This window comes from Agelaius tricolor, unplaced genomic scaffold (assembly GCF_023055355.1).
Source record: "Agelaius tricolor isolate 1412-34295 unplaced genomic scaffold, bAgeTri1.0.p SCAF_21, whole genome shotgun sequence".
Lineage (NCBI taxonomy): Eukaryota > Metazoa > Chordata > Aves > Passeriformes > Icteridae > Agelaius > Agelaius tricolor.
In genome coordinates, this window is record NW_027269281.1 from 4,211,373 (window position 1) to 4,283,314 (window position 71,942).

At 43.7% G+C, this 71,942-nt stretch overlaps 1 protein-coding gene, 1 long non-coding RNA gene and 1 pseudogene across 5 annotated transcripts; 2 read left to right on the forward strand and 1 right to left on the reverse strand.

Moving 5' to 3' along the window:
* Positions 1–12,215: 12,215 nt before the first annotated feature.
* Positions 12,216–43,448, reverse strand: LOC139598977 (transcription factor BTF3-like). 4 transcript variants are annotated; one of them, XM_071445915.1, is made up of 6 exons: positions 43,428–43,448; positions 42,799–42,867; positions 21,904–22,017; positions 21,491–21,692; positions 14,024–14,086; positions 12,216–12,590 (listed from the first exon to the last, which is right to left on the reverse strand). In XM_071445915.1, the coding sequence occupies exons 2-6, from the start codon at positions 42,865–42,867 to the stop codon at positions 12,544–12,546; spliced, it is 495 nt and encodes a 164-aa protein (XP_071302016.1). In that variant the 5' UTR covers positions 43,428–43,448; the 3' UTR covers positions 12,216–12,543. The 4 variants fall into 4 exon arrangements, with proteins under 4 accessions (XP_071302016.1, XP_071302015.1, XP_071302017.1 ...); XM_071445914.1 differs by lacking the exon at positions 43,428–43,448 and adding an exon at positions 43,192–43,318; XM_071445916.1 differs by lacking the exons at positions 42,799–42,867; positions 43,428–43,448 and adding an exon at positions 43,192–43,283.
* Positions 43,367–52,851, forward strand: LOC139598978 (uncharacterized). Its single transcript, XR_011682110.1, has 2 exons — positions 43,367–43,501; positions 52,528–52,851. It is a non-coding gene; the product is annotated as an uncharacterized lncRNA (long non-coding RNA).
* On the forward strand, positions 49,862–51,434 carry LOC139599017 (forkhead box protein D1-like; annotated as a pseudogene).
* Positions 52,852–71,942: the final 19,091 nt, after the last annotated feature.

Sequence of the window (71,942 nt, forward strand, 5' to 3'; positions counted from 1 at the left end):
ATAAGACAGAATGGTAAATGTATATTGCAATACATACCTTGGCCGCAATACATGTTTTCAAATAAGTTATATCTCTTAACAGTTAAAAGGACAAAAAATGTACACAGATTCACACTGATGTATAGTTAGCTTAAAGGCAAAGTACTGTGCTGATTTGGGCTGGACTAGAGTTGATTTTCTTCATAGTACTTGGTATGGGGATATGTTTTGGATTTGTGCTGGAAACAGTGTTGATAACACAAGGATGTTTTAGTTATTGGTGAGCAGTGCTTTCTACAGCATCAAGGCCTTTCCTGTTTCTCACACTACACTTTGAAATTGCCTGATCCTGAACTCTTTAAAGATGGCTCTTAAAAATTGGCCAACACTGATGAACCCCAGTACCTTCAAAAGCAGATTCCCAGGAGACCTTACTAACTGGCTCCTTTAGCAGCCTGAAATCTGCTCTCCCCACATCCAGGGTCAAAGTTTCACTGGCAGTTTTTCTTCTGTCATTGTCAACAATTTGAAACTCAACTACTTTGTGGTCATTGTGGCCAAGACAGCCATCAATCACCACTTTGCCCGAGTCCTTCTCTGTTTACAAACAGATCTAGGAGGGCATCTGTCACAATCCATCCTTACGGATGGGTTTCGTGATGGTTTGTGGATTGATCTCAGGGTGCAAAAAAGAACCGACATGGTACAAGGGGGTTTGCAGTAATAATCAAAACAAATGCACCTTTATTGAGTGACCACAGCAAAATGCGATAGAGGGATTAAGGGAGAGAAAAAGATAGGGAGAGAAAAGGGGGGGGGGGGGGGGATATAGCTACCAAACATAGAGACGAAGTCCTTTGGTCCAGTCCAGTTGAGGATCCGCCTGTTACGTTGGGGAGATCTCGAAATCTCTAGCTAACTCAGAGGTTTTTATTATGATAACTCCATTGGAAATTGCGAGGGGGGGGAAACAGATACAATAAAGAATAGATGTAACAGGTAGTCCATGTTCTCAGCAGTAAGCAAGAGCCATTGTCTTCTTGGTCCAATGGTCACAGCTGCAGGCAAACATCTCGGTTTGGTCAGCTTGCCTTCCCCACACACCGCCCCCGGGTTGGGGGTTTCAGTCCCAGTCCTTGGAAGGAGGAGAGGGGCCTTTTCACATAGGGGTTTCATGTCTTGGTCTTTGATGGAGAGTCTTCTTACATCTCAGTCTGTCTGTCACGGTGGTTGTAAAACAGGTGAGGGTCTTCTGTGGGAGACCACCCAAAACTCAGGAGAAGTCCAGCCAGGCCAAGAGGTGGGACAGCTTCCAAGGCTATTGTTGCAAAAAGGGCACGGTGCCCCCTTCTTCTTCTCATTGGGCTCAGTGTAGCATACAGCAAACAACACCTGTGAACAATAGCTTAGCGCTGTGCTCAGGTCTTGAGGCCTGTGGTGTGTGTAACTTTCTCCTGCAGAGAAGACGGGGGGGGGTCTTCTATTCAGTGGTCCTCAAATGATGATCGTGAGGCAGATGAGGAAAAATTCGGACAGACTCTCACAGCATCTTAGTCAGTTCCCTTAGTATCTTCACCAAGAAGCTATCTTCAATGTGCTTCAGAAATTTCCTGGACCTGTTTGTGTCTGCTGTATGATGTTCCCAGTTGATGTCTGGGAAGTTAAAATCACCTATTCTTTGGTTTTTATTTTTACTGCTCCTTGTTTATGTAGTTTCTTCCTTTCCCTTAAAGGTGGATTGTCACAATGTCCTAGTAGAGTTTTTGCAACTGTAATGTACTTATCCTAAAAGTCTTATACACCTAAATGTATCAGCCCAAAAGGGTAGGAGTTTTCCTCCCTGGGTCAGAAAGCCAGGTCTCAAATGAAAAAATGTCACTGACCTAGGTCTGCATCTGTGGGCACAAATAATGATCCAGACAAGGGAAGCTGAGCTGCTCCCCAACCTTGTGCAAGGAGTGTATTTTGCACTGGACAATGACGAGGCCCATGGTCCATCTGAAACCCTTCATCCTGGTGCTTGTTTATTGACATGATGGGATGTAATTTGCAAAACCTTCTTCTCCTGTTAGACTAGTTTTGGCTTTAGCTCTAGTTCGTCTTGAAGGCAGACAGTAATAGTGTCAGGATCAATGAATTAGGCTCTCTTATTTGGCACAGCAAAACCAAGAGGCAAAAAAGGGACTCTTCACTCTTTTTGTACTCATGCTGCCTTCATTTTGAAAGCTGTGAAATAAATGTCTGTGGTTCCAGAAATTAACTGAATCCTAGCATAAGCCCAGCACTGCACGTGTAGCATCTCCTGTAGCGTCTTCTGTGTTTATGGGAGAGCTAGTAATTTCACAGGTATCTAGATGTAAGACTCCTTCAAGATTTCAATTTCAAAATGTTCCATAGAAGTACTTCTTAATAAGCATTCTTGCCTACTCTCCATTTATAGGCTCAAAATTTTGCTTTCTGTTTTCTATCCGCCTATTCAAACCAGAGAACAGATCATCACCTCCAAAACCCATCTGCCTTATTGAGTGAATTGTTTTTGCATTATATGAGGCTTTTACCTTCTGAAGGAATGCAAACTGCCTTTCTGGGGTGAATTTATTCCTGTCCAGCTTTATTAAATGATTCTGCAAGACAAGCCAGAAAAAATAGTACAGCCCTTAAGACTTGAAAAAACATTGAACACTGAGCAACTTGATTCTCAACCTGTTTCTCTGCTTTAGTTCAACAGGTTATGAAGTCTCTTTTTTTTAGGGCTATTTCAAAATATCAAGGATTAATGTTTGGCTCTTCTGCAGATATCAACTCTTGGCTTGAAGATTTGGACTGCTTTTTAGCCTTGTAACCAGCAAAAGGGGTTGCTTGTTTTGTAACTTCACCTCAGTTCAACTATTTGCTGATTTTAGTTAAGCTTTTTAATATGCTTCCTCTTCTTTCATTCTTGCTCATAGAAGTATGTGTTCTCCTTTTAAACATATTTTATGCAATTTTAGAAGTCATTGTCATGCATGAAAAACTTTTTGAAGAAAACCAGTTTTGACCATCTAAATGTTCACAGTGAGTGATGCTGTGCCAAGTGTCCTACTTGATCACATAACTGAAGAATTTGTTTAGATATCGAGGTATATCACCATGGAAGATAGATACTTTTACAATTAATAGGACCAAAATGTGCACTGTGTGTGATTGCTTTCAAGATCTTCAATTCATATTACCATGCCAGCTTTTGGCTTTGTCTGATTTTAAAAGTTAATAATAAATTAAGACTGTGATGATAGTTTAATTCTTATCAGATTTCTTTCCACATGCTTCTGCCTTCCTGTTGTAGTCCTGAAACAATTGGGCTCAGCGTGTCCTAAGTAGACATTTCTCTGGAATAAGAAGTCCAAGTGCAGAATACCCAGCTGCTAAATATCTTCCTGCAGTGGCTGAAAACAGACATCAGCAGTGTGGGAAGAGAAGCCAGAGCCTACTGCATTCCAGCCTTCTAAGTGTGGTCCTTTGGATGTCCAAGTGCAGCTGTTATAACACCAATTACAGATTTGAAATAGCTTAAAAAATGGGCAATGTTAAGTGATTTCCTGGCACTCCTGCACTTAATCAAAACTACAATGTGAGATGGGACAAGTGATAAGATCTTCCTGACAGTACATATGGATGCCTCATGAGGAGTTCACATGTGTTTCCCTAAGCATTTAGCCACTGTGTCCACTAGAGATGACACAGGTGTCTTAGTTTGGAAAGACATGTGTCTGCTAAGGAAGGCAGGAGCCTCCCCTGAAATGGAAAAATGTAAACCCCCTCCCTCCAGATTGTTATAAATTTGAAATTAAGGGGCTCTCAAGCAAAAATATAGGAGCAGGAATAACAGTTCTTTATTAGGGAAGAAAATAAAAAGATAAAATAAACAGTGCAGTAGACCAAAGCAACACTGACAGAGTCAGAACACAACCTGACACCCTGTTGGTCAGGGTGTTGGTAGCAGTCCAATTGGAAATGTGGCTGCAGTCCTCCTGGAGTGTCAGGTGTGATTCTGTTGGAGCAGTGATCTTGTAGAAGGGGGTAGTCTACCTCTGAAGATTTAGTGGAAGAGGCAGCTGTTCCTCTGGGAAATCCAGTGGAGAAGCCGTGCTGGTGTTCCAGAATCTCCAGATTATATCCTGGTAGGAATTCTTGGCTCCTCCCTCTGGGCGGAGCATCTCACAATGGGATGCCATAGTTCTTATCAGTCATGCAGTGACATTCAATAGCCTATTATCAGCAGATGTCTTCCCGGAGAGAGGATTGATTGTGGAAGAGATAAGGAAAACTGCCCACTTAACAGAAGACAACTGCCATACAGATGGCAAATAGAATACAATTTGCTTGGCAATCTAGGACAAGAGGTAAGTTGTCTTCCTAGTATTCTGTCTCTACCATATTTAGTTTTTCTATTTGAAAATCATTCCATACACAAATGAAATTAATACTGCTTGAAGTATGTGGTCTGTGATCCTGACCAAAGGTACTGGAAGGCTGGGAATAATCCAGATGACTTCTTTGGTTCAGAGACAGAGAAACAATGAATTCAAAATGCTAACTATGTTATTTCAAAGTCACTGAATATACAATAGGGGGAAAAAAATCTAAACCTACATGGATTAGACCTTTGTGGCCAAATTTCTCTCTGACTTTGTACTGAAACTTCTGTGGTGTATAAAAGGTGTAAATCAGGTAAGAATTAACCTGTGAAAGGTGGTTTATGGGAGGGCCAGGAGGCAGATACATTTCCTTCCAGAAGATGAAGTCTTCAATTGAATTAATCGTAAGGAAGTGTGAGAAATGATACTCACTTTTTAATTTTCAAAGGTTTATTAAACCTTAACAAAATACAACAAAGGACTGAATAAGGAAAAATTGCAGCGCTGGGAGCATGGAACTAAACCACCATGTGCTCAGCTCCAAAATGGCTGCTCCATCTTTTTATACACCTGGTGTTGCATCAGGTAACCTTAACCCCTCCTAAAGTCCATCAGTCAACTCTTCTTCGCCATCCATTGGTGGAGGCTATTTCTTTGCAACTTGATTGGAGGTCAGGTGTTGCCATGTCACACCTTCTAGTAACAAGCCTGCCCTCCCCCCAAATTCCCTGACTACCAAGGCCGTCCAGTGACAACAATACAACGGGGAGAGGAAAGGGGATTATGGGGAGAACAAATCACAATAACATAACTATACATTAATAAAACTTCTCTTAACATACACATAATATTAATCTCTTAATTGCAAGAGCCAACCATTGCATTACCTATCTATAACAGAAGGCATGTTAAAGGGGGGAAAAAAAGTAACTGATCTTGCAGTTGTTGGTGAAATCCATGCTACATTAAAGTGCCTATTATTTGTCTCTTAGGCTTTGATACTCTACTCATTTTGTATTAATTGATTTTTGGTGAGCAGGGAAGAAACCAGTCATGAAAGTTATTTTTCTAAGATAAGCTGCTAGCAGTTTGCTCCGTGCCTGACAAAACCAATCAGTGACTAGTTTTGAATACTGACACCTTGTTAAACCACTAGAAAGCTGAACCCCCCTCTATGAACACACATGTTAGAAATTAATGAACCCCGGGAAACGCTCTCTTACTTCTGGCGTCTGAAAAGAGAAGTTCTTCCTCCCCCCGTGCCCAGTGGCTGGGTGGGGGAGGGGAGGCCGCTGGGCCCCCAGCCAAGGTAGGGCCGGGCCGCAGCTGATAATATCTTACCAACATTAAGTGCCGCCCTGCTGCCAGCCTGGGCTGAGCCAGGGTCCACCGGGCCCCAGGAGTGGCTACGGGCTGGGCCAGGCCCCCTCGGCCTCAGCCTGGTGGGGAGGGCCAGGCTGGGCCCCAGCGGCTTCCAAGCAGGAGGAGGGGAAGCTATCAACTCGCAGTTGAAATTTAATGAAGCAGGGGCCAGAGACCAGCCATGCGGCCAGAGCGGCCAACGCTGTTCTGGCCGGGCCCCATAAATCCTGAAGCAGCCCCCCCCCCCCCGCCCCCCCCCCCCATGCGTCCTGAAGATCCATCATCACGACTTCTTTGGCCACAGTCCGGCTGGGGTCACGTGACTATCTGCAGGCCCTGGGCGAGATAGTAACTCTTTCAGTGCACAGATGAAACTTACAAATATCAGTTCTCTCTCTCAAGTGAAAGAAAAGGAAAGAGTGAAGATACAGAGAGAACAACGTGAGACATGAAGGTCAGTAAGAAGAAGTCAAGTCCCAGATGGGAGGTATTAAGGAGATGCCTCAGTCCTGGGCTGAAATCCTCTTGTAAGGCTGTGGAGAAGACATAATTGATACTTCAGACTCTTTTCCCCTGTAACTCATTGAAAAGTATGGGGGATGGAGCGTTCAAATTGTAGATACGAGCAATGGCATCTATGTTAAAGCAAGCAAATTTTGAAGTAGCTGTGATCCCATAAGAAGTTTGAACAGAGAGAAGAGTGATGAAGACCCTTTGCCCCAGGGAAAGAAGAAGACCTCTGTTCCCAGAGATGAAGATGATCGCAAAGATAGACAAAGAGAACCTTTGCTCTTGAACAGCTCATACTTAAAATAGTACCCCATAAATTGACATGGCCCATGAATGCAGATGTAGGAAGGCTGCAAGAGATGGGAGGAACTTCACAATTGCAGATTCCTGGGCATCTGCTATCTTTAAAAATTAAAAGCCACGAGAGAACTGTTTTCTTGTGGAGAAGTCTCCATAGCATGACAAGAGAGACTCCTCTCCCTAAGTGAACTGAAGAAAGACTATTCTAGAGGTGATAAACTGACTGAATTTTTCTGTATGTTGTTAGTGGGAAGGAAAAGGTTGTAGGGGGAGAAGTGTTCTGAAGGTTTTATTCTGATTCTTATTATTCTTTTGTTTAGTTTCTATTAATAAAGTTTTCTTTATACCCTTTTAAAGTTTTGAGCCTGCTTTGCCTTCCTCCTAATCCTATCTCACAGCAGTAAATGAGTAAATAATTCTAGAGGGTACATGGACATTTGGCCAGCACTGAACCCACCACATTAATTGGTGCATTGGCCAGGAAATCTCAAATTGGCAAACCAAAACCACTACAGTCACTTCCTGGTTTTATGTCAAGTTTACTCCAGTTTTATTGCCTCATATTTCTAGGTATGATTGAATCAGATGAAAGAAACAGTAAGTGTGACATGCCTTGAAATCAGTGAGGGAAATTGTTTCATAATCAAAATCAAGGGAAGAAAACCAACTGTATTAGTATAAGTAATTTTAAAATAAAATAATATAAAATGGCAATTCCTTTAAGTTGTCTATTGGAAATACTGAAATATAACGGTCTTTGGAAAAATAAATGTTCAACTTACAGGTTTGTTACAAATATAAAATGCAAACTGTGTTTTCTTGAAAAAATACAACCTGATGCATTTCTGATTAATTTTTAAAACATCCCATGTAAAACCATGCTATATTAGCATGAATGTCTTGGTTTGGAAAGACAGTAGTCTGCTAAGGAAGGCAGGAGCCTCCCCCAAAATGGAGAATGTAAACCCTCCCCACCCCTCCGAATTGCTATAAATTGTAAATTAAGGGGCTCTCAGGCAAAAATATAGGAGCAGGAAATAACAGTTCTTTAATTGGGGAAAAGAAAAATAAAGAATAAAATAAACAATGCAGTACACTAGAACACCGACAGAGTCAGAACCCAACCTGACACCCTGTGGGGTGTTGGTAGCACTCCAATTGGAAATGTGGCTGCAGTCCTCCTGAAGTATCAGGTGTGGTTCTGTTGGAGCAAGGGGGATCTTTAGACAAGGATGTATTCTTCCTCTGAAGATCCCGTGGGAGAAAAAGACAGCTGCTGTTTCTCTGGGGAAGCCCATGGAGAAAGACGTGCCAGTGTCTCAAAATCTTCTGGATTATATCTGGGTAGCAATGCTTGGCTCCTCCCTCTGGGCGGAGCATCTCACAATGGGATGTTATAGTTTTTATCAGTCATGCAGTGACATTCAATAGTCTGTTATCAGCAATGTCCCCTCCCGAGGGAGGTGTGAATGTGGTCACTCAAAGAGAGAGATAAAGCAAACTGCCCACTTGACAAAGGTAATCTGCCATACAGATGGTAATGGAAAACAACTTGCATTGCAATCTTGCAATCTTCAACAATGAACAAGGAAAAAAATTTCCTTTTTCTGTATTAGTTGTCACAGGAAAGTACTTATTCTATATTATGAACATTCAATATTTGCTTGATATTGTCTTGAACTTCAGTCAGTGTTGAGTTTTATAGATAAGAAATAGTCCATTTGTTTCCTATATATAACCTGAAAAATGCATTTTCAAATTATATGGAAAGATGGAAAAAAGAAAGGGACATAGATTAAGACAGCAAGATGTACGGTTTCTTCTGTCTTTATGCTATAAAATATTAAGCAATTGTCAGATAGTCATCACCATGCATCCCACAAAAATTAGTACAAAGGTGAAGATGGCTATCTTTCAGAAGCTGTTTCTAGCGTTAAAAGCCCTTTTTATAGCATAACCTTATGCTGCTAAAGCAATGAATATCAATGTTTTCCATGGCTCTTGAGTGCTTGTGAGAAACTGAAATGTTAATGTTTATTGACTCAAACAATCGACCATTTGCAAAAGCAGCAGAGTGCTTTGCTGATGATGTGCAAAGTAACTGCCCAGGGGCAGAGGCGGTGCACACCCACCACCACCACCAAAGAGGCTGATAAGAGGCAAATCCTTCGAGGTGGGATAATGCTTTTTATCATGCCAATGAGTTGCCAGATGAAGAAATGCTTGCACCTGGTGGGTTAATACAATAATAATTTTGCAAAATCATTAGCTTATCGAACTACACATTCAAAACTATGATAAACATTAACTAAGGAAAGGAATAAGAAACTACACTCCACTGATCTAAGGACTCAAATTAATGACCTATGCCAGTCATGCCAACTTTTCTTCTAATTTGGAAAGTAGCACCAAGTCCACTGAGCAGTCAAGTATAACTTTGGGGTCACTGACCACCAGAGACCACTGGAGGGACCCCCTGGGACAAGTGAATGCATGTGCTGATGGGAGGAAATATATGCTAATGACTTTGGGGAAATAGTTATCATATGTATCTTTCTTCTGGGAAAACCTAGAAGTATGTTTGTAAAATCTAGCATATAAACAGGAGCTTTTTCTGTACTCAGTATGCAAGACAGGTGGAGCTATCCCCCTTGCATCTGGCATTGCAATAAATAATGCCTGCTCCCTAATACTAAAATTATAGTGATGGAGAGTTTACTTTCTTACCATTTTTGGTAACAAATGTCCTTACACAGGTGGTTCAACTGTGAAAACTTCCCTCCAGGGAAGTACCTGAACATTCTCATGTAAGACTGAAGGTATTCATGCCTTCTGATGTGCCATAATTGACTCAACTGTGCTGACATAAGAGGCAAATGTAATGTCTTTGAAGGTGTCTAAAGTTTCCAGGAAGTGTCCCATGATCCACAGTATTACATCATCCAGTGCAAAACTCTCCACCCTAGGAGAGGTACCTGGGCATTCCCACCTAGCTTGAGTGTATATTAACCCACTGGACTTTGTATTTCATGGGCTTTCCCCCACTCCCAATGGGTCAAGACTGTGAGCATCACTTTGACCAATGAACATCGAAATTGCAACAATCAAGCCTTGTTACTGGATCCACGTGTGGTCATTATGTATCTTTCTAATCTTATACTTTCTTTCCCCTTATACATTTTCTTAAGTGTTATTTTTATGCTTTTATATTGAATTTCTAACCAAAATGGCTACATTTTAAAATTTGCCAAGTACCTCATTCTACCTTAATGTTCTAAAGTTTGCAAGTAAAGGTTTGTTATTGAACCTCCTGACAATGTTGTTGTTTCTCCCGTGCACCTCCCAGAGCAAATCAAACAACCCATCCCTAAACCTGCTAAGCAGACTGGAGCATAACAGTGCCCTACAGGGATCAGCCTGCAGTACTTCTTAAGCTATGATTCAGGCACCTTATGGAAAATTTAGAGTTAGCATGGGGGAAGGAGGCGGGGGAAGAGCGGGGAAAATCTCTGCAAAGAAAGAGCTTTACACACTGGAAAAATCAGCATCAAGAAAGCACAGACAATTGATGATTATGAACTATTAACAACATACTTCACATACTTTGGTTTCTCTGAAACACAACAAAGAACTTTTATTTCTCTTGGTATAAATAATTATCAATATAAAAGTTTTAGGATTAAAAGACCCTAACCCCACATCACACACTTGTTTATAAAAATGTTAAAGCCCCTCATTCAGGGTTCATAATGTTCTGAAATGTCAGCCTGCTGATTTTGTTTGAGTGAACAATTTCTTTAGCCTCTGATGGCAGGGAGAAGATAAAGGTACTAGGAGCTACCTTTGAACCACACCCATGGATATGAAGGCAGCACAGCGCTTTCTTGCCCCAGCATGCCACAGGACTTGAGGAATTTGAAAATTCTCCAATCAAAATCTAATTCCAAGTTGCTTCTCTCCAAGCCTTTTGACAAAAGCACTTAGCAATGTAATTTCTTATGGGAGTGTTACTAAAATATTTTTACTCGTCCACAAAAGTTTAACAAAAGTATACTGTATTTCAGAGTTTAGCAAACAAGTTGCTTTTTCTGATTTACTTAATTATTTTTGCAAAATTGACTGTGCAGCATGTGATCACAGATGTAATGAACTCTGCCTCACCAGGGAGTAAGCTGGGGGTGCACAAGAAGTTGTGTGGGACAGCTGGGACACCTGACCTCAACTGATCAAAAGGGATATTTCAGACCATATGGCTTGTGCTCAGCAATAAAACTAGGGGGGAGGTTGGTGGAGGTACTGCTGCTTAGGGACTGGCTGGGCATGGGGCAGTTGGTAAGCCACTGTTTTTATTTGCATCACTTGTCTTTCTTGGGTTTTATTTTTCTCTCTCTATTTTTTCATTTTCCTTATTATTAAACTGTCTTTATATCAACCCTCAAGTTTTCTCCCTTTTATTCTTCTGATTTTCTCCCCCATCTCACTGGGGTGGAGTGAGTGGCTGCATGGGTCTTAGTTGCTGGCCTGGGTTAAACCACAAGTCAGGCATGGAGGTAAATGAAATTTACAGAAGCGAACATCTCTATTCATAGAGAGTAATAATATACATGGGAAATATTTCTACCAAGGAGATAACAAAACTTTATGCATCCACTTTCTAATTGCTCAAATTCTGGTTTCTCACGGCTAGGCAATGGCTGAGATAAAAACTGAACCAACAAAAACAACAGCGAAGAAACATAAACAGATTTTAAATCAAATATTAACAGAAGTAAAGATTCTGTCTTTAAAGCAATTCTTAAGGAACATAACTTTAAATCTACACATTTCCATCCAGACAGGCTTCAGTCAAAGGGTTACAGGTCCTGCTAGCAAACCTGCTTCAGCACGGGCTTCTCTCTCCACACGTCCTGCCAGAAGCCTGCTCCAGTGCGGGCTTCCCACGGGGTCACAGCCTCCTTTGAGCAATTGCACCTGTTCCAGGATGTGGTCCTCCATGGGCTGCAGATGCATCTCTGTTGCCCCATGGACCTCAATGGACTGCAGGGGGGAGAGCCTGCCTCACCCTGGGCTGCAGGGGAATCTCTGCTCCAGTGCCTGGAGCACCTCCTACCCCTCCTTCTTCCCTGACCTTGCTGTCTGCAGTTGTTTCTCTCACATATTCTCACTCCTCGCTCTTGGCTGGTGTTACCCAGCTTCTTCCCCCCTTCTAAAATTTGTTGTCCCAGAGGTGCTACCACCATCACTGATTGGCTCGGCCTTGGCCAGCACCAGGTCTGTGTTGGAGCCGGCTGGCATTGACTCTGTCAGACATAAGGGAAGCTTCTGGTGTCTTCTCACAGAAGCCACTCCTTCAGCCCCCTCAACCTTGCCACATAAACCCCATACAATCATAAAGTAGTTGTAGAATACAGGTCTCTTTCTTAAATTCAGTACATTACAAAGTGTCTTAGGAACACAGTGCATGTGCTCTGACCCACAAACACTAGGAATTCACCAATGAAGTCTTAAATGCTCCATTATGCACTATAATTTTTTTAGAAGCCAGTTTTCTAATAGAGCAGAAAGGAAGATGCTCTGAAAAAAAAAAAAGCAAGACTTTTATGATTGCTTAATAGTTATGGTCAATTTATTTTTCTTGCTTTTCTGACAAAAAGCCACACCAGAAAGTTCATTTTATATTCTTTATTGTATGGCAAAGTTCATTAAAGATGGGGCAGCTTGTAGACAAGATGCTCAAAACTTGTGTCTAGGTAGAGATTGATTAGCAATCTGACTTATTTCGAAGCATAGGCTTGTTAAACTAGGCCACAAAAACAATACTGTGTACAAGCAATAACTGAATAAGAGCTGCAGGTTTAGGAGTTTCCAAATATTACACATCTTGAGATCTCATCAGGAAATAAAAATAAAATCAAATAAAAGTAGTCACAATATAAAATAGCAGCTCCATGTAGCTTTTTCAAGTTTTAATTTTATTCACAAAGTGTCACTTAGTTCAGTTTGCCTCATTCTTTGAAGCTTCATCAAAGTTTTCAACAAGATCTAGAAAAAGAAAAATGTTGAAATTCAAGTCTGACCTACTTCAGCTTTGCCAATTCCCTCGCATTCCCCCCCCCCCCCCCCCAAAAAAAAAGTTTCAGGTTATATTAAGTGGTTACATGGTAAAAAAAAATAAAATCAGCTTATAAAGTACAAACTAAACAACATTTAAGAGTTTCATGGTTCATTCTTCTTGTTCAAACAACTAAGTTTGAAATAGTTAATTATAAAGCACAATTTTAGGAGCATTTAACTTCACCATATCCACAACAGAGCAGTGATACTGAAAAGGCAGTTTCTTAGCAGTCTTCTTATTGATTATTAAATAATTATCTTAGCCATAGCTATTATTCCTACATGGGAAAAAAATACTAGCTCAAACCAATGATCCATCTAAGTCTCATATGGTATCTGAAAACAATGCTCATAGAAATTCTATAAAAGAATCACAGAATGGCCTGAGTTGGAAGGGGACCTTAAAGATCATCTCATTCCAACCCAGATATGGGCAGGGACACCTTTTACTAGACCAAGCCCCTTCCAACCTGGATTTGAACACTTCCAGGGATGGGGCAGCTACAGTTCCTCTGGGTAAGCTGTGCCAGTGCCTCACCACCCTCACAGTAAAGAATTTCTCCCTAATCACAGAATTACAGAATCATTCAGGTTGAAAAAGACTTCCAAGATCATTGGGTCCAGCCTTTGACTGAACACTACCTTGTCAACTAGACCAGAGCACTAAGTGCCACATGCAGTCATTTCTTGAACACTTCCAGGGATGGGGACTCCACCACTTCCCTGGGCAATCTGTGTCAATGCTTAACCACTCTTTCTGTGAAGAAATTCTTCCTGATGTTCAACCCGAACCTCCCTTGGCACAGCTCAATGCCGTTTCCTCTCATCCTGTCACTTGTTACCTGGGAGAAAATGCCAACTCCCACCTTGCTAGAACCTCCTTTCAGATAGTTGTAAAGAGTGATAATGTCTCCCCTGAGCCTCCTTTTCACCAGGCTGAGCCCCCCCAGCTCCCTCAGCCCACTCCTCATAAGACTTGTGTTTTAGACCCTTCCCCAGCTCTATTGCCTTTCTCTGGACACACTCCAGCACCTTAAAGTCTTTCTTGGAGGGGTTCAAAACCAGACACAGTATTCAAGGTGCAGCCTCACCAATACCAAGTACGGAGGGACAATATCTAAATAGTATCTAATTAATATCTAATGCATATCTACCCTCTTTCAGTTTAAAGCCGTTCCCCCTTATCCTGTAACTCCATGCCCTTGTAAAAAGTCCCTCTCCAGCTCTCTTGCAGCCCCCCTTCAGGTACTGAAAGGAATGACCAGTCAATACTCTTACTGTCCTTGGCCCAATCTTATACTACATATATTATGTCTCAGCAAAATTCACTTCCTTTTCCTCTACTGCATGCATGTTCTTACCTGGAACTTCATCATCATCATCATCATCACCACCAGAAGCGAGTGGTGCTTTTCCATCCATAGCTGCAAGAGCAAGCAGTTCAAAAGCATCAGTCAAGCTCACCATAAGCATCTTGATTACAAAGGTGCTTTGCTTTTTGAAAATATTATCAAAGAGTCTGAACTAAATTTCAATTCTCTATCCAGTTCCCCTGCTAAATAAAAATCTACAACTAATTATATGTTACTAATTATGCTCAAACAAATCAGCTGAAAAATGAGAAGATTCATGTCAAACAAGTTTACTACTCACCATCTTGGTTCTAGATATATAGAGTGCTTTGCATGGTAATAATTTTCAGCTAAAAGCAAAGAGACCGATTTTACCAATTTCTCTTAAAAGCAGCTTGGTTTATTGATTACTCAGTGGTTCTTGAGGCTTATATATTTTACAGCATTAGCAAGTTATAAGGAAATCTTAGGATCTTATGATCCTAGGCCTTCAAGAAAACTAAGGTGCAATTGTGAAGCTGCAAGTAGACACATGACTAGAGACAATTAAAGATATTGTTCCCTGGCAAAGCCAGAGGAATATGGAACTGGATACACAATTTTATACTTCAGTGAATAAGGTAACCACATGTCCTGGTCCACATCTCTACTGACTCAGTAATTTCTTAACTATTCCCATTATATTTGCCAGTGCTAGTGAGACTTAACCCTGTCCATTGTAGTAGACCAATGAGCATCTGTGAAACTGAAGCAGTATAATGCTAAGAATAGATATCTCAAGTCCTGAGGTGTTTGTGCCACTACTTTTACTGCTATTCTTAACTGTACTACCTTAAGAATATGAGACAGCCCATGACCACCATTAAATCCTAATTAATCCTTCTCCATTTTCAAGAAAAGCATGAGCAAAGAGATGGGTTTATACTAGACTTCTGGAATTGCTGCATCCTGATATCTAGAGAACGAAAATAGATGAATGCATAAGCTTTGTTCTGAAAGGGTTTAAGGACAAGGTCACCACTGTCAGTGACCCATAGAGGTCCATGATGGAACAGAGATCCACGTGAAGCCTGTGGAGGGCCCCACACCAAAGCAGGTAAATGCCCAAAGGAGGCTGTGACCCTGTGAAAAGCCTGTACTGGAACAGGCTCCTGGCAGGATCTGCAAAGAGAGGATCCCATGCTGGAGCAGGTTTGCTGGCAGGACCTGTGACCCCATGGGGGAACCATGCTGGAAAAGCCTGTTCCTGAAGGACTGTACCCCATGGAAAGGATGCTGGGGCAGGGGAAGGGTGAGGAGAAAGGAGTGGTAGAGACACAGCATAAGGAACTTAGCACAACCCCCATTTCCACTATGTCACTCAGGGGTAGAAGAGTTTGAAGTGAAGTTAAGCCCAGGAAGAAGGGAAGGGTGGGGGGAAGGGGTTTTAAGATTTGTTCCTATTTCTTATTATCCTACTCAATTTGATTGGTAATACATTCAATTAATTTACCCAAGCTGAGTCTGTTTTGCCCATAATGGCAATTGGTGAGTGATCTCCCCCTGTCCTTATCTCAACCCACCAGTCTTTTATTGTATCTTCTCCCCATCTTGCTGATGGATGGGATTGAGAGTACATCTTGGTGGGTACCTGGCAGCCAGCCAGCCAAAGTCAACCCACCGCAGCAATCTGCAGGCAAGCTTAATGTGGCAGCATTTAGCCAGGCTTTTAGCACAGTTGAAAAATGCGCAAGCTATGGCTAAACCCTATAAATTCCTGCAACTGCATTTGTTGCCATTAAGATACACCTAGCTTATCTTAAGCATTATAACCTAAAGAGCTCTGTCCTAGGGTGATGTTATGATGCTTGTATCCCCAATCATCTGTTCTGTTTATGCTGGATGTTATAATCTGTGCCTTCAAGACTGGCTCTGACAGTGAAGGCGGGAAGAAGAAGAAGCACAGAGTTTCGTTATCAGCTGCACTCTCCCCCACAGTCTGCTGGAACACAGAACTCCACTGTTGTTGTCTGGGCATGGATGGGGCAGAACACAGTGCTCCTTTTGCTTTTTAGTTAGCTTAGCTAGCTGAGGCAGTCCGAATTTTCCCTGGACTGTTTTTCTTTCCCTTTTCTTGGAACCGTTCAAACCTGCTCCGGACTACGATCCGGGGAAACACCGAGAGCTCGCACTTTGTAGCCCATCGAGGCCTATTCTGGGCAGCAGCCTTTCCCAGTGCCAGAGGGACTGATAACAGAGCGACCATCCCCAGGAGAGACTTTCTGAATCTGTTATCTCTTCAGAGTGGCGAATGAGTTTTGTCATCTGGTATTGTTCATTTCTTGTGCTGGGGAGTGCTTTGCCTATTAAATAAGCAGGTTTTCTTCCACTTCTCCCCGAGGAAATTCTTCCTGAACCGATTGAGGGGAGGGGCCATGTGGGCTTGCTTTCTGGGGGGCCTTTTGGAGGTTTTCTTCCAAATTTGCCCTAAACCAGGACAGGCTCAAAGAACAGTTGCTTCCAAAAATGCACCACAAAAGCAGCTTGCCGAGCTAGTCTGCATATGTGGTATGATGTCTATCATTAACAGGCATAATAACATTCCCACTGTATCCAAAAAGGCTTTTGTTTAAAAGTGTTATGTTTCTTTGCTTACATAAAATGACAAGGTTTCAAGTAGATGTGCATCCTCCTAGAAAATATACTAGTGCATTTTTGTGCATTAATATATATATTTTGAAGCCACAAGTCTCCCTTGGAATTTAACTTACAGTCTGCTAACATAGTTTATCAAATATACTCTATTTCTTAATGAGAATAGAAAGCTACAGAAGTGAGACATAACTGAAAAAGAAAAGGTAAAAGCCCTTCCATATTTTGAAACAAATCCGTGTCTAATTTACAAGGTACAAATAATTTCAATGCTTTATATGTGGAGCAAATATAATGGGAGTAGAGGGTCTGTCTATTCTACAAATGTGAGCAGGCTGACACACTAAAGCAGAATGATAATCCATCTAGTCTACCGTTCCTGACAGAGGTCTGCCTAGACACCAGTGTAGATGTGCACGAGGTCACATCTAAGGAAGTCTGAATTTTGTATGCTGGTGGAAGAAGAGGACTCAGTGAATCCTGGAACCTGTAGGCTACTCCAGCTTCTACCAACAGTAAAAACCCACATAAAACATCTTTAAGGCTATCAGTCTTGGGTAGGAATTACTGGAGCATGAAATGCTGCAGATGTGCATGGGGATTGTTTATCCAAATGCCACCCCCAACATATGCTAATGGCAAACCCTGACTGCATGAGCTAGCTATAATGGTTTTACTCTACTCAGAAACTTCCCTAAACCAGAAAGAACTGTACCATCTCCTGATGCCTAACATTAAAAGGTGTAAGTCAGCCAGAAGGGGAATAAATTAATTTTCATGGGGCTCAAGTAACCAAGCAGGGCAAGAGTGTCCTGAGTAATAAGCCAGCTGGACTTATAAACAGAGCTTTAAACTAGATTTATTGGAGGAAGGACATGGTTTTCTAGGCACTTGAGAAGAGCCAGGGCTGCCAAGGCATGAGGAATAAACAGAAAACACCTGTGAATTGCCTCAAGGGAATTAGGGTGAGCTCCTCTAAAAAGGGGATGTGGCTGACAGCCCAGCTGAAGTGCTTCTATACCTGTGTATGCAGCATGGGAAACAAACAGGAGGAGCTGGAAACAGCTGCCCAGATGGAAAACCATGACCTGATTGCTATCACAGAAATTTGGTGGGATGAATTGCATGATTAGAGTGCTATGATTGATGGCTACAAACTATTCAGAAGGGACAGACAAGGAAGGAGAGGTGGGGGAGTTGCTGTCTATGCCAAAACCAGGATTGATTGCATGAAGTGATCTTTGAAGAACAGCAATATGCAGGTCGAAAGCTTATGGGTGAAAATTAGAGACTAAGTCAAGAAAATAAACTTAGTGGTTCAACTGCAGCCTTCAAATAAAGATCCCCTTTTATATTACCTCCTTACTAAAAATATCTCGAGTTTCATTTCCAGGCTGAGAAAAAGGCAACAGCAGGAAGCATTATGCTCGCATGCCCTGATCCTGATAGGGATCTTTAACCACCCAGATATCTGCTGGAAAAATGTCACAGTGAATTGCAAGCAGTCCAAGAAATTAGTGGAGTGCTGAAGTGAGTTGACTGTGGCCAGACACCAAGTGCCCACCAAGCTGCTCTATCACTCCCCTCTTCAGCAGGACCTGAGAGAGGAGAAAATAAGATGGAACAAAACTCATGGGTCAAGATAAAAGCAGGTTAATAAAGCAAAAGCAAAGGTCACATGCAAAAGCAAAGGAAGAAAAAGATTTATTTATTCTCTACTTCCCATCAACATACAATGTCTGACCACTTCCTGGGACAAGGGATTCAGTATGTGTAGTAGTTGCTCCAGGAGACAAATATCTTAATAATGAATGCCCCCTCCTTCCTCCTCCTTTCTCTTAACTTTTATTGCTGAGCAGATGTTAATATCCTTTTGGTCAGTTGGGATCAGCTATCCTGGCTATGTCCCTTCCAAAGGTATTTGCCCACCACCAGCCTACTGTTCTTGGAGGGTGAAGAGGGGGTATTGTTGGAGAGACAGCCTCAATGACAAAGCACTGGTATGTGATCAACACCTTTCTAGCTACCAATACACAGAACTGTGAGAGCTGCTATGGGGAAAGTTAACTCCTTGTCAGCCAGACCCAATACAAGTGCTTTGAGGACAACTTTCTAGTACAGGTGATGAAGAGCCCAACCAGAGGAGAGGCACTGCTGGACCTGTTGCTCACTAATGTGGAAGAACTTGTGGCCTTAACCTGAGACATGAGATTCAGATAAGATATTACAAAAAAAAAAAAAAAAAATTACTGTTAGGGTGGTCAGGCATTGGAATAGGTTGCCCAGCAAAGTGGTAGAGTCACCATCCCTGGAGGTTTTAAGAGGCATCTGGATCTGGTGCTGGGTGATACGGTTTAGGGGTTACAGTAGTAGTGTTGGGTTAACAGTTGGACTTGATTTTAAAAGGTCTCTTCCAACCTTGATGATTCTATGATTCTAAAGTCTCTCTAACTTATTGGAGAGGTCAAGATTGGAGGCAGCCTGGGCTGCAGCCATAATGCCTGGATAGAATTCTCAATTTTGAGGGGTACTGGATGGGTAAAACAGTAGTCAGGACCCTAAACCTCATAGGGACAAACTTTCAGCCATTTAGAGCACTATTGCGTGGGATTCCTTGGGAAACTGCCCTCAGAGATAAAAGAGCTGGGAGCTATTTATGTCATGTTTATATCAGATTGCTGCCTTAATTCAAACCGCAGGAGTTGTATGACTTGAACAAGTTTCTCCATTCTCTCCCAGCAGCAATGACTTACACCATGACAAACATGCTTGTCAAGTCAAACACAGCCCCACCCTTTCCCAGACAAAAGTACAACTTTATCATAACTATAGCAAAGCTATTATTGGGAACAGTATTATTCCACATATAAAAATGTGATGAAGTGAAAAAAAAATAACAATTGTAGCAGAAGAGTGGCAGGCACATTGATTTGAGGCATCTGTTACAAGTGTTTGTCCCTGGGACAGGTGGCATCCAAAACAACAGGGAGGAATTAACATGAATCATAGAAACACAGAATAGTTTAGGTTGGAATGGATCTTAAAGACCACCATGTTCTACCCCCCTGACATGAACAGGGATACCTTCCACTAGACCAGGTTGCTCCAAGCCCTGTCCAACCTCACCTTGAACACTTCCAGGGATAGGGCAGCCACAGCTTCTCTGGGCAACCCATGCCAGTGCATCACCTCCATCTGAATAAAGAATTTCTTCCTAATATCTAATCTCAACTTGCCCTCTGTTAGTGTTACCCCTTGTCCTATTATACATTCCCTGATAAATAGCCCCTCCCTTAAATAAATAGTTGTCTCACCTTTTTATAAGAAGAGAGATCTTAACAGGTTCATTTTAAATCCTTCAAGTTTTCTTTCTTTCAAGCCCCACTTCTACCAGAAGGAAACCACACAGCTGACACTAGGAAGGAGGGACCTGAGCTTCATTGGGAAAGCAGTTTCCCTCACCTCCTGAACACTACTTCTAGCAGAATTTTTTTCAGTGGGAAGTTGAGAGAAGAGAAGCATCATCAGCTTTAGGAATAGAGTCTATCTTTGCTGGCAGCAAAGCACAGAAAGAAAAACTGTAACAATCAAGTTCATAACTGCCACAAGAAGCAGAAAGTAAGTAGGAAAACCCTACATGCAGGACATGAAACATGGTCCTGATGCCTTGCAGTGGCTACCTAGAACAGAGGCTAGACAGAGTTAAAAGAAGAAAGTGGGTATTTATTAAAGGCCTTCAATAGATACACCTTGGGCAGTGCAAAAGCCTTGCAGAGACTACACCCCAGATGGGTGACGGTCATGAGTTTTTCAGACAGATATAAGTTTGGTCTATTTGCATATCAGAGGTTAATTCTCCAATTATAGCTTTAGGTAATGAAATCATATTGCTCCGGTTTGCTTCCCCCCCCATTCACTTTTGTTTATACTTTTCGGGGCCTGAGGCAGAGGGTGTCCTTGGTTCTCAGGCCTGGAAGGATTGTTTTGTCTGACCAAAATGTGAAGAGAGCCTACTAACACTCTATATGGAGTTCAGAGTTATACACTAATGCAGTACAGGATCTGAAAAATATAAATGCTAAAAACTTAAGGCATCACTCCCAATATCAACAAGCCTGTCTTCTGCTCCCAATTCTTACCCTGTAGCAGCAGCAGCACCTTTTCCAAACACCAGATACTTAGGTCCCTCCTCTACTTTTCAAACATAGTTTTAGGGAGAAAAAGTGTTCAGGTTCTTTTACTAATCTAAGGATAGAATATGAAATTGGTGTATCTAGCTTACTGATCATGCCAGTCCTGTTTGCTACACTGTTCTACACACACAGAAATTATAACATATTTCCTTACAAATGCTGTATGAATGCCTCAGCTATCAAAAAGCCCATGCAAGAAATAATACCTTCACCACACCTGTGAGGAAACAAAGCAGTAGCAAGATGTTTGTCCTCAAGTCCCTCTCCCTATTGTTTATGTTTCCATTAAAAGTGTCAAAACAGACATACCTTCTTTTAAAACCTAATTTTCTCAGAGTAACTCTATCTAGCTTTAATGAACTAGGTATGCCAAATTATGGTAGCCACAGCAAGTAGTAAACTACCAAGAAATCAAGTCTGGCTACAACTTTCTAGTCCTGGACCAGCTGCAAGATATGCTGAGAAACAGGGGCCTCTGCTTTATTCTGTTATATTCATTGTTGGATTTGAGCTATAAATAAGATTTAAGTGTCTCATTTCTTCAGCATTTTATAATATGCTTGCAGACAGTAAGAGTGCACTGAATTTCACTGCAGCTATACAAATAAGCCCCATAGCTGCCAGCAGGAAATGCATTCAAGTTTTAACTTACATTGCTTGGGTAGGGCTTCTGCCAGTCTTCTCAGGCTAGTCAAACTGTCAGCTCCAAGCTGATTTAAGATGCTAGGAAGCATTTCTGTCAGCTGCTTTGTCTCAGCATGGCCAGTGATAGTGAAAGTGTTAGCAGCCAGGGATGCCTGGACTTTAGGGTTATTGAAATGAATGACTGTTCCTTGGTTGGTGAACATATTAACCTGCAAGGGAAGAAAACAAAACAACACCAGTATTTCAAGCAGTTTAGCGTGATTTTTCAATTTAACAGGAAACTAGTTGAAGTTCCTAAAGCTCAATTAAGCACCTATAGATAATTTACAGGCAAGTTTAACATGTTACTTTCAAGGAAATTATGTTTTATACATTTTATACTTCTATAGAGAAAAGCATTTTCCCCTTTTAAGCAATTACCTCTTCAATTCCAGAAATATTGTTGACACCCAGTTTCTTCAAAGAAAACTGAAGTTTCTTGTCATCTGCTGTAGCTGTTCTATGGACAACTTTCTTCTTTCTGCGGGCAGTACCCTTTGCAAAAAAAAAAGGTTATGAATGAATATTTAATTAGTTGTTTGCAAACTCTAATTCTTGTGGCCATATAACTACTCTTCAGCCATCTACAAATCAACTTTGTATGCAAAGTTCTATTTCTGTGTTACAGCACACACAACCCCACTCCTTCAACTGTACTGCAACAGTCTTTTCCTTGCTAAAGCAAGCTGTGCTGGTTTTGCATTAATTGATTTGTAGTGTTATAGATACATACTATAATACTGAATTGTCACAAATATTAAAACGGATTTATATGTGTAGTGTTAAAGTAACTTTGATATAGTTTTTATTTGTTATTAATTAAGCTTAGACATAGTAGTGAAATAGCTATGCTTGTGTTAAAATGCCTGCTTGGATGGGATAACATCCAATGAACATAGGATAAGGACACCTGCTACAGATATGCCAACTATCAGCACTCACTGTCTGAACTAAGTATGGACCAAGGCCCAAACTGGAAGTGATAAAGAGAAGGAGGCAAAACCACAGCCAAAACCCATGCATGTTTTAAAAAGGCAGATCCAAGGAGGGGCCATGTAAAATAGTTCCTGGAAAATGTAGACTAGTTTGGGGAAAAAAGTTTACTATGCATAAGGGTCTATGAATATGCAACAGGCTGATGCAATGGAAAAGGTATTTAAAGAGTAGCCTGAAGATGTGTGGCCTTGGCTGAATGCCAAGATGCACCCAGCCATAATAACCTTTGCTCTATGGTCTTTGTCTCCTATTGTCCTTTATTAAACTTTTAAAATTTTCACAGGAGAGTGAACGTGTTTTTCACAGTAGTAAAGAGGGAAAAACGTCATCTACAGAAATTATTCTCTATGAGGAGCTACTAAGAACTTCCTCTGTGCCTGACAAAACCAGTGACTAGTTTTGACTATTAGCAACCTGTTAAACCACCTAAAAGAGCTGAATCCCCCTCTGTGATATACACATTTAAAGACGAACAAAGCCCGAGAATCGCTCTCTTGCTTCCGGCCTTGAAGAGGTAACTGGGTGCCAGTAAGACCGGCCCCGCTCTGCCGCGGCCCACGCGGCCTGGCTGGGCCAGGCCGGCCCCCAGCGGTGGCCGGGCGGGGGGAGGGGAGGCCGTGGGGCCCCGGGTGAGGCTGGGCCGGGTCGCGGCTGCTAACATCTTGCCGACGCTAAAGCCTGCCGCCGGCCCGGGCCAAGTGGGGGCCCACCAGTTCCCGGGAGCAGCTTCGGGTCCCCGTCCCGCCCCCCGCCGCCCCTCCCCAGCGCGGCCAGGCCAACCCACAGCTCAACTGAAATTCTGCCACTACTGAGTTTCACCAGAAACTACCAGGCAAAGGGAGGGGAAGCCGTCAGCCCGCAGCGTGCTACTGCTGAGTCCAAGCCTGGCTGCTGAGATCCTAGCTTCCCTCCAGCGCGGCCCCATAGAATCTTCCACCGTAAACAGCTCTAACCACTGCCCGGCAGAGATCACATAGCCCTCCGCAGGCCCTAGGCGAGATATTAAGTCTTTTAGTGCATAGATGAAACCTACAAACATCAATCCTCTCTCGAGTAAGAAAAAAAAAAAAAAATGAAGACACATAGAGAACAACATAAGACATGGAAATCAGTAAAGAAAGAGCCAAGTCCCAGATAAAAAGAAAATTAAGAGATGCCTTAGTCTTAAGCTAAAATTCTTTTGGTAAAGCCATGGTAATGAACTGTAATACACTAAAATATCCCTTTAATTAATGAAAAAGCATGAAGAGAGTGTTCAAACTATAGACATGAGCAAAGGCATCTATGCTAAAGCAAAGCAAGTGTTAAAGTAACTATGATTTAAATGAGAAGCTTGAACAGAGATGAGTGAAGACCCTTTGCCCTTGTGAAAAATGCATATTTTATTGCTTTTCGCAAATATTAAAATGAATATTATATGTGTTGTGTTAGAAAGTTATGCTGTATTAATTCTCTTAAGTACTGTGTTAAATATAGTTTTAGGTTATAACAAAATGTTATAATAGAAACTATGCTATGTAGGATACTTTTTTTCTAAAGAAAGGACTCACACCGAGATAGCAGCCACAGGACACCTAAATCTTTCAGAGAAAAAGAATTTATTGCCCCATTATCAGGTGAAACTAACTTCTTCCCGCCTTGCTCAGTCAGGACAATGCCATTTGGATTAAGAGGAAGAAGTTGATGATGACCAGACAGAATCCTGTGTTTGAATGGAATTTATGTATCATGTATGAGATGTATGAATATGCAACAGGTTATTGTTTTTAAGGGTTAATCCTCTGTTAACGTGTGTCCTTTTTCAGGTTTATGCTGCCCAGAAAAAGGTACTCGGATGTCCGTAACTCTTTGTTTCTATTGTCTCATATTGTCCTAATCCAAATTGTCCAAATTATTATTACTCTAATTATATTGCTATTTTTATAACCATTTTATTATCATTAAACTTTTTAAAATTTTAAAAACAAGTGATTGGTGTGTTTCACATCCCCAAAGAAAGAAGTAAAAAACCTCTGTTTCCAGAGATGAAGATGATCTAAAAGACAGATAAAAAAAACTTTTGCTTTTAAACAACTCATCCTTAAAATAATACCCCATAAGTTTAATATAACCCATAAAGGCAACTGTGAGAAAGCTGCAAAAGATAAGAAAGACTTCACTATTGCAGATTTCTGGCCAGCTGCTATCCGTAAAAATTAAAAGCCATGAGATAACTCTTTCTTGTGGAAAAGTCTCCACAGCACAGTGAGAAAGACTCCTCTCCCTAAGTAAACTAAAGAAAAATTACTTGAACAATAGTAAACGGACTAAAAATACCAAATTTATCTCTTTACACTGCCAGTAAGAAAGAAAAGAGAGTGTGAGAAAGAAATGTTCTGAAGATTTTTTCTGATTCTTATTATTCTTTCTTTTAGTTCTGTCATTAAAGTTTTCTTTATACCCTTTAAAGTTTGAGCCTGCTTTGCTCTTCTCCTAATCCTTATCTCACAGCAGATAATAAATAATTCTAGTAAGTGCCTAGCAATTTAGTCAACATAAAACCCACCACATAAGCTTTGCACGTTTGTGAGAAGTGTGAGATTTTAGGACGCAATGCACCACAGAAGCTTTATTTCCCAAGTCTCATGGGGATTCTGCAACATCCTACTTAGGAAAGAAAAACTTCAAGTGTATCCTTGTCTGTTACCATAGGCGTAAAATTGAAAACTGATCATCTCCTGAAGACTGACATACTCTACAGTCCTGTATGCCTAAAGAGTCGCAAGCTTAATTTGGTGACAAATCAACCTCTACAGAAAGATCTATTCAGACATCATTCCTAGGACTAACCCCTAACAATATCTTTGATCTTTAAACTTCCGAGTAACTGAATTCTTAATTCAACTGGTTATACATTCATTTCCAGACAAAGCAGTGTAATTCCTGAAAGTATATATACTGCACAGCAGGAGGTGTATGCAAGCATAACTGCTACAGCAATACTAATGATGATCACAGTAGTGACAGGCCATGTCTGCACTCCAGTAACTTATACCATTGTGGTAAAGGGGGGGGGAAATCAGGTCCACAATGGTCAGGAAAACCTTTGCTGGAATGCCCCTAACCATCAGCTTCCTATTGAAGAATGTACAACAGATTTTATTCTACCATCCCAGTAAATACAAATGATCTCTCTTTTTTTCTATCCCTTATTTTTTACAGTGTAACACAATATGGAGTTGCATCTGGTTTATGTTAAGGATTACCCAGAGCTCTGAATGCCAACTGTTTAGGTGGAACAAGTTACCTAAAATTAGGATGAACTTCCATTGTTATTGGAATTAAATACCAATATAGACGGATAGAACGTGCCTGAGCTCATCTGGCCCTTGGGACAAGTCCAGGCATGCAGGAGCTCAGGTTTACCTCTGGCAGAGAAGCTTCAAGGCGAGGTGAAGGAAAGGAGTCGGGTTCTGCTAGAGGGTTTCGATCCAGAGCTTTATTCCTGGCCCACAGGCCTCTGAATCCAGTAACAGCTGTAACAGAACTCCTCGAACCGTGTGGTTGCTATGTCTTTTAACCCCGGGGAGAGGGGGAGGGAAGGGGTAGGGATCCCACCAACCAGGTAAGGGGGGGGAGTCTCAGGGGACAAATGACACCTGGATGGCCCAATGTCCCCCAGGGCTGAAAGGCATCTTTTGAACTCTGCCAATCATTCGATGCCCTTCTGGAATTTCTGGATTGACAGACAGCACTCAGCAGGGGGCAAGGGAGGGGGGAAAGGAGTGGTGATTGGCACCTGGGGAAGGATCGGGAAACTGAGGCAAACCATGACATCACACCACAACAGCCCTCCACCTAAATAGAATATTTATCTTCTTTATAAGATCTGCAGTCCTGCAATGTTATCAAAATCTTCCATCAGAGGCAATGTGCAAACTTTTCTCACAAGAAAGAAGAAAAAAACCCCAAAACAGGAGTGATCAAGGTTAAAGCCCTCTGTAGCCAATACACACATGCTAGTAACATGCACATAATCATCGATATAATACAGCAGTCCTCTGCTTAACTAGTAATCCATATAAAGAATACACAAAATCACCAAGCCAGTTAATTACTGGATTAATCCTGATTTAAAGCTGCTTAAATGTGAGAAATCATACTCACTTCCAAAATGTCAAGGTTTATTAAAACCTTTTCAAAAATACAACAGAAGACTGAAAAGAGAAAATATTATGGCGCCAGGATCAAAGGATCTTTCCCACCATGTGCTAATCTACACAATGGATGTTCCACCTTTTAACCCTTTAGCCCCTTCTAAAGTTCTGTATATCAAATCTTTCTTTGCTGTTCAGTGGTGGAATTTACTTCCTTAAATTGCGATTAAGATCAGATGTTGCCATAGTAACAAGCTGACCCTCCCAAATGTCCCAAACCCAGGCCACCCTCTGATAACAAGGCAAGGAGGGTAAAACATAACTATGACTCTATAAAACTTCTCTTAACATATATACATAATATCTGCCTTTTAATTGTGAGAGTCAACCATCGCATTACTCATCTATCACAATCCCCCCTTTTCCACAAGTTATTTGGCTCAAACAATTGAATTCAATGAGTCACACTAGCATCTGTCGATGTGGGCAAGGACAGAGGAAACCAAATAGAAAAAAAAATCCCCAGTTCACCCTCAACACCCTTATCCAGAATGAACAAAAGGACATTACAGCGGTCGGGCATGGCTTTTTACCCCCATCTACCGTGCCTAAGGGGTTGCTACCCATAGTAGGCGTACCTTAGGTGTGGGTACAGAGGCAAACTCGGTCTTGCCCTTCAGTCTCTCTTGTTGAGGAAGACAGTTGAGGAATTATAGAGGTCCAGCATGGCCTTTTTGCCCTTACCTTACCATGCCTACAGGGTTGTTACCCGCAGCAGGGCTATGGAGTCTTCTTGGTAGTGAACAAAGGGGCCAACCCGGTCTTGCCCTCCTTCGTCTTATTTTCTTAAAGAAGCTGTCCCATTACCTTTTACGGCCCACTTGTGTCCCTCCTCTCAACAGATGCTGGTAATTCTCACCTATTAAAACAGTTCTCGAGGTCTCTGGTGGAAGCTTGACTCTACTTTTTGAGCATCTTGTTCTTTTTCTGGTTGTCTCTCGGTCTCTGCTTGAAAATCAATCTTGTTTCACCCGGCCTGGATGTTATAGTCCATTCTTTGTGTTCTTCAACTGGGCCTTTGACACTGTTGGCATGAGTCCATCCCCGCTCTGCAGTTCGCACAGCCAATTTAGTGGTGACCAGTACATGAAAGGGACCTTCCCACTGAAGAGTTAGGGGCTGATCTCTCCATGAGTTAGGGGCTGATCATCACCCAATCTCTGGGGTTAATATTATGGATTCTGATATCCAGGATGGTAGTTTGAGGAATTGTCCCTTTATGTCTCAGCCCTTCTAAGGTTTGTGCTATAGACATATTTCTTGGCATTGGTTTCCCCTTCCTCATAGGTGGCAACCTTCTGAGGTGAGGTGAAGAAGGGTAACCCAAACATCATTTCATAGGGTGACACTCCCAGATATGACCGGGGCTGGGTTCTAATTCTTAATAATGCTAAAGGGAGATATTTTATCCATGACATTTGGGTTTCAATCATTAGCTTAACTAGAGTTCTTTTAAGAGTTTGATTAATTCTCTCAACCCCATCGGAACTCTGTGGATGCCATGGAGTGTGTAATTCCCATTTTACTCCCAGGGCTTGAAGAATTTTCTGCAATATCTTAGATGTGAAATGAGTTCCTTGGTCTGAATCAATCCTGTTTACCATCCCATATCAGGGAATGATTGATTCTAGGAGTGTTTTACACACAACATTAGCATTGGCTTTCACAGTGAGTACCGCCTCTACCCAAATGAGTCAAGTGATCTACTATCACTAGCAAAAACTTCCACCGTTGTACCTGGGGAAACTCAGTAAAATCTACTTGGATGTTTTGAAAGAGCCGTACGGCTAGTTCTCACTTTCCCCTGGGTGTTTTCCTCATGACCTTATTTACTTGTTGACATATCCCACACTGTTCAGTCATCTGCTTAGCTACCCCATAAATTCTTATGCAGCCCCAGTCCCTTAGAAATTGATCACTTAGCATTTGTGTACCCCGATGTGTTGTCCCATATATGCCTTCTAGCATTTTCCTGGCAAGGGGTTTATTGAACATTTGCCTCCCATCTGCTAATCTCCACCTCCCTTCATTATCTTTCTTGACTCCTATTTTAAGGAGTTCTTCCTCTTCTGCTGCACTAAATACCGCGACTTCTTGCATTTCTCCCATGAGGGTTTACCACCATCATTAGTTTTTCTGTCCCTGATTCAGCTGCATTTTTAGCTTCTAAATAAGCTAAATTGTTCCCTCATGCCTCTTGAGTCTCCCCTTTTTGATGTCCTTCAACATGTACCACTGCTACTTCTTCTGATAATTGTAAAGTTTCTAACACTTCTAAAACAAGTTTTTTGTGAATCAGTCCCTTTCCCTTTGAATTTAATAGGCCCCTCTCTTCCCAAATTTCTCCAAAGGTATGCACTACACCAAAAGCGTATTTTGAGTCTGTATATGTTATTCCCCTTTTCTGTGCTAATATTTCCAGAGCTCATTTTAGGGCATATAACTCACATGCTTGGGCTGACCAGTTGGAAGGTAACTTTCCCTTTGCTATGGCTACTAACCTTTCATCTCCTATAGCATACCCCAATACCTGGTGCCTCTGGATTACTCTTAACGATCCATTAATGTACAATTGTTTCCCTCCTTGGAGAGGTTGATCTGTTAGGTCCTCTCTTACTCTAGTTTGATAGTTTATAACTTCTAGGCAATTATGTGTTAATTCCTTACCTGGTTCTCCATACAAAAACTCTGCAGGGTTGAGTTTGTTACTCACGTTTAGCTTTAAATCATTACCTATATAGAATGGCTTCATACTTTAGCACTTGGGAATCAGTGAGCCATTTCTCAGCCTTATGGCTTAGGATACTTTTCACTCAGTGTAGGGTATATATTCTCAATTTTCCCCCAAAGGTAAATTTTTTGGTTTCCTCTAGGAGTACGGTGGTCACGGCCACCGCCTGAATGCAGGTTGGCTGCCCCCGGCTAACAGGGTCCAGCAGTTTTGATAAATAGGCCACTAGTTTCCCTGGATCCTCCCCAGTCCTGGGCTAGTACTCCATGAGCTACCCCTCTTTATCTACAAACAGATAGAAGGGTTTGTCTGAGGCAGGAAGACTCAGTGCTAGTGCACTGACTAATTTTTGCCTTAAAGTTTCAAGATTTGCTCATCCTCTTCATCCCACCTAATCTCTTCTTCTACTAACTTTTCATACAAGAACCTGACAGCCTGCGTGTATCCTTCAATCCACAGCCTACAATATCCCAACAAGGCTAGAAACCTTCTAACTTCTCTTAGTATTTGGCCGTGGGAATGAGACTAACCCCGCAATTCTCACAGGGTTCAGTCATCAGCGGCCTTCACAAATGACATGTCCTAGGTATTTTACTTCCCTCTCTAGAAATTGGAGTTTCCGTTTTGATACTCAAAGTCCTTGGTTCCCCAGAAAATTTAACAATGCTTTGGTGGATTCCCATACTTTGTTTTCTTCCTGTCCTGAGAGAAGCAAATCATCTATATATTGGATGAGCTTTATCTCAGGTTTGATGGAGAAGAGTTGTAGTACTTCTCCCAGGGCTTGACCAAATAATTTTGTGGATTCGGAAAACCCTTGGGGTAACCTAGTCCACCGAAGCTGTTGCTTCCTCCTGGAATTGGGGTCCTGTCATTCAAAGGCAAATATATCCCTACTTTTTCTCTGCCAGTGGACATGCCCAAAAAACATCTTTTAGGTCTATCACACTGAACCACTGGTGTGATGGGGGGATATTACTCAAAAGTGTATAGGAGTTAGGCACTACAGGGTATCGATTCACTGTTCATTTGTTTACTTCTCTTAAATCTTGGACAAGCCTGAAAGTCCCATCTGACTTCTTTACTGGTAATATGGGTATATTATGGGGGGACATACATGGTTCTAAGGTCCCTTCTTCAAGCAGGTCCTGGATGACCAGTTGCAGTCCTCATCTCCCTTCCAGGGAGAGTGGGTATTGTCATACCCGAACTAGATGGTTCTCATCAACTATTTTTATTACTATAGGTTTCATGTTCAATTTGCCTCAATTTTTTGGTTTTGCCCACCACCATCTCATGAATTTTTTCCTCATCCTCTTCTCTTAATTGGAGAATCTTAACTACCATTTATTTTCCCTTCCTCTGGGAGTACTCCAATGTCTAACTGCACCTGTAAATCCCATCTTAATAACTTACACCCTGCTTCTGGAATTAATAGAACATCCCCAATTCCTATTTTATTTGCCTCTTCAAACTTTACTTCCTTTACAACTAAGACTTTGAACCCTTCACCTTTTACACCTACTACTAGCATGGTATCTTGACCCTTTTTGCACCCCTTTGGGATTCTACAAACACAAGTTCTTTCAGCCCCCGTGTCTACTAGGAATTCAAATTCTTCCTCCTGGGGACCTATTTTTAAAGTTATCAAGGGCTCCTGATGGTATTGTGTCCCCAGGAGGTAGAGCCCCTGACACCCCTAATCTTCTGCTTCTCCTTTCTTCTCAGTCTCATAGGCCCTCAGGTCTTTTTCCCTCTGGGGGCAATTCTTTCAGATATGCCCATTATTTTTACAGTGAAAGCAAACTGGTCCTAGGTTCCCCTGTCCCCCAAACTTTCATCTTTGTGTCCAGTCCAAGGGGGCTGCATCCCCCCTCCGTCTATCTTCCCACATTTGGGGTCCCCCCCCTTACCTGGGTAATTCTTTATGTGCAGGTTTCCTTCCCTAATGGTAGTTACCATTACCTTGGCTTTCGCCTTGGCCTTCTCTTCATCTCTCTTTACATACACCTTCTGTGCTCCCCCTAAAAGATCCTTTTAACCTCTTTTCTTGCCAACCATCTAATTTTTCTAACTTTCTCCGTAGATCTGGCTAGGCATGAGTGATGAAATTTATCTTTAGTAAGATCTGTCTGGCCACTGTGTCAGGGTCAACCTCTGAATACTGCCTCATATTTTTCCTCAATCTTTCTAACCACTCTGTTGGGGTTTCTTCCCACTTTTGCTGCTCATCGAAAGCCTTACAGGCATTTTGATTACGTGGCAATGCCTCTTTGATACATCTTATAATCAATGTTCTACATTCCTCCATGTCTTGCCTCCCCCCAGTGCTGTTGTGGTCCCAATTGGGGCACCCTATAGACATTTTCAGATCCCCAGGAGGTCCTTGCACATGCTCCCTTTCCCAAATCCATATCCCAGCTGCCCGGATCATCTGTCTTTCCTCTGGTGTGAACAACATGGTCATTATTGACTGCATTTCTTCCCATGTATAAATATTGGGCCCCAGAAACTGGTCTAACTGCTCTCCTAATCCAATGGGGTCCTCTAATAGTCCTTTTAATTCCTTTGTAAACATTCTCACGTCAGAGGAACTGAGAGGTACGGTTACAAATCCAATTCCTCCTAGCACCCCACCCAGTGGCATTTCCCTCAGGGGGTATAATTATAATCCTGATGCTTGGCTCCCATCCTCTGATCTGCTTTCCTCCCATTGCGCTACCCTGTTTCTGGTGTTTTAGCTAGGCCCATCAAGAGGTAGGGGAGGTGCAGTTGGAGCTACTGGAGGTGGGGGGGGTAAGTGGTCTAATGGGTCCCATTCTTTATGATCTGCTACCTTAAACATGCTCACCTTTGAGGGTGCGGTTTCCCCTTCCCAGCAAGCAACATAGTCATTCTCTTCCTGATTTGTAGCAGCCACAGGGCCTGCAAGGCCTCCCTGGCAGTCAGTTGCCTAAGATGAGTAATGCCTAGTCATGATGACTGGACCTAAGAAGCCCCTTTTATGCCTTTGGACCCTCATTATCTCTCTGTAAGACGATAGGTCATATTCGCCTTGACCCTTACTATTGGACTGTTTCCCAAAACCCCTATACCCTATATAAACTCCTATTTCTGTGCTGTTCAGCAGAAGAGCTGTCACTGTCACCCTTCGCAGAAGCTGCCAATAAAGACACCTCTGTGGAACCTCATACAGCCTTTTCCTCTTTCCCCCTCTGTCTGCCAAGGCACTTAGCAAGCAAAGAGCTGAAATCACTAAAGAGCTGAATTCACCAAAGAGCTGATCTCACTTAAGAGCTGAGCTGCTTGCTAAGATTACCTGCGCCTGGGAGCCTGCCTGAGGGACCTGGATAGGTTGTGCTTAGCAAGACTTCGCTATCCAGACACCTACGGCAGCCGGGGTCAGACAGACGCCGAAAACCCCCTGCCGTAATACTGATTTAATGGTTTCTTAGCTCTTACATACATGTTTAATGCTCGGCATATCTATCCTTCGTCTGACCCATATCTGAGCCAGTATACATGGTCGCTCCTAATTTCCCTTCTGGTCCATTCTACTGCGCAGTACTGAATCATTTTGCTCTTGTCCTTATCTCTGGTGTTGGGATCATATTTCCACTGGGCTAGTTTCTTTCCCAGTGGACTATCTGGGGGTATGCCCATTGGTTCCTCCTCAATTTCTGCTTCTACCCTTGGGGATTCGCTACTCATCCATGATCCCATCCTGACCAGCAGATCACAGGTCTTCCCTCGACAGAGCCCACCTTTCCAACCACAGGCCCTCTTGACAGAGCCTGCCTCCTCCAATCAGCCAATTACACAGTCTCCCAGTAAGGTCCGCTTCCCTAAGAAGGGAGGGAAAGGAGGAGAAGAAAGAAACCAGGAAATGAGGAAGGGAAGGAAGGGAAGGGAAGGGAAGGGAGGGAGGGAGGGAGGGAGGAAGGAAGGAAGGAAGGAAGGAAGGAAGGAAGGAAGGAAGGAAGGAAGGAAGGAAGGAAGGAAGGAAGGAAGGAAGGAAGGAAGGAAGGAAGGAAGGAAGGAAGGAAGGAAGGAAGGAAGGAAGGAAGGAAGGAAGGAAGGAAGGAAGGAAGGAAGGAAGGAAGGAAGGAAGGAAGGAAGGAAAAAACTTTACTTCTTCTGAAAAACACCTATGATCCTGGGGCTTTCATCCCAGGGTCACACTCTGCCCCCCGCCTCATCTGTCTCAGCAGCTCCACCTCCACTGTGATTCGGTCCTGCAGCTGGCTCCGCCCTGTTGCGGTTCGAGGGTGCGCAAACCACCACTCCATGCTAACCGTTACACCCACTCCTGGGCAACCAGCCCACCCCCCCCCCCCCCCCCCCCCCGCTGCAAACCTAGGCAGTCGCCCCTCTCCCAGTCTAGTCCCGGCTGGCTCCAGAAATCACAGCGCTCTCTGCGTACTACAGTCAGGTGCTGCCACATGTGGGCTCACTGACTCCCTTTGCGTGTGCTGGCTGGGAACCCTGCCATGGGTCCCCGTCCTAGCACAAGCCTGCTGCTCAGGCCAGCGCTGGCACCATCGCCACTCGGCCCCCCCAGCACAAGCCTGCCACCCGGGCTAGCGCCACTGCCGCTTGGTCCCCCCTGGCGCCTCCCCCGATGCCACCACCGGCAACCGCCGCTCGGCTGGCCCAGGAAACCACAGCACCGGCCGCGCACCAGAGTCAGGCAGTGGCGAGGGGGCTCCTCTTTTGAGAACTTCTAGTGCCACCGGGGCAAGGTGTAAATCCCAGGGAGAGCCCCCATTGTGAGAAATGATATTCACTTCCAAAAATTTAAAAGGTTTATTAAACCTTCTCAAAAATACAACAGAAGACTGAATAGAGAAAATATTACGCCGCAGGGAGCAGAGGATCTTTCCCACGATGTGCTCATCCACACAATAGATGTTCCACCTTTTAACCCTTTTGCCCCTCTCAAAGTTCTATCCATCAACTCCTTCTTTGCTGTTCAGTGGCGGAGTTTACTTCCTTAAATTTTGATTGGAGGTCAGACATTGCCATAGTAACAAACTGACCCACCCAAATGTCCCAAACCCAGGCCACCCTCTGATAACAACGCAAGCGGGGTAAACATAAGTCTATAAAACTTCTCTTAACATATATACATAATATTTGCCTTTTAATTGTGAGAGTCAACCATCGCATTACTCATCTATCACACTAAATATCCATTTAAAGGCAAAAAGTTTCAACGCATGAATAAACGCTACTGGAAACTGTCAACAAGAGTTCTGCTGAATAGAATCACAGAGTAGTTTGGGTTGGAAGAGATCTCAAATATCATTTAGTTCCAACCCCTTGCTATGGGCTGGGACACCTTCCAATAGACCAGGTTTCTCCAAGCCCTGTCCAACCTGACCTTGAACACTTCCAGGGATGGGAAAAAGGCAACTTCTTGGGGCAACCTGTGCCAATGCCTCATCATGCTCTGTCAGGGACCTAAATTATTCAGGCCTTAAACATTTTTATGAAGGAGTTTTGCCCATTATAGCAAAAAGTCTATAAAGAAGCTACAACCACAGAAACCTCCCTGAAGAACTTTGGACTGTGAGTTAAGCCACCTAGATAAGATAAAGGGGACACTATAGTTCAATCATCTCAGGTCTAAGGAGAAACAAACAAGGCTGAGGGAAAGGAATGCATTCACAAGAAAGCCAAACCCAGCACGTGCGCTGAGAATCATCTGTCTGGGTTTGGGGTGGGGGAAGACCACAGCCCACAGAAGTCAGGTTTACACAGACTCCCCCTGAAACGAGGGCAGGGGGGAGGAGGTTTCAGGTGCATGGTGTAACGTCTGGTCAGAGACACTGAACACCCATTCTCCTTTACACAAACTGGCTCAGCTGTAAAACCCCCAACCCCACAGGCCATATTCATGGGACATTCACATGAGAGGCAGCTGAGAGGGTGTCATAATCCATCATAGGCCTCCCAAAGCACTCCCCAGAGGCCTTGCACCACAGGACTGCATGTGATGCAAAATGATGCAACAGATCCAGAGTCTGCTGCAAGAGATTCCCCCCCCCTCCCCAGGGGGAGATACCTGGACATTCCCACCTGGCCTAAGTGTATATTAACCCAGTAGATTCTATCCTTTTGGGGGAACCTTCACCACCAAGAAGACCAGCTGGAGAAGATCAATGGAACATCATTGGGATCCACAGATGGTGATATTTTCCTTATTCTGTCTCTGTCACTCTCTGTCCCCCCACCTAGTTTCTATTTCTTTCTCTTCTTTTGTCTCTCTTTCTCTCTCTCTCTCTCATATTTACTATTAAATAAAACTCATACTATTGACTTTGGCATATGGTCTCATTTGCACCTTAATTTGGGCAGAGGAATTTCTAAATAACTTTAAAACCAGACCATAACACCCTCATAGTGAAAAGTTTCTTATGTCCAATCTAAATCTACTTTCTTTCAGTTAAAAACTGTTGCCCCTTGTTTCATCACTCCATGCCTCTCTGTCCTAGATTGCAATGTAATGTGTGTATTCTATTTTCCATCTGTTAGAGGTGTGGCAGTTATCTTGTGTTAATTGGGCAGTTTTCTTTATCTCTTCCACAAACCAATCCTCCCTCCAGGGATACATCTGCTGTTAATGGGCCATTGAGTCTCACTGCATGACTCATAAAAATTACATCATCCCATTGTGAGATGCTCTGCCCAGGGGGAGGAGCCAAGCATTCTATCCTGAATATAATCTGAGATTTTGGGACACTAGGACAGCCTTTTCCCACTGGATTCCCAGAGGAGTAGCTGTCTTCTCCACTGGATTCCCAGAGGAAGACCAGGCCCATCTACACCACTACCGGACCTTCAGAGGAAAACTCCACCTTTCTACAGGATCACTGCTCCAACAGAACCACACCTGTCACTGCAGGAGGACTGCAGCCACCATCCAATCGGACTGTTACCAACACCCTGACCCACAGAGTGTCAGGTTGTATTCTGACTCTGTCAGTGATTTTTTGTTAATGCTTGTACTATTACATTTGTATTTTTAGTTTTCCTAGTAAATAACTGTTCTTTGTATTCCCATATCTTTGCCTGAGAGCCTTTTAATTTCAAGATTATAATAATTTGGAGGGAGGGGGTTTACATTTTTCCATTTCAGGGGAGGCTTCTGCCTTCCTTAGCAGACACCTGTCTTTTCAAACCAAGGCACTCTCTAAAAAGTCCCTCTCCAACTCTCCTGGAGACCCTTTAGGCACTGGAAGGGGGTCTAAGGTCTCCCTGAAGCCTTCTCTTCTCCAGATTTAACAGCTCCAATTCTCTCAGCTTGTCACCACAGCAGAGGTGCTCCAGCCCTCAGAGCACCTTCATGGCTTCCTCTGGACTCACTCCAACAGGTCCATGTCCTTCTTATGTTGGGGATGCCAGAGCTGGATGCAGTACTCCAGGTGGGATCTCACAAGAGTGGAGCAGAATCGTCTCCCTTGACCTGCCTGTCATACTTCTTTTGATGCAGCCCAGGATAACGTTGGCTTTCTGGGCACCAAACACACATTTCCAAGTCATGTTGACCTTCTCATCAACCATCACCCCCAAGTCTTTCTCCCCAGGGCTGCTCTCCATCCATTCTCTACCCAGCCTGTACTCATGCTTGGGATTGTCCTGACTCAGGTGCAGGACCTCACACTTGGCCTTGCTGAACTTCATGAGGTTCTCAGGGGCCCATTTTTCAAGTTCGTCCAGGTCCCTCTGGATGGGCTCCCTTCCCTTCAGTGTGTTGACTGCACTACACAGCTTGGTGTTGTCAACAAACTTGCTGAGGGTGCACTCAATCCCACTGACCATGTGGCCAACAAAGATGTTAAACAGTGCCGGTCCAAATACTGACCCCTGAGGATGCCACTAGTCACTGCTGTCCCCTTGGACATTGAACTGTTGACCACAACTCTGAGTATGACCATCCAACTGATTCCTTATCCACTGAGTAGTCCATCTGTCAAATCCATGTCTCTCCAGCTGAGACAAGGATGTCACATGGGACAGTGTCAAATGCTTTGCACAAGTCCAAGTAGATTATATCAGTCACTATTCCCTCATCCACCAACACCATAACCCTATCATAGAAGGCCACCAAATTTGTCAGGCACAATTTGCCTTTAGTGAAGCCATGTTGCCTGTCACAAATCATTCCTATTTTCCATGTGTCTTAGCATAGTTACCAGGAGGATCTCTTCCATGATATTGCTGGGCACCAGATAGGTGAGACTGATGGGCCTGTAATTTGGTCTTCCTCATTTTCCTTTCTAAAAACATGGGTTATATTTCTCCTTTTACAGTCAGTGGGAACTTCATTGAACTGCCACAACTTCTCAAATATTATGGATACTGGCTTAGCTGCTTCCTCTGCCAGGTCCCTCAGGACCTGTAGATGCATCTCATCAGGTCACCGGGACTTGTGCACCCTCAGGTTCCTTAAATGGTCTCAAACCTGGTTTTCTCCTAGAGTGGGTGATTCTTCGTTCTCCCAGTCCCTGCATTCACCTTCTACAACTCAGGTGGTGTGCTGGTGAAAACTGAGGCAAAAAAGTCATTGAGTACTTCAGCCTTCTCCATGTCTTGGGTAACCAGGTCTCCCATATCCTTCCAGAAAGGGCACACGTTTTCCCTAGTCTTCCTTTTATCACTGACATACTTATAGAAGATTTTCTTGTTACCCTTGACATCCCTGGCCATATTTAATTTTATCAGTGCTTTAGCTTTCCCAACCTGATCTCTAGCTGGTCAGATAATCTCTCTGTATTCCTTGTAGGCTACCTGTGCTTGCTTATACCCTCTGTGGGCTTCCTTTTGATGTTTGAACTTGTCCAGGACCTCCTTGTTCATCCACACAGGCCTCCTGGCATTTTTGCCTGATTTCCTCTTTGTTGGAATGCATTGCTCCTGAGTTCGGAGGAGGTGATCCTTGAATATCAACCAACTTTCTTGGGCCCTTCTTCCCTCCAGGGCCCTATACCATGGCACTCTACCTGTCAGAACCCAGGAAATTCCTCTGGCTGCCCTGGAGGACTCAAGCCCCTGCCCAGGGGGCTCAGAGACCTTGGTACAGAGCCCAAGACCCCTGTGCCTTTGATTTAGCCCTTGGAAAAAACAATTACCAAACTTTATATGAAGAATTACAAGCCACGAAAGTTTAAGTAGAAAGATAGTGAATTTATCATGGGGTGAAAAATAGATTTTTGAGGTTTTTAGAATGGGGTTCAGGGGGCAAGATGGAGGAATCGGGGCATGTCCAGCCTTTCTCCTTCTTCTTCTTGGCCTCCATCTTCTGCTGTGATGTTGGCACTTTTAGATTGGTTTAGAATAGAAGCTCACTCTCTAACATAGGTGATAGGTATTGGAAAGTAATTGTAAATATTGTACATGTAGTTTTTAGTATAAAAAGATAACACCACCCTGGGGGCAGGCAGAGTGCCTCTGACTGACCTGCTGAGTGGACCTCGGCAGGACAGGAGAAAGAATTTTATAGATAAGATACAAGAAACAACTTTGAGACCCAGAAATTAAGAGTTCTGACTCCTTCTTTGACTGCCGGGCTGGGAAAAGAGACTTTCTAACCTATCTCGGGGTCACTCTGACCAACTAGAGACCCCGAGATCTACCAAGCAGATCCTTGAACTGGCCTAAGTCTGCTCTCCTGAAGCCCAGGGCAGTGAGATTGCTGTGTGCACTCCTTGCTGCCCCAAGGATCTCAAACTCCACCATTTCATGGTCAGGGCAGCCCAGGCTGCCCTTGAGCTTCACACTCCCCACCAGCCCCTCCTTGTTGGTGAGAATAACGTCCAGCATAGCCCCTCATCTCATTGGCTTCTCTGTCACTTGGAGAAGGAAGTCATCAACCCATTCCAGGAACCTCCTGGATTGCTTGTGCTCTGTTGTGTTGTCCCTCCAACAGGTATCAGGGTGGTTGAAGTCCCCCACGAGTACCAGGGCTTCTGAATGTGAGGATGTTTCTATCTGTCTGTAGAGAGCCTCACCCACTCTGTCTTCCTGATCAGGTGGCCTGTAGCAGACTCCCACTATAATGTCACCTGTCCCTGCCCTCCTTATAATCCTGACCCATAAACTCTGTCAGCTTCTCATCCATCCCCAGGTGGAGCTCCATGCACTCCATTGACATAAAGGGCAACACCACCTTCTTGTCTCCCCTGCCTGTCCTTCCTAAAGGGCCTGTGTCCTATTCAAACACTCATCACAGGAGCCTCCCACCATGTCTCTGTGTTGCCAGTAAGATCATAGCCCTGGAGGCATGTGCGCATCCTGTTTATTCCCCATACTACATGTGTATGCATAGAGGAATTTAAGTTGGGTCCCTGATGAAGCTGATTTACTGGCTGGAATTCTTTGGTGCTGCTCTTCAGATGCTCTCCTGCTGACCTGTGATCCCTCTCCAGGCTTTGGGCATCTCTCCCTGGCCCTGGCATCTAACCAGTAGGAGTGGGATAGACTGAGTTTCCCCTCTCTCGGCAATTTTGGTTTAAAACCCTCTTCACCAGCTTGGCAAACCTATGACTGAAAAAGATCCCCTTCTCTGACAGATGGACCCATCAGCCCCTAGCAGACCAGGTTTCTCAAACCAAGTCCTATAGTCTAGGTAGCCAAACCCCCAACTGTGGCACCAGTACTGTAACCATTTGTTGATTTGCCAAATTTGACTAACACTTTCAAACTCCTTCCTTTTGATCAGGAAGACTGATGAAAAAACTACCTGCACTCCAGAGTCCTTTACCACTGCTCCCGTTGTCTTATTTTAGAATAGCTTGTGTTCTAAATACAAGCCTGTATTGTGTGCACATTTCTCAGGTATAAAAACAAAAAAATTGCTAACAAATTCTTGCCTTAAAACTGAAACTGTAATTAACATGTTTACTAGCATACAACTATACTCAACATACTTTTTTTTATTTTCAGATTATAAGTAATCACAAAGCTACATAAATTCAGATGTTAAAATAAAAAGGTCTTCTACGCATGTTATTCTACAATGATAAGAGTATGAGAAATACAGAAACCCCAGCTTTGTTCTAAAAAGCAAGAAAACAGCCACAGGCATCTTAAAGATTTGTCATGAGAATTTGGAGTATAGCTCTCTAGTCTATTATGAAAACTATACCCAAGATCATTTACTGTTAAAGGTCTACTTACTTCAAAATCTTAATCATAGAATATCCTGAGCTGGAAGTAACCCACAAGGATCAGAGTCCAACTCCTGACTCTGCACAGGACAGCCCCAGGATTCACATCATGTGCCTGAGAGCATTGTCCAAATGCTTCTTGAACTCAGACGGGCTTGGGGTTGTGACCACTGCCCTGGGGAGCCTGTTCCAGTGCCCAACCACCCTCTGGGTGAAAAACCTTTTCCTACTATCCAAACTAAACCTCCCCTGACATAGCTTCATGCCATTCCCTCAGGTCCTATCACTGGTCACCAGAGAGAAGAGATCAGTGTCTGCCCTTCGCTTCCCCTTGTGAGGAAGTTGTAGACTGAAACTACAGTTGTAGCCTGAGGTCTCCCCTCAGTCTCCTCTTCTCCAGTCTGAACAAGCCAAGTGACCTCAGCTACTCCTCATATGGCTTCCCCTCTAGACCCTTTACCATCTTTGTAGCCCGCCTTTGGATGCTCTCTAATAGCTTTATATCTTTCTGTGGTGGTGCATACCCCCCTTTTTCCAGGCCACACTGTGATCTCAGAAATGCTTGTTAGGCCTCAGCCTTGACAAACAGCACACGGGCTCAGCTCTTCTTGAGCTTATCAGAAACGCTGTCTGCTCCCAGGAACTGCTGCTAACGAGCTCCTGTTTTCTTTATGAACAGCCTTGGAAACTGTTTTCCTTGCCTGAATGGCATAATATCCCTGTTCTCACAGTTTCAAAGAAAGTGCCGACCCAAACTGTGTCCAGGATGAAACACTGTTATGACTAAAGCCCACTCTCTTGCGACCCTATAAACAATGGTCTAAAATGAGACCCTTTGAGCTCTTCTGGACTGCAGCAGGCTGTGACCAGCAACCTCCCTCTGAGTGGGGCCTCTTAGACCCAGCAAATTCTCATGTTTGCTGTACTCAGAGGACTGCCGAAAAACGTCGAGTCCTGGGACAACACCCCCACTTCTCAAGGCTTGACCCTTCACCCACTGAGGAGATGCAAAGCCATCTAAAATGAATATTTCACTTACACTTGAGGGGAATTTTTCACAGGTAACTTGCACTGATTCTTTATGTCTGTGTGCATACACATGCACATGTGCTATAGGAAACCTGGGAGAAATGCTGCTTTCTTAGGTGTTTAAGTACCTTAGATATCTAAGTAGGTTAGGCCTGTAAGTAAGGTTAAGTCATAAGCTAAGTTAAATGCTGTGAGTGCTATTCCTCAGTTGTTATGGTTAAGGTATAAGTGTTGTTCCTTTGTTAAATTCTTAGGTTTCAAGTATAAGTTAACTTAAAGTACTGTTAAGTTTGAGTGCTGTTAAGCTTTTAGGCCGTATTCCTTTTTATCCTTGCCCTCACTATCCTTTTGTCACATGCCCACACACATGCATAGCCCTGCACCCCCCCCCCCCCCCAGATAGTTCTCAGTTCATTTCTGTTTTGATTGCCTGGATTTTGTTTGGTTTTGTTGTTGCTTGTTTTCCTTGGTGTGTCTTAACTGTCTAGTAAGTAATAGAGTGAATTTTGCCAACAAACTTTGTCATGCTGTCGCTTAATATTAAATCTGGATTTTACCGATACCCTTGCAGCTGATTTTTTAAGCGATCTCAAACAGTTGTTCGTAACACTTTCTTATATTGTGGTGCTCAAAACTGCACACAGTAGTCGAGTTAAGGCTGCACCAGTGCAGAGCAGAGCAGGACAATCACCTTCCTTGACTGGCTGGCAATACTGTGCCTGATGCACCCCAGGACACAGCTGGCCCTCCTGGCTGCCAGGGCACTGCTGACTCATATCCAACTTACCATTGACCAGGACCCCGAGGTCCCTTCCTGTAGTGCTGCTCTATTTTTCATTCCTTAGTTTGTACATATATCCAGGGTTGCCCCATCCCAGATGCTTTTTAATATAGCCTATATAAGAATATAGGCTACCAGTCAGCTATAAGATAAATCCAAACAGAAAAGGCTGGAGGTTCAACTCCTACATTCTACTTCTACTGAATTGACTAGAGATCACTGCAGCAGTGCAGCTTCCCCCAAGGACAGTCCAGCCAAGGCAGGAGTCTTTAAGGCTGCTCCCCACCCAAGTTTTCAGGATCCCACATCAGAGGCCCAGTGTATGGACCGTGACACACAATCCTGAAGGCAGGGATGGGAGACAGTTCCTACCTTGCCACCAATGCGCACTTGGGCCTGGAGCTTAGCAAGCTTTTCTTGGTTCATGATCGTTTCTTTCATCTGTGGAAGCAACAAGAGCACCCATGCAAAACAGGTCAGGAAGCACTCGGCGGCCCAGGCCACAACCTGGGCCCGGCAGTAAGGTAGGTAAGCTCAAGGGGCTCCACAGCTACCCCTCACTACACTTGCACACCCGACGGGAAGCCGTCCAAGCCCTAACGGAGCGGTCGGTCTGCCACACACATTGCCATACACAGCTGTCCTGAGGCCCTGCCCGTAAATGCCATGCCTTGCCTTGTTCCAACCACAGCCGCCCACTAACCCGCAGCCCTTGGTCGCGCAACAAATTCCACGCTAGTCCCTCCCCCACCGTCTCCTTTGTACCTTCTTAGAGCGGAAGCAGCGGTGCCAGACCGGGGAGAGATGAGGGTTGTGGGAGTGGGATGAGGATCGAGCAGAACACGCGAGATGGCGGCCGGAAGGGAGACCAGGCACGCCGCTCTGCCACTGCCTAAGTCAGGAGAGTGCGCCCTATGCGGCAGTGAAATCTGGAGAGGAGGAGCCGCCACCGCGGGAGGAGTTAAAAGCATGAGATGGAGAGTGGAGGTTACGCGACTTACAGAGCTATGGACTCTAGTAAGCGTGCTGTGCTGCTCAAAGTAAATTTATTTGTGTGGCTGAGCTGGGATGCAAGGTAAAGTCCGCGCCTCTTCCCCGCCGCCCCCCCTTCTCTTCCCCCGCTTCCCCCCTCCCTTCGGGCGTGTTCGTTTCTGTTTGCGATCTGGTTTGGGGTGTGTGGCCTATCTCCCTTCCCTCCCTGCTTCCCCCACCGTCTTTTGCTTGCAGCCTCACCTGGCAGGGTTTTTTTTTTTCGATTAATGGATATGTCCTTGTTTTTTTTTTTTCCCCCTAGAAGATATTTAAATGCTGTATTTTCTCTCTTGGTGATACAATTCAAACCTTGTCCCCGTATCCATGATTTTTCTTTTAGATCCAGTTCTTCATGAGCTGCTCTGGTGTGGGTCCCCCATAGGGTCACAAGTCTGACCAGCAAACCTGCTCCAGTGTGGAGGTCCTCCTCTCCACAGGTCCACAGATCCTGCCAGGAGCTCGCTCCAGCATGGGCTTCCCATGGGGTCAAAACCTTCTTTGGGTGCATCCACCTACTTAAGCCTGGGGTCTTCCACAGGCTACAGGTAGATCTCTGTTTCCCCAGGGACCTCCTGGGCTGCAGGGGGACAGCTGCTTCACCATGCTTCACCGTGCACTGCAGGGGACACTCAGCTCTGGTGCCTGGAGCACCTCCTCCCCCTCCTTCTCTACTAACTTTGGTGCCTACAGGGTTGTTGCTCCCACATATTCTCAGTCCTCTCTTCTCTGGCTGCAATTGCTTTTGCACAATAACTTCTTTCCTTTCTTAAATATGTTGTCGCAGAGGTGCTACTACCATCTCTGATTGGCTTGGCCTTGGCCAGTGGTGAGTCTGTCTTGGAGCCAGCTGGCATTGGCTCTGCCATACATGGGGGAAGCTTCTAGCAGCTTCTCACAGAAGCCACCCCTGTAGCCTTCCTGCTACCAAAACCTGGCCTCACAAACCCCATACAATTCTTCAGATTCACAGCCTGACATCAATATAAAAAAAAAGATTTCAGAATTACAAGGCAAATTGATGATTACAAACATACAAAAGGTTTTAATAAGCTGAAATACTGAAGTGAAAATGAATCACAGAAAGATTATTCCAAGATAGAAGTTGTAGAAAGTGCAGTCCCAGCTGTCAGGCTAGGATTCACTGGCTTGGAGGTATAATATCATATTCTCTCGTGTGAGGTTTTGAAGACAAATTATGCTGAAAACCACATCACTGAGTTGAATCAACTGAAGCAATTGAAGAACTACAGTTTAAGGGAGTCTGTAAAATTTGGTTACATTTCCTGGAACAAACAGCAGACCTTCCAAAAGCAAACTTTGCATCAGAGAAAAAGCATTTTAGAATGTTACAATACTATTGGCTTCTTTTCTCCAGTCCTTTTTGTGTAATTGCATCATAGAAAACATAAACCTAAAACTGTTTTTACTTGTATCTGAAGAACTTCTGGTGAGAAATGAAATAGAGCCAAAGCCTGTAGTACTGAAACAGTGTGAGCTCAGCAAGCATCCTTTCAGTTCTGAAAAAGGATGAAACTTAGTATCTTAATCCTCAAAGAATATACATTGTTGAAGCAAAGTTCATTAGCTGCACAGAAGCATCATAGAAATGGAAAAAGACCATTCAAATGGTTAGTCATTGAGAGCAATGGCAGATTTGTCTTTACAAACAAGCTGTGGGTCTGCTGGTAGATAAAACTAGCACTGAGAGATAAAAGAAACAATGGGAGGGATTCCACTGATTGATGAATGGAAAAAGATATTTGCTTTTACAAATAAACTTTAGGTTTGCTGATAAATGAAATTGGACATTGAAAAAAACAATGGGAGAAAACCCTAAATTTCATAAAAATTAAAAATTAAAAGGGAGGGTAATACATTAGAGGGAAATCTTTGGTATCAGGCATATCGGGTAGTCTGTACCTCTCAAGTACCTCAGCCAATGGGAAAAGAGAGAAGGGAAATGCGGCCAGGAAATTATGATAAAAAGGAGGCTGCGTCCGCCAAAAATTTGAGAGATCCCAGGGGAATGCCCCATGGCCTCTCCCTTTATTCGAATAAAGTAAAAGGACTCCTCTGTGTCCTTTTTGGACAGAAACCTCTGATGTTTGTGGATTAATTTTCCTGACATCATGAAAATTGTCTCCTAAATTATGTGAAAGGCAGAATAATGACAAAAGTTGCTATTAAAGTGCCAGTGGAAAAGCTCTCCTGAAAGGCATGTCCAGTACTGTGTAAGTAATAATATGGTATGTTGAGGTGTTAAGTTAATATCATATTCAGGAAACAAATCACAGATCATAGACATAAGTGGTTGGGCTAAAGGGGAGTAATATTTGTCCTAATTGACAATGATCACAAAGATCACATATTCAATGTATTTTCCGGCAGTGAAGGAAATCTGCCCAACATTCAGTCTCTTTAGGGAATGTTTGTTCAAAAGAGTGCTGTATTCAACAGTCAAGAAAGCAGAAGTATATGGCACATCAACAAAGCACCACAGGAAATAATAATGTTCTCATTCCTAATGTAGATGCTCCAGGACATTATGGGGGAACTGCTAATTTTGTTTTTTTTTAATATGAACATATGTTATTAATCTAGTGAAGGAAAATAGCAGCATTAGGGGGTCCAGGAACAAAGGTGTTATGAGAGATATGAACAGAAAAGAAACCATCTCTCAAAGTTGAGACATAAGACTCACTAAAGAATTCTTAACTTTTGAAGAGATACTAAATATATAAACATTGAATGAGAGCCCAGGAAGAAGAAATTTAAGTACAGTGCTATTTTCATCTCATATATTAGTGTTGTACTATGTATTGGTGGGTTCTATGGAGTAATAGACTTCAGTGTCTAGGAAGAGATCGAGTTCCTCAGTAAATAGTTTCTTTTTTTCACCATGCCTGTAACACTTAAACTCAGCAACCCAAAATACCTGGGCTTCAAGCCATATCACAAGCCTTTCATGAGCTATGAGATGTCTCTATAACACCCCACCAAGGCAAATTAGAGAATAGTTAGAGAAATGCTGCTTGAAGAATCCCCTGACTTCTTTACCAAATACTTCAGAGTAGATGTTAATCAGATTGGTAAAGGCTTGCCTAGAAAAGCTTTCATGTTAGTCTCTCATGGTAGAAAGCAACAATTAAGATCTTGCTAGAGAATAGATAAAAGTCAAAAGTCACAGCATTCCTCACCGTCTATGTATGAAAAAGATGGTACCTTATATTAATGCACAGATGACAGGATCAAGCAAATAGATTATTCCTGTAGATGTCCTATACCCAGAATTCAAGAAAACTTGATTGCTTAAGCCATGATCACAGAAATGTTTTGACCATTGCTGAGTTGCATGTCAAAAAAGTTAAGATGTGACCTCAAACCAGAACAGTCCTACCCAAGGATGGCACATTTATAGCCCGGGATGAACCAGGACTAAATTTGCCACGCTTTCAGATGTGTACCTTTCAACATGCACCCTTAGACTAATGTCTTGGCAGCTGCAAGTGTGAAATTGATTCTGGATTTTGCCTTTGACTTTCTAGGCCTCCTGATCCAGTTTGATGTTCAATGGGAGGTAAATGATGAGTGCAGGTGGCCAGAGGTGGGGAGGCTGGATGGGGGTGAAGGTCTTTGTCTTGGTTTATAAGACAGGTGTCTGCTGGGGAAGGCAGAAAGCCTCCCTTGGAATGGAGAATGTAAACCCCCTCCCTCTGAATTATTATAGTTTTGAAATTAAGGGGCTCTCAGGCAACGATATGGGAATAGGAATAACAATTCTTTACTAGTATGTATAACAAGGCAAACAAAACAACAACAACTACAGCATTAATAATAACAGAACCAGGAACCCAGTAACAGCCTTTTCGGCTGCAGGCACTTTTCCCCTTTGGTGTAGTTACGGTCACAGCCAGCAGGGGTGCTGCCCAGTGGGTAGGGCAGGTGCGATGATCCCCACACGGCTGCAGGGGGCGCTCCGGCACGGGCCTGGGGAGCAGGTAGCAATGGCGGCTCGGCCGAGATGCGAAGGGGTGGAAAAGAGAATTTGCTTCACCAACCCTTGGGGCAGCCGATCCCGGTGCCCTTAGCAGGACTCTCGGAAGCAGCAGGCTGGAACAGCAGGGATGAGCAGAAAATCCCGGGGCGGTGGGCGAGATGTATCAGAAACTCCACGGCAATATCTGGAACCTGCGGGATGTCCTGGCAGGGCAGGGGGATGCGGGGCCCAGCAGCAGAAGAAAGGTTCTCCGCTGGGTTATGGTAGTGGCAGTGAATTCCTTTCCCCAAGCAGCAGGTCCGACCATACTCCTCCAACACCCAGCAGAGCGAGAGACAGGGTTCCCAACTCTCCAGCCCGCGTCTTTTAACTGCTTCTATTCTCTCGATATCACTGTGTCGTCCAGTCCCCTTCCCCCCCACCCCCCCCAGGGAAACTCTCAAAAAACAAAAGGAGTTCCCCCTCCCCGCCTTCTCAAGCACACAGCCATCAGTGCTTCTTAGCAACTCAATGGGGAAAAAAAAATTCCACAAGTAACAAGGAAAGAAAAGAAAAAACCCAACCCCCAACATTATCCTCCTTCTGCAGTATTATCAATTAATTCTGCTCAAGCCCTGGCAGGAACCTGCCACCCCCTTAGTTTTAGATGAAAAATCAATCTCCTCTTTTATCAAAGTATAGTTTATCCCCAAAGATTTATAAGTGAACAAAAAGCCTACCTGCCAGTCTTCACTGCATTTATGAATGGGATCATACTCCTTCAGGGCTTATTTGCCTTGCTACAGAATTAAATTGAAAATATCTGAAATATCTGAGACATTAGTTATGGAATCTTCCTCCTAATTTGCCAGAGCTTGTCTACAACAAAAAATTTGGGTCTGAAGAATGTTGGAAAGGTTTTCAATAGCTAGTGGAGACATGAAATCAAATGTAACCAAAACAAACATTTGTTCATATGATGAAGACCCTGCTGCATTAGCTACAAGGGCCAGTGCTTCATTTTGAAAATCAATGATTTCTCCACTAGTGTGAAAAGTGCATGTTATATGGCTCTACACAGATATTTACTATATGTATTATGTTGTATTGATTAGTAGTGCTGTATTAACATTTTAATAGTATTGTAAATGTAGTTTTGTAGTCAAAAGGTAACTTTTGTAGTTAAAATAGGACCTATGTATGTGGGATATTTTTTTAAGAAAGGAATGAAGTACTCGCACCAGATAGCAGCCACAGGACACCTAAATCTTTCAGAGAAAGAGAATTTATTGCTCACTTATCAGAAGAAACTAACTTCTTCCTGCCTTGCTTAGCCATGAAGACACCATCAGGATTAAGGGGAAGAAGTTGACACTGACCAGACATAATCCTTTGTTTTAATAGAATTTATTCATCATGTATGAGATCTATGAATATGCAACAGCCTATTGCTTTTAAGGGTTAATCCTTTGTTAACGGGTGTCCTTTTTCGGGCATATTTTGCCCAGAAAGAGGTACCCCGACTGTCCATAACTCTTTGGTTTTTATTGTCTTGTATTGTCCTAATCTCAATTGTTCAAATTTTTATTACTCTAATTATATTACTATTTTTATAACCATTTTATTACGATTAAACTTTTAAAATTTTAAAAATAAGTGATTGGCATTTTTCACAACTAGCATTGTGAATAGACACTATCTTAAAAGAGTATAAATTATACATTAAAATAAAAACTGGAAAAGCAAACGTAGGCATCTTGTGCTCTTCTGGAGGATCATTTGGATGTGGCTCTTGTTGCAATCACAGATGCCTGGGAACACTTACAGCCTGAGGTGAACAAGAAGTCAGAGAGAAGAATGGCAAGGATTGTCAACAATACAGAATTACTTCCATGCTAATCCAGTGATTCTCAAGCAGAATGCTTCATCCTGAAAAAGAGCTGACCTAGCAAAGTGTGATAAAATCTACAAAATCATGAATAGTAGAAAGAGGATGGTTAACAACAGTTGTTCATTGCCTCCACCCTTCCTTTTCTCCAGTATCCTCCTTCTTCTCCCCCCTCCTCCTCACAGGACTAGGTGCTCTCCCTCCTGTCCCGCATCCATTAATGTCTGGGGATCGAAGTGAGGAGAAAGAAGGGGGAACAGATTTGCAGGCATGGTGGCACAGCCCTTCAACCCCCCAAAAAAGCTAAAGACAAAAAAAAGGAGGGGAGAAGAGAGAAATTTTTCAAAGCAGCAAAAATATCCCAAAATAAAATTGAAAACAGCTGCTGCCTCTGAGCAGGTGGCAAGAGCGCTTTTGCATCGCAGTAGCAGCAACTGGCAGTTCTCTGCAGAGCAGCACAGGTACCTGGTGGTAGCTAGGAACACATCTGCTCGCTTGCTGCACCGGACTCTGCCAATGCACTGTCCTGTCATCATGCCATGACCCTGAACTTGGAGATGTCTAAAGTGTCGATGCTGCCTGAGGAGACTGATGAGGGGGATGACAAGGAGCCACAGTCCCACCACCCCTGCCGCCACTCCTACACTGAGGATGAGGAGGAAGACAAAGAGGGTGTGGGTGACCTCCATGACAACACCCTGCTACTACAGTCGCGCATGTGGGGTGGGTGACAGTTTGTGGCCCCCTTTCAGGATGGTCCACAGAAGGCAGAAGTAGTGGGGTGCACAGGGGTGGCAAGAACAATCTGGTGAAGCCACCCTACTCCCTACATTGCTCTCATCACCATGGCCATCCTGCAGAGCCTTGAGAAGTGGCTGACGCTGAGCAAGATCTACAAATTCATCAGCAGGCACTTCCCCTACTACTGGGAGAAGTTCCCTGCATGTCAGAACAGCATCCACTGAAGCCTTAGGTTTTAGCTTTTATATTTTTCAGATTCTGTACTGTGTTAGTGTGTAGTTCTGAGCTTCATATTAAGAGATGGTAAGCTCTCTTCACAGAGTAGGTAGACAAAACAATTCCTTTCCTAGCTTGGGACCAAGGAGAACCTATTCAAATTTCAGGCCTAAGAGCATAAGCAACGTGGACTGCAGAGAGAAAAACAACAAGGATGGGACTTCATAAGCTAAAGCTATAATTGGACAATTAACTCCAATATGCAAATGGACCAAAACTTATAAAAGTGAGAGACCTCATGACCGGTCGTCTATTTTTGTGTCCATTTGGGGTTCATCTTGGGTGTAGCCCTGTCTGGGCTCTTGTACTGCCCAAGGTGTATCCATTGAGGCCTTTTAATAAATACCTACTTTATTCTTTAACTCCGTCTAGCCTCTGTTCTAGGTCAGACTTCACAAGGCATCACTACCACAATCTCCCTCAGTGACTACTTTGTCAAGATTCCTCAGAATCCCAGCAACTCTGGCAAGGGCAACTACTGGATGCTGGACCCCATGTCTGTCAACATGTCTGACAACAGGAGCTTCCTGAGCTGCCAAAAGTACTTTAAGCAATAACACCTCTTGGCGCCCAAGATGCTGCTGCATACCATGAACCCTGCTGCTGCCTTCTTCCTTCAGCCCCTGCCCCCAGGCTCTGCAGCAGCCACCCTGTGTCTACAGACCCTATGGCTGTGGCTATGGCCTCCAGCTTCAGCCCTACCATCCCCAGTCCACTTTCTTTGCCTTCCATCACTCCTCCCTGCCAGCCCGCCAGCCCCTCACTACCCCCGGCAGTGTCCCTGGATCAGCACTGCCTGCTTTTGCTGCGCTGCTGGGCCCCTTACTGCCAGCAGCGGAACTGGCATGGACGCCCTTCTGCAACATGCACCTGCTAGGCCTAGTGCTGGCGGCCTCACTGCATGCTGCCAAGCCCAGCAGCGGCATGGTGCTGGCCCACTTGCCTTTCTCCATCAAGAACATAATTTTGAGGAGGCCTGGCCCCAGCACACGCAGGAGCTGCACCTCAGTCGGACACACTGTGGAGCGCCAGCAGTGGCCTGTGCCTGACCACTGCCCTCCCTGCTACCCCTGGCTTCATGGCCCAGATCTCTAGCTGTTAAGAATTTGGGAGTTTTTCTGAATGTAGGAGCTGGGCTATCTTGTTTCTTTGCCTCCTGGATGCCTGACAGATGCTGTGAGCAGTGGAGATGAGGGATTTGTGGAGTGGGGCTCAGGGGCCATCTTCCACAGCCAACAGGCTGCCCAGGACCTATAGTTATGCAAAGCCAGATCAAGATGCTGCATAGACTGACAGTCATGCTGTTGGAAAGTTCCTTGTTACTCCTTTAAAAAACAAGCAAGAAGAAAAACCAACCAAAAAGCACTTATATCTCTAAACTGTTAAAGTTCAGAGATTCTCAGGTCTAGGTGCTTAAAAACAGTGATGTACAGGTAAAAAATGCTTGATGGAGCACAGCAAATGTATTCATTTTAGTACATTTGTCTCATGTTTATTACATTACGGCCATAGTTGGAGACAGGCACATGACTGAACACACTAAGATCATGTGACAAACAGCACATGTTCATTATGGAAGCCCCCTTTTACAGAGGGTTCAAAATTCCCCAGCTTGAACAACTGATTGGTCAACGTGTCAGTACTGCCCAGCTCCCTGGCCAATGATATGTCTGCATTCAGGTTTGAATGGGATTGGCTGGGGTCCCCTGTTTGAGTTGGAATCCTACCTATTGCCTCACCCAGGGACTTGTTTACTTCTATGCTATGACGAACTAGTCTAGTTGAATTGGGTTTCTTATTATGGCCAAATTTGTACAGCCTCAGACCAGCTGTGGCTGTGACACATGAACTTTTGTCTTGGGGTGATTTTATGATGATGCTTTATGTGTCTGCTTTATGCCCAGAAAATAATGAGTGCTGTAGCTTTAAGATGGCCCCGGGGGAGGGGGGGAGGGGTGGGCAGTGAACCTTGGGATCCTGCACAGGCTCTATTCAAGCTCTTTTTCTCTCCACTGGGATGCAACACTGTTCCTTTTGTTGGATTGGGGTTTTTTTGCTAGCGTGAAGCAAAAAGGTTTTTTCCCTTCCCCTAGCCTGGAGGCTGTACTGGGAATACTCTCAGCGATTTGTTTCTTTTTTCCTTGAACTGTTTTTGCTTGGCTTTGTTTTTTCTTTTTGGCTCATCCAGGGAGTTGATGGGACCGCCTGGAACCCGAGACCTTGGAGGAGCTGAATTGACACGAGAAAGGACACTAAAACCCACCAGCTTCAGCTGCTGCAAGAAGATCCGCACCAAAAATCCAACAGGTTCCCAGCTGCTGTGAGCTCTTTTCTCCTCCCGTCCCCATAACAAAGAAGGGCGGTCGCCATCTTTGCCTCTCGGGCAGGTGAGAAGGTGGCGGTGGGGTGTAAGGTTCATATTTTTTTCTCTCTTTTTTTCTTTTTTTTTCTGTGCCTTGTGGGCCCCCTAATTTTATTTTTTTAATAAACAGTTTAATTTTTTTCACTTTTATCCCCTGGTATCCATTTCTCTCATTGGCAGAAGAAAGGTGTGAAAAATGACCAGATAATATTGGCTTTTGCATTTATGTATTAGCTTATGCATGTTGTTGTGCATAATCTGATGGCCCAGCTGATGTGCATGTACACTAATGCACACAGCATGGGTAACGAACAAGATCTGGAAGCCATGGTACAACAGCAAAGCTATGATGTAGTTGCCATCATGGAAATGTGGTGGGATGACTCACACAGCTAGAGCCCTGCGCTGAATGGCTACAAGCTCTTCGGAACAGACACGAAAGGGGGAAGAAGTGGAGGGGGGGGCCTTTATATTAGGGAGGCTTTTGTTGCCAGGGATATTGAAACTTATGATGATGAAGTTGAATGACTATGGGTAAAAATTAAGGGGAAGGCCAACAAGGCTGACATCCTACTGGGAGTCTGTTATTGTCCACCCAACCAGGAAGAAGATGCGGAAAACTTATTCTATAAGCAGCTGGAGAATGTTTGAGGATCACCAGCCCTTTTTCTTGTAGGTGACTAATGTACCAGACATCTGCTAGGAACTTAATACAGCAGAAAAAAGACAATCCGAGAAGTTTTTAGAGTGTGTGGAGGACAACTTTTTGTCACAGCTGGTGAGAGAGCCCACCAGGGGAGGGACTACACTAGAACTGTTGTTTGCAAATAGAGATGGGCTGGTGGGAGATGTGGTGGTTGGAGGCCTCTTGGGGCACAGTGATCATAAAATTAGAGTTCTCAATATTTGGTGAAATGAGGAGGAACATCAATAAGACTTTTACATTGGCCTTCTGGAGGGCAGACTTTGGCCTATTTAGGAGACTTATTCAGAGAGTTCCTTGGGAAGCAGCCCTTAAAAACAAAGGAGTTCAGGAAAGATGGGTGTGCTTCAAATCAGAGATCCTGAGGGCACAGGAATAGACTGTCCCTGTGTGCCGAAAGATGAGTTGATGAGGCAAACGTCCAGCCTGGATGGGCAAGGAGGTTTTGAAGGAACTTAGGAATAAAAAGAGGATGTATCATCTTTGGAAGGAAGGTCAGGTCAGGAAGTATTTAAGGGGGTTGTTAGGGCATGTAGGAAAAAAATTAGAGGCCAAAGCTCAGTTAGAACTTAATTGGGCAACATTTGTAAAGGAAAATAAAAAATATTCTTACAAATATATATGAACGTCAAAAGTAAGGGTAAGAGCAACTGTTGTTCTCTACTGAATGCAGGAGGGAACTTAGTAACTGCAGATGGGGAGAAGGCAGAAGTGTTTAATGCCTTCTTTGCCTCAGTCTTTAGCGGCTTGTCCTCAGGAAAAGTGTCCTCCTGGGTTGGTAGATGGTGTCAGGGAGCAGAATGGTCCCCCTGTTATCCAGGAGGAGGCAGTCAGAGAACTGCTGAGCCACTTGGATGTTCATAAATCTATGGGACCAGATAGAATCCATCCCACGGTGATGAGGGAGCTGGCAGATGAGCTTGTGGTGCCGTTCTCCCTCATGTGCCAACAGTCCTGACTCACTGGTGATGTTCCAGATGACTGGAAGCTGGGCAAGGTGATGCCCACTCACAAGAAGGGTGGGAAGGAGGATCCTGGTAATTATAGGCCAGTTAGTCTGACACTGGTACCCCATGGTTTGGACAGGTGCACTCTCTGCTGGGTTAAGAACTGGCTGGATGGCCAGGCCCAGAGGGTGGTGGTGAACGGTGCTGCATCCAGCTGGCGGCCAGTCCCTCGTGGTGTCCCTCAGGGGTCTGTGCTGGGGCCAGTTCTGTTCAATATTTTTATTGATGACATGGATGAGGATATTGAGTCTTTCATAAGTAAATTTGTGGACAACACTAAGCTGGGAGCATGTGTTGATCTGTTGGAAGGTAGGAGGGGTCTGCAAAGAGACATGGAATGGTTAGATGGATGGGCAGAGTCCAATAAGATGAAGTTTAATAAGTCCATGTGATGAGTCCTGCATTTTGGCCACAATAACCCTCCACAACACTCTAGGCTGGAGATGATGTGGCTGGACAGTGTCCAGGTAGAAAGGGACCTGTGGATACTGGTCGACAGCTGACTGAACATGAGCCAGCAGTTTGCCCTGATGGCCAAGAAGGCCAAGGGCATCCTGGCCTGTATCAAGAATAGTGTGGCCAGCAGGAGCAGGGAGGTCATTCTTCCCCTGTACTTGGCACTGGTGAGGCTGCACCTTGAGTACTGTGTCCAGTTCTGGGCTCCTCAGTTTAGGAAGGATGTTGAGACACTTGAATGCGTCCAGAGGAGGGCAACGAGGCTGGTGAGGGGCTTGGAACACAAGCTCTATGAGGAATGTCTAAGGGAGCTGGGTTTGTTTATCCTGGAGAAAAGGATATTTAGAGGTGACCTTATCACTCTTTATACTCTCTACAACTTCCTGAAAGGTGGCTGTAGTTGGGTGGGGGTTGGTCTCTTCCTCCAAGCAGCAACTGACAGAACCAGAGGACACAGTCTTAAGCTGTGCCAAGGGAAATATAGGTTGGATATTAGGAAAAAGTTTTTAATGGAAAGAGTGATAAAGTACTGGAATGGTCTGCCCAGGAAGGTGGTGGAGTCACCCTCCTTGGATGTGTTTAAAAAAAGATTGGATGTGGCACTTGGTGCCATGGTTTAGTTGAGGTGTTAGGGCATGGGTTGGACTCGATGATCTTGAAGGTCTCTTCCAACCTAGTGATTCTGTGAGAATATGATCTTCACAGTCAAAACATTGTTAGCACTAGTAGAGAGTTGAAGACAAAAAAAGGAAGGATAAATTAAGGAGAAAAGAGAAATAGGTCTCTCTCATGGGAGTAAAGCTCAGTTCTGTACAGATCCAGTCAGGGGATTGATTAGGCAGTTTAAAACTATTTTTATGCTATTGGATGAATTCTAAGTCACAACCACATCACAGTTTTATTTCCAAGATGCCCGAATGAAAAAAATAATAAGGGGTATGTACTGAACTTCAGTTCCTGTTATGTTTCTATGGAGATAATATGAATGTGTGTTTCTACATTTCAATACATATAATATTAAATGAGCATTGAAATAACCTTGTGTGATGAGTTGATTGAATGCACCAGCTATTGAAGTAATGATAAGTGTATGAACCAAACTGTGGAAAAGGCTTTTTTGATTTTGAACTCTCATCTTAACATGCATTAAATCAATAGATATCTATTTCATAGGCTAGAATCCTTTTTTAACCAAAAACTTCACCTAAAATAGTCCGAGCTTAGACATGAAAGGAGAATTATATATTCTAAGAGTTGTTGCTTGTCATGGACCAGGAACGCTTGTTTTTCAAATCAGGAAGCTGTTTTTCAAATATGACTGTATTTATAACAGTTTAGTAGATTGAAGGTTAAATCATGTGAATTTTCATAAAAGAAAAAAAAAAGATTCCAGTGTTCTTTGGAGTGGGGAGAGAAAGTGTGACTGTGGTCACAAGGGTTTTCAGGGTGAAGAAGAGACGAGAATGTTGACTCCATGATCAGAAGGCTTGATTTATTATTTTATGATATATGTTACATTAGACTATACTAAAAAGCAATAGAAAGGAAAGGTTTCTTCAGCAGCTAGCTAAGCTAAGAATAGAAAAGAATGAATAACAAAGATCTTTGTCTCAGACAGAGCAAGAGCCAGCTCTGCCATGAGTGGTCAAGAAATCCAAACACTTACAGGAGACCAATCACGGGTCTACCTGTTGCATTCCACAGCAGCAGATAACCATTGTTTACTTTGGTTGCTGAAACTGCAGCTTCTCACAAGGAAAAATCCTAAGAAAGGATTTTTCATGAAAGATGTCTGCGACATGTCACCTTTTTTTATTTAGTTAAATTAAAAGGAAAAAGTGTTTGTAATTTTCTCTGCTGTACTCATGCCGAAGAAAAAGACAAACACTTGACAGGTTATCTGTTGCCAATCAAACTCCACTCAAGTGCTCCTGTGGAATGCACTGGGAATTTCTTCACCTGTAGAACATAAAAGTCTATCATATCACTAAAACAATTTTACAATATAAGAAAATGCAAAATCAATGCAAAGAAAATTCAAGTCCAAGCAGCTGAGTTTCAGGAAAAGTCCATGGTCTGAAGATGTCCCTCTTTGCCATATCTGAAAGTTTCTTTTGGTCCTGAAACAGGCTTGCTACAGAAAAAGTCCATCAATAGTTATCAAGAGTCCATTGACAGTCTTCAAAGAATTTTGAGAAAGTTTCTGAAATGTCTTGCCACAGCCCTTATTGAACAACTTGGGCTGAAGCCAATCCCTGGCTCCTCAATGCCTCTGCTCAATCTCAATGCCTCTGAGCTGATGCCAGCTCTTTCACCCTTTTTTATTCAATAATTTTTTTTTTGTTGTTTTTTTTTGGTTTTTTTTGTTTTTTTATCAGAAAGAGCAGCAGCAGCAGAGGAGCTAGAGAGAGGCCCTTGGGGGCCCTGGCCCATGTGGAAGGATCAGGAACCCCTGACCTGGCCCACTGAAAGGTGGCCCAGGACCAGAAGGGGGAAGCAAAGCCCCCAAACCCAACAGGAGGCCGGGAGGTGGCCCTGGCCCAAGCAACCAAGCCAGACAGCCCAGGCCCAGCCCCTGAGGCAGGCTCTGCATTGGCACAGACCCGCACCCTGCTGCCAGTACAATGGCAGAAGGAGTGACCAAACGCTTCCTTTCCCCAAAACCACCGAGGCATGCCGGCAATGGGAAGACAGAAGCTGTCCCGAGAAACTTCGTCTCGGGTCTGGGGATGTCCTTTCCCCACAGCAGACAAGCGATGCTCGCTTCTTGCTGTGCCCTCTGCCTCTGCGATGGAAATGCACCAAGTGTTCCTCCCATCTGCCTCACGGCACCACCGCCACCCCCTCTGGGCTGGGGACCAGGGGCAGAACTTTCGGGACCCACCTCCCCCTCGCCGCTGGGGCGCGCGAGGGGCGGCAGAGAGATTCGCATCCCCCAGGGGGAAACCCCGGACCAAACACCCTCCAACCCGCCAAGAATGCTGATCTTGAAAACAGGCAGCCGCGCTGCGCCCACAGCCAGCTGTCGGGCCATGCCTCCTCCACGGAAGGACAGGCTGACGCCCTCTTCCCCTGTCCCAGCTCCCCCCGTAGGGGCAGCCCCGGGAAAACCCGAAAAACTCGGGGAGGAAGTCACGCTGGATGCAGGAGGTGCCGCTGCAGCTGCCGCTGGCTCCAGGGCAGCCTCTGACGCAGACACGGAGGACGGAGTCCCCGCAGGGGCGGGCAGCGGGGCCGCCTGGGGAGGCGGCGGGGGTGGCGGGGGTGGCACGGGGTCGGCAGCTTCTTCTGCGCTGGGCTCTGACATCGGCCGCGGAACCGCAGTCGCAGAAGGCGGCGGGATGGCCGGGGGGAGTGGTGGATCGCTGTTGCCCAGCAACATCGGCGCAGCCGCGGGAGGCGGTGTCTCTGAGATAGATGCAGGCAGGGAAGCTGGAGGAACCGCGGCCGGAGCCCCCACAGGCTCTGCCGGAGGGACGGCCGCGGGACGGGCCGCGCGGGGAACCGCCCGCACCCGCGGGGCGGGTTGAGGCGGCGCTGGCCGGGGCGGTGCCCGTGGCGCTGGCCGGGGCGGCACCGCCCACTCCCATCCCCCCCGAGAGCAACGGGAGGGGGGAACAAACGGCTCCGTCTGAGCATGCTCCGAAGACGCAGTAAAAAAAACTTCGGCTGCGGGCGAAACTTCGCCCCCCCACTGTGGTTCAGGGGGGCTGGAAAGCAGCAGAGCGTCCCCCTCCAAAGGGTCCTCCCCCGGAATCGGGGGGAACGGGGCTTTGCCCTTGCAGTTAGCAATCCAGGGAAAAACAGCTGCTCTCCGTTTCAAGACTAGAAAGAGCAACAAAAAGGTTGAATAAATTGAGGGGCATCCGAACCCACGGCCCAAAAAGAATTGGAAAATGGAGTCCATACACTCCCAGACAAACACATCCAGGGCATATAGCACATTCGTAAAAAACCCAAAGAGCTTTGCCCATCGAAAAAACTCATAAAAATCTGTCTCTGACAGGAGAATTCTGTCCTCTTCACCCCATTTTTGCCAGAGGGCAATAAGTTTCTCCTCTGAAGGGGAGAATGGAACCTCATCCTCTAGGGGAGGAGTCCTCCAGATGAGCAGCCACAAACTGCGAATGGCCTCATCTTCAGGAGGGCAAAAACCAACAGTACCTTGTGACAGTGTCCAGGACTCTCTGGCTATCTGCACGGTGCTGCTGAGCTTTCTGAACATCTTCCTGGAGGCTTTTCAGAAGGTTCTCTTTGTGGTCAGCCTTGCTGTGAACTCTGTCCAAATTCGGATCTTCAGTTCTTCAGCTCCTGGCTAGAATCCACTTCTGTGGTCACTTGTGAAGCAACCATCAATGCCACACATTCAGGGTTTACCCAGTGCAGCAATGCTCCTCTGGTGGTCTCACCAAGTGATGATTGTCCTCCTCAGTCGAGGGTCTCCAATTGTGACTGTGGTCACAAGGGTTTTCAGGGTGAAGAAGAGACGAGAATGTTGACTCCATGATCAGAAGGCTTGATTTATTATTTTATGATATATGTTACATTAGACTATACTAAAAAGCAATAGAAAGGAAAGGTTTCTTCAGCAGCTAGCTAAGCTAAGAATAGAAAAGAATGAATAACAAAGATCTTTGTCTCAGACAGAGCAAGAGCCAGCTCTGCCATGAGTGGTCAAGAAATCCAAACACTTACAGGAGACCAATCACGGGTCTACCTGTTGCATTCCACAGCAGCAGATAACCATTGTTTACTTTGGTTGCTGTAACTGCAGCTTCTCACAAGGAAAAATCCTAAGAAAGGATTTTTCATGAAAGATGTCTGCGACAAGAAAGGTTGTGTGGTTATATGCATATGTATGAAACGTGATGCTTTTCTGTTTTGTTTGTAGCAGTGTGGGGTTAAAATAACAGTTTTCAATAAGCAGAAAGACTGGACATATGATCTCTTCTGAGTTTTATTCACAGTATGCATCTGGAGTGCCTCTTTGTGCATCCTGGGTCTTTTAGAGAACAACCGCATACAGTCCCATTTAATTTTTAGAACAAAAGGGAAAATAACCCAGAGATGTCACATAGTTCCCTTTGGGGAGAACACATCATTATTCACAAGGGAATGCTTAATTCACTTTCCCCAGGCCCAAGTGGGCTGGTATTCCACACCAGGGCCCACAGGGGAAAACATCACACTGCTGCGCCAGTCCAGCTCAGGGTTCTAAGTCTGATTAAGGCAACCCTCAGAGATTTATCTAAAATCAAGAAGGGAAAAGTTTTGAAAGGAAAAAGGCAGGTGATATCACCATGGTGGTACGGGGCTCCCTCAAGGAGGGGTGCTGCTTGTGGTCAGTCTATTTTCTGACTGCTAAATCAACAGCTCAGGGTGAAAGGCCATGTGAATCTTTATGTTGTCCCCATGCAGTTAAATATGAAGAGCAGGTTCCAGCGACCTGTTTTTTGTTTTCTTGGTTTCCTCACAGCAAACCTTGGGGATCAAGGTGATGCTCCATGCATATAGGCATCCCCTGCCTGGACAGATGGTGGGGTCCAAGCATGCCTGCCATCCCTTGACTTTATTAAGAGGCAAACCTTGTTCAAAGGTACATGACAAGAAAACTGTTAGGCCACTTGTTCCTTCCATGTTTTATGCTAATCGTCTGTACAGTGTGTGGACAGGGCCTTCACCTGGAGTTGGTAGGCAAGATGGAAACTTACTGTCTTAGGCTGGAAATAAGGGCATTCTATTCTTATCTGTTAGAGGTGGCGTAGTTATCTTCTGTTAATTGGGTGGTTTTCTTTATCTCTTCCACAACCAATCCTCCCTCTGGGGAGATAGCTTCTGTTAATGGGCCATTGAGTCTCACTGCATGACTCATAAAAATTACATCATCCCATTGTGAGATGCTCCACCCAGAGGGAGGAGCCAAGCATTCCTACCTGGATATAATCTGAGATTTCAAACACCACAAGCAGCCTTTTCCCACTGGATTCCCAGAGGAAGACCAGGCCCATCTACACCACCACTGGATCTCCAGAGGAAAACTTCACCCTTCTACAGGATCACTGCTTCAACAGAACCACATCTGCCACTCCAGGAGGACTGCAGCCACCATTTCAATTGAACTGCTACCAACACCCTGACCAACAGGATGTCAGGTTGTATTCTGACTCTGTCAGTGTTGTTTTGTATTACTGCATTGTTTATTTTATTTTTATTTGCTTCCTTAGTAAAGAACTGTTATTCCTATTCCTATATCTTTGCCTGAGAGCTCCCCTTAATTTCAAAATTATAACAATTTCGGAGGGAGGGGGTTTACATTTTCCATTTCAGGGGAGGCTCCTGTCTTCCTTAGCAACACCTGTCTTTTCAAACCAAGACATAAATATATAATATACATTGGCTTTTCACAAATATTAAAATGGATGCTATATCTATAATGTTAAAATAACTTTTCTATAAAGATATAGGTTTTATTTCTGCTATTAACTAAATTTAGACATAGTAGTGAAATAGCTGATATAGTCATGTTTTTGATAATCGATCTGCCTGCTTAATTGGGATAATATTCAATGATGAAGACCCCTGCTACTGACATGCCAACTATCAGCACCTACCGTCTGTAGAAAGTATGGACCAAAGCCCAAGCTGGAGGTGATAACAGACTAAAACTACAGACAAGAAATGTGCATGCACTAAAAAGGCAGACCCGAGGAGGAGCCATGCTAAACAGTTCTTGGAACATGTAAACTAGTTTGGGGAAAAGTTTAAATATGCATAATTTTTTATGAATATGCAATAGGCTGATGCAATAGAAAAGGTATGTAAAGGGGGTCTCTGAAATAGCAGGTGTGCTCTTGGCTGAATGCTAAGCACCTGGCCATTAAACTTTGCTTTATTTTTGTATCCTATTGTCCTTTATTAAACTTTTAAATTTTACCAGGAGCTAGCCCTGTCACTGAGTCTGGACAGTGGAAGGGGAGGCAAGGGCCTTACCTACTTTCAGCTGCTCCCTTTCTTGCAGTGTTGCTGGCAAAGGCAGCATGCATGGTCACCCCAAGGAAACAGTCCTGTGCAGGGGATCTGTTGGAAAGTGGGTCTGTTTTGGTGGCCCCTTGGTACAAACACCGCTCTGTATGTAATAATTTCTCTTACTTACAGTAACTACTTCACCGGTCCCTGATAATTTTTTATTTGACAGAAATAATGGAAATTATTATCATGGTCAAACACTCCTTGCACTGGAACTTGCTAACCAAAGCAGATCATTTTCAGCTTATTACTAGTGGCCCCCCCATCCGCAGTGAGGGTTCATCTGCTCCCTTTTCCCTAGTGCAAGAATGGGCTAAACAGGAAGGAATTCAATGGGTATTCCATACCCCGTAGTACCCCAAATCAAATGGAATGATGGAAAGAGCTAATGGCTTATTGAAAAGGAACCTTAAGCCACATGAGGCTGTTACAAATGGAGATGAGAGCTTAGACAAGTCCTGCCTTTGAATCAGATTTCTGGTAGTAGCTCTGTTTGAGGCAGCCTGCACCCCAAATGGTTCTTGCTCCCAAGTTCTTAAGAATGGCCAATTAGATCTGTTACAAAATTAATTATTTATTGAATAGACACACAATTAACAGACATAAGACTTTAAACAGACTACTTACTACACAGGATAAATAAAAAAGAACTACTAGTACATAAAAAATACAGTGCACGATAAAAGGTACCTATATTACAGATAGAAAAGAAATAGTATAAATTAGGAGTCAATGTAGCTCACCACCAAATTGATGATGGAGTAAACATAGAGTCCTTTTACTCAGTTTCTGAAAAAGTAACCACAAAGATGCATCCAAACTTTGGGGAGAAGTCCTACACATTCCCTGGGTGTGTGTAGGAGACTTCTAACTTCATGAAAATTTGTGTAGCTTTTATAGTTTGTAAAGTGAAGTGTTTGTCAGTCAAATTCCAGCAGCTTATCTCTGTACATATTTTTCTCAAGACAAAATTTTTATTGTCAACTGGGAGTTCCACCTCTGGTGCCAGACAGAGATATAACTCACTAGCTAGAGATAACTCACTACCAGACACATCTGGCCTGGATTATTGTGAGAGATGGTCTGGAGTTACCCTCATTTGCCTCACGACCGTCTCAAGGACAGACATCAGAACCCTGAGGACCCTGATCGGAATTCTGGCCTGCCAGTGGTGGATGAACGCCGAATAATCCTGAGGCCCCTGAGCAGAGTTCTGGCCTGCCAAGCGATTGTTCGCAGCTGTGTCTACAATGACTGCTTCTGGCAGGGCCTGCCAAGGGGGTGACACGCCCTATATGCTGGCACCTGTTTCGCAACAATAGCTTGAGAATTCCCCACCTCTTGGCCTGGTTGGACTTTTCTAGGGTAACCCCTGGTGGTCCTGCTTCACAGAAGAGCCATCATCTACTTTTCAACCACCGTGACGGACTGAGATGGGAGAAACCTCTCCCTCAAGGACTGAGACATGAAACCCCTAACACGGGAGAGGTGTGTGGGGGAGCCGACCTCACCAAAAGCAAGATGTTTTCCTGCAGGTGTGGCCATTGGACCAAGAAGACAATGGTTCTCACCTACTGCTGAGAACATGGACTGTCTGTACCTTCTTTTCCCCTCAGCAATTTCAATAGACTCATTCTTTATTGTATCTGTTCCCCCTCAGTGATTTCAAGACCTGTTCCCCCCTCAGTAATGGACTATAATAGAACCTTGAGTTAACCAGTACCTTCCAAGATCTCCCCGACGTGACAGGTGGATTCCTTTGGCTGGACTACAAAGGACTTTGTCTCTATGTTTGGTAGCTATATTCCTCTCTCTCTCCCCTCTTTTCTATTCTTTTCCTTTCCCTAATTCCTTTAACGCATTTGCTGTGGTCATTCAATAAAGGTACATTTGTTTTGATTGATACTGCAATCCCCTTTCTGTGTTGGTTTTTTGCACTCTGAGATCAGTAAAACGAGTGATCATGACTCCCTGCTCGTAGAGCGGATCGTGACAATTATCTCATCAATTCATGTGAGGAGGAGAATGCCCAGAACTATTGAACTAGCTGATGGACAGATAAGCTCTTCTGTGGTGGAGGAAATGTCCTGCCACAGAGGCTCAGTGGGATACTCGACTCTCCAAAATATTTCACCAATTGAATAATTGGTATGGGTCCACTGGGAGCCCGGTGAGTAGAGCATTCTTTGCAAAAGCTAAACGTGTTTCTCCACCTTCGGATGAAAAAGAAGTCCAACCATATTACCACCAGGACAACCCATTTTGGTAAATTTACCACAAATTAAGACTGCTTATGACTCTAATGAAACCCTGTGGTCCAGTTACTTGGGAAGCTACTGATAGCAGTGGGGCAAAACACAGAATTAGTGCATGGTGGACTTTTCCTTCTTCTTAGTGGGGTAACCTCTCTGGAAAAACCCCATCGAGACCAGTCTGGTTTACCTTTTTGTCTTGCAGCCTCCTTTAAGATGAAAGTGTAATATAACACCCTGCTGCTGTGGAAGATATTGGTAACACTTGCTTACCCACAACTACCCATATGTCTCAGTCTAATTGTCAATCAGGAAATCAGCTGTGATTGGGTCAATACAGATAGGAAAGCTATCTTAATTTTAACCAACTCTGACAGAAATGTGCCTAGTGAAACACAACCACCTGTTGAAGGATATATATATATATATATATATATATATATATATATATATATATATATATATATATATGTTATGATTATTCACAACAATTCTTATATACCATATAGGGCATGCCGTAATATAAATTGGCGCTCATTACATGACATAGTATAGGGAAATTATATTAAAATATCGTGCATATGGAACACTAAGGGAGAACAACATAATACTAGGAACAGTACCTCAGAATCACTAAAACTTTCACAATGGTGTCAGTACCCATTTTGAATATCCCCCCAGTTTTATTAAGAAGTCTGACTGGAGAAAACCTAGAGTGGCCATGGTTTCATGCTTGTATTAAATACACCAGAACAATGTTAGCAGACTCTTAAGAGAAAGAACTTGAATCTTGCCACTGTGGTCATGCATGGAACAAAAGCATGCTTAGAAATTGAATGAAGGTGGGGTAGAAGTGAAACATATTCTCATAAAGTTTTCCAACTTTGGGGAATGGCAGAACAAGAAATTAAAGTAAGATGCCAAATGATTAATGGGTCTACTCGTGAAAAGGCATCTCAGTTTTCCATGCACTATCCTACATCAAACACTGATGATTCTAAACTTTGTGAAACTCAAAAGTTGGACTGGTGGTACAATTTTGCCTAGGTACAACCTGTTGTCATAGACTCTCTGGGCTCATAAAAACATAGGACTAATGTTTATATTTAAAATAGATATTCCTGAACTCAGTACAACAACATCCACTCCACACTTAACATTTTCCCTCATTGTAAAAGATAAAAAATTTCCATCCTCTCAAATTTCTAAAACTGGAGCCTATGCCATCAGATATATAGACCAGTATCAAGTTCTATTTAATCCCTTATGGTTCCTCAAATGAGTGGAACTAACAGTGCAGGTTATATCTGCAGTTAAACCTACCTGCTCACCATTCCTGGATACATCATATATAGGATAGTTAGCATGGTTACATGGATGAACTGACACCTCTCTAAAATGAGTGAAGAGATATGTGACTGGTATTTTGGGAACAGGATTAGAAATCTTAAATATCATGGATGCCAAAGTTTTAGCAAACAAAATAAGCTTGACCACAAGTAATTTATACCGATTAGAACATCCATTATCATCATCTCTATCAACATTAGGAACCAACCAATGGCTCTTATCAGATATATTGCCTCAGTGGGAGACGATTGACAAAAAGGATCACCAACTGATAATGAATGCTCTAGGTACCACCCAAACCAATGTCTCTTTTGCTCTTAGTTGTATGCAAGCTCAGTTGTGGATTCAATCTACGGTGGCAGCAATTATAAGACAAAGTGATGAGGCTACCTTACTCGCTGAGATTTGAAAGGTAATTTGGGATAGTGCAACTAAATTTGAAAGGGAATTCCAATCTAAGTGACATCTAGTAAATTTCACTTTTGACCCTAGTGACAGTAAAGCAACAGTTTTTGTTTTAACAACATGCAGTGCTTTGGTATACCTCATATACCCAATCTTTGCATTGCGAACTATATCCATTAGAACAGAGTATGGGCCCAACAAAATGGGAACAAATGGCAAACCACTGATGTTGATGCATGTGTTATATGTCACCAACAGGGATTTATTTGTCAAAGTAACATCATTAAGGCCCAAGACATGTATCTTGACACTGAAGAAAATGTTTGTCATTTAAAATTTCCCCCTGATGAAACCCCTAAAACTGTACTTCTATACATTGGAAATGGATGTATTTGTATGAGAACCCTTTGTGATTCTATACTTGCAAATAACACCACTGTAGAGACAAGCAATCACTCAAATATCTGTGTCTGTAATTTTTCCAGAATTGGGAAATGAGACACTAATTATTCAGCTCCTCTCACAACCCACAAATTGTTACTGTCTAATTAGACATCGTATCAAAATTTACTGCCTACCCCCATTGGAAGGAATCTTACATTAGTGAGGAAACTACTGAAGCATGACGACCTGTGTCAACTGCTAGAGCATGTCCGTAACAATGGGCACAGAACTCTAATCACCATTTATCATGATACAGAGAAGATACACCATGTCTTAGAAAGAGTAAAGAAACATGGAGAACATTGCTGGTGGGACACCTTATTTGGGTGATCATCACCACCAAAGGGAACTCTAAATCAAATGCTACATCCCATCTGTATTGGTTTTGCACAGCCTGGTTTTTGGTAGCAGGGGGGCCACAAAGATGGCTTCTGGGAAAAGCTCCTGGAAGCTTCCACCATGACCAGCAGAGCCAAGCTCTGATGATTTTGAAGATGGACATGCTGCTGGCCAAAACTGAGCCAATGAGAGAGGTTGGTAATGCCTTTGTGATGACATATTTAAGAAGAAAATCAAAACAAAGTCACAGGTTTTGCTCCTAGTTGGAGAAGAGGAGGAGGTGAGAACATGTGAAGGAAAAAAACATGGCAACACCAAGGTCAGTGCAGAAGGAGGGGGAGGAGGTGCTCCAGGCACTGGAGTCAAGATTCCTCTGCAGGCTGTGGTGATGACCATGGTGAAGCAGGTTGTCCCCCTGCGGCCCATGGGTCCACAGGGAATGCAGAGATCCACCCATGGGGGAGGTGCCCATGCTGGAGCGGGTGGATGCCTAAAGGAGGCTGTCATCCAGTGGAAGATCCAGTGGAGAGAGAGGGCCCTTGCTTCCAGGCTGGAGCAGCTTTTCCTTGGAAGACTATACCCCATGGAAAGAGAGACCCATGTTGCAGCAGATTTGGGAGGACTGTTTGCCTGTAAAAGGGACTCACATTGCAGCAGGTGGGGTAGGGCTGCTGCTCGTGAGAGTGGACCCACACCGGAGAAGTTCACTGAGAACTGTCTCCCATGGGAGGGACCCCACAGTCTCACAGGGGAAAGACTTGTCTCCCTGCACAGTGGAAGAAAATATTGGTGATTAACTGACCAAAACCCCCATGCACTGTCTCCCTGCACTGTTGCTGGGAAGGAGGGAGGGGTTGGGGACAGTGAAGGCTAACCTAGAACAGAGACTTGACGGAGATAAAGAATAAAGTAGGTATTTATTAAAAGGCCTCAATAGATCCACCTTGGGCAGCACAACCCAAAATGGCCACAAAATGGACAACCGGTCACAGGGTCTACACTTTTATAAGTTTTGGTGCATTAGCATATTGGTGCTAATTGTCTTATTACAGCTTTAGCCCATGAAGTCCCATCCTTCTTGTTTTCTCTCTTCAGTCCACCGTTGTTTATGCTCTTGGGCCTGAGATCTGGATTGGCTGTCCTTGGGTCCCCAGCCAGAGAAGGAATTGTTTTGTCTACTGTGAAATACACCAATCACTTGTTTTAAAATTTTAAAAGTTTAATAGTAATAAAATGGTTATAGAAATAGTAAAAGTAGTAATACAAATTAGAGCCATAAGAATTTGGACAATTAGAGTTAGGACAATAAAGAACAACAAAAGCAAAGAATACGAAAGTTCGGATGCTTTCTTAAAAAAACATGGCTTGCTAACAAAGGATTAACCCTTAAAAGCAATAGCCTGTTGCATATTCATATATCTCATACATGATGGATACATTCCTTTCAAACTAGGGATTTCTCTGGTTATTTTCAACTTCCCCCCCTTCATCTTGTAAATCATGGTCAGACTCCATGGAGTCTGCAAGGAGACTAGTTCTTCATGATAAGGAGGCAATAATTCTTTCTCTTTGGGATTTTAGTGTTTTATTGCTGTTATCTCTGTGCAAAGAATTTCTTGATTATCTTATCTCTTTCTTGAGCTAGCTAAAAAGTATCTTACATACCATAGTTTCTATTTTAACATTATGTTATAACTTAAAACTATATTTAACACACTACTTAAGAGAATTAATACAGCATAACTTTCTAACATAACACATATAATATTCATTTTAATATTTGCAAAAAGCCAATCATAAAATATGCATTGTTCACATCTACCTATTCTGTGAAGAGAGCTTACTCTCCCCTAATATGAAGCCTAGACTTACACACTAAAGCAGAATAGAATCTGAAAAATATAACAGCTAAAACCTGAGGCATCAGGAGAAGGTGTTTTAAGGGCTTCTTTTACTTCTCATTATCCTCCTCTGATCCTGTTAGTAATAAATTCACTTTGCCACCTTAAGTTGAGCTTGTTTTCCCCTTGAGGTCTTTTCTCCTGGTCCTTAACCTGTGAAGCCTATCTTTTTCCTTTCCTCTGCCCCTCTGTGGCAGGGGAGGGTGAGTGAGAGACTCTCGTGGGTGCCTGGCATTGGACCAGTGTCAAACCACAACAGCATCCTAATTTTACTAATTTATATTATGCTTGCTACTGAACATTTTTCTGTATGTTAAAGTGTGTGGAACAGCTAGACTAGTTCACAGTGTTGCAAAAACCTCCTTGTATATATAATGTTAATTGCATTTGTCAACATCAGAATAATTAGGTAACCTACCCAAAATTTTCCCTCAAAATCTCAAATTACAATTGGAACATGACATTACTCTGTTTATAGGCTGTTCTGGGTTTGGTTTTTTCAGTGAATTTTCCTCCCATCTGCTACCTGGAAGGGCAATGTGTAGGGAGGGTGTTGCCTGGGAGACAAATGGGGCAATTAGGAAACAAAAGATGTAGCTGGGTGTCACAACATTTCCAACATTTTATTGAAATAACCCTGGCTGGGGGGGGAGAAGGGAGGGGGTGGTGGTGGTGGTGGTTGTGGGTGATACCGTGAGAAGAAAAGTGAGGGGGACTACCCGAGGCTTGAATGGGGTTTGCTTTTTCTTATTTCTGAGTTAGGGGGCAAAGGAGCTATTTTGTCTGCATGCCTACCACCTTGCTGCTTGGAGCTCAGAACCAGAGCATGTGGTGCCAAAACATCGGGACCATCTCCTGCTGGATCCTCTGCCTGCGTCATACTTACACGGCTACTCCTGCGTGTTGGACTCCGAGATACCGGTCTGCTGCGGATTCCTGCACTGCATGTCTACTTAAAATTTTTTTGCTTCCTGGCCATTTGGGGGGCTCTGGGGCCAACGTGTACCCGTATGAGCCACCTCTCTCTCGCCCGGCAATCATGACCAGTTTCCGCCTGTGATCTCCCATCTCAGCCAAGCAGCCATTAACCATGTGGAGAGGTCTTCGAGCTCTCGCTGAAGTGCCCGCTGCAGCCATGGGGGAATTATGGCACCAGTGCCCCTGCTGGTAGTTGTCGTAACTACACCAAAGGGGAAATTTGCCTAAGGGGCAACAAGAGGCTCTTGGTTTTTCTATTTTCTTTGCTATTGCTGTTGTTGTTATTGTTTGTCCATCTTGTTTTATATATATATATGTTATAGACAGGTAATGCAATGGTTGGCTCTCACAGTTAAGGGATGAATATTATGTGTATGTTAAGAGAAGTTTTATTGATGTATAGATATGTTATTGTGATTTGTTCTCCCCATAGTCCCCTTTCCCCTCCCTGTTGTATTGTTATCACTGGACAGCCTTGTTAGTCAGGGCATTTGGGGGAGGGCAGGCTTGTTACTAGGAGGTGTGACATGACAACACCTGGCCTCCAATCAAGTTGCAAAGAAGTAGCTTCCACCAATGGACAGTGAAGAAGAGTTGACTGGCAGACTTTGGGAGGGGCTAGGGTTATCTGATGCAACACCAGGGGGTATAAAAGGCAGAGCAGCCATTTTGTATGTGGGCATGTGGTGGTTTAGTTCCATGCTCCCAGTGCTGCTCTTTCTCCTTATTCAGTCCTTTGTTTTATTTTTTAAGGTTTAATAAACCTTTGAAATTTTAAAGTGAGAGGTCATTTTCTCACTATATATATTATATATATTCTAGTAAAGAACTGTTATTCCTTTCCCTATATCTTTGCCTGAAAGCCCTGTTATTTCAAAGTTATAATAACTTGGAGGGAGTGAGTGATCTTATCCATTCCAGGAATGTTCCCTCCTTCCTTGGCAGACACCTGTCTTTCAAACCAAGACATAGGCACAGAGGCAAGAGATGACCACACTGCCACTCTGGGAGAGAAAAATTGCTTGATTTTAGTCACAGGGTAGATTGTGGTGGTGCATCCCCCTTCTCCCCTTCATTCTTTCTTAGGTACTTTATGTCTTGGAGTTCCTGTTAGCCCCTGAACTTTGTGCAGAGTTGGGTGGTGAAGCATCCCTTGACCTGACCACAAATATTTGTATAGATAAAGTGAGAATGGCACTGTGGGGAGAAAAGGGTTAAAATGGAAGATTGGCAAGGAGAAAGAGTTGGTTTTAGGATTGTTTTTGCTCAAAGAACAACCTTGCACCAGGGAGATGCTAAAAATAGTGTGAAAATTTCACATATTTGTGTTTGCTTTGTTTTCTGTTTGCTGAAAGACAAGGAATTCTCTCACCAAAGATAACAGGATGTTGTTAAAGACTTAAAAGCATTTTTCCCATAGGCTTGGGCCTCCTTATAAGGGGGGAAGGGATATAAGAAGCTTGGAGGTTGTAAAACACAGCCTTGTAAAGCATTGCACCTGTGCCAGGGCTTTTTTGATATGTGAGGCCAGGCACAGCCAGAGCACTTTCTGTTCCTGTGTCCTGGGTAACCCAAAATGTTATTGTATTCCATAGTGTGATAGATGATTGACTCTCACAATTAAAAGGCAAATATCATGTATATATGTTAAGAAAAGTTTTATAGATTAACAGTTATGTTTTCCCCCCTGCGTTGTTATCTGGAGACTGCTTGGGTTTGGGACATTTGGGAGGGTTGGCTTGTCACTATGGCAACATCTGACCTCCAATCAAGAGTTAAAGAAGTAAACTCCACCACTGGACAGAGAAGGAGTCGATGGACAGAACTTTGAGAGGGGCAAAAGGGTTAAAAGGCAAAACCTCAATTGTGTGGGCGAGCACATGGTAGGAAAAATCCTTTGCTCCTGGCGCCATAATATTTTCTCTATTCAGTCTTCTGTTGTACTTTTGATAAGGTTTAATAAACCCTTCTACATTTTTGGAAGTGAGTAGCATCTCTCACAATATGGGTACTCATCCAGGAGTAAACACCTCACCCCTGTGGTGCTAGGAGTTTTTGAAAAGAGGCATGCCCATGCTACATTTGGTGGATTCTATTGGACTCTCCCAGGGCCACCGGTGGTCGCAGGCTGGAAGCCCGGAGACATTAGGAGGCTGGATAAAGAAAAGAGAAGAAGAGGGGTGAGTAACATTTTCATAACTATTTTTGGCCAGATAATTACTCCATAATTCCGGTATAGGAAAGTGAACTCTATGCCAGTACTATACTAGATCCGTCCTGGTCCATTGAAGTTTTAGGATATTGGATGGTAGGAGGGATCAGCAGGACATGTGGTGAAGAGGAAAGCGGGGATTTCCCCCGTGGCTGGTGGGATGCGTGA

Coding starts and splice junctions, on each gene's coding strand:
- LOC139598977 (XM_071445913.1), bottom strand. CDS start 23,443: ATGGGGCCGCGCTGGAGGGAAGCTAGGATCTCAGCAGCCAGGCTTGGA. Junction 21,693..21,903: donor ATATTTCTGGAATTGAAGAG/GTAATTGCTTAA, acceptor CTTCCCTTGCAG/GTTAATATGTTCACCAACCA. Junction 14,087..21,490: donor AGAAGCCCTACCCAAGCAAT/GTAAGTTAAAAC, acceptor TTGCTCTTGCAG/CTATGGATGGAAAAGCACCA.